Below are 71,899 nucleotides of genomic sequence, written 5' to 3' on the forward strand. Positions count from 1 at the left end.
TATGCATGCGACTTGCCCGTATAGGATGAAATTATCATCTGGGCTAACTGTGCAAACGAGAAGAGATTGAACCAACATATCTAAGTCATGTGTTGTGGTCTTCTTCGATGTACCTATCGTGATGATCAATGTGATTGTTCTAGTGAAAATAAGGGACATTGTGAATGGCCTCAATTGGTTTGATTGGATCAATACGATGAGATTTTATAGGGATTATATAGATGTGATCTATGTTTTCCTGAAGAGCGGCCTCTTCATAATCCTACAGTAGAATACGTTCTATGCCTGACTTGTTTTTATAGGGTATGATGTGAATGGTGTGACCTCAATATCATGTGATGATCTATGTGTAATAAATTTTGTGACCTATGTGTCACCAGTTAACACAACTAGGTTGAGGTTGTCCCATTATTGTATAATGGTCTACGTGTCAATATGTGATGCTTGATCTCCTCATGTAATATACTTTACAAGCGCTATTAGATGTAGTAGCGTGGAGATTTCGGGCATGATGGTGATGAAGCATGGAGGCCTCGAACATGGTGACGAAGATCACCATTGAACCACGATGTTGGAGAACCATGTGATTCGAAGAGGCCATACTAATTCACTTTATAATATGACTATAAGTGATGTTTATGTTTCATGTCTTACTATTCTTTCATATTTTTCATATGGTTGATATGCTTTTATCATGATAGAATAGCTTCCCTCGGAAAAGTTGAGTTTGCTAGATGCCTTTACCAATAGGTGCACCTATTGAATATTGATCGTTGTGTAATAAGTCTGCCAAAATAAGGTGGTGTGGATGTTGGACATTCAAAAACATAGTATTGGTTACTCAAAATAGCTATCAAAATGGTTTTGGGCTTTGATAAGAAAATAAATTTCTGGTGGTGGGGGATGTCGGAGGGTGGGGGCAGAGGACGTCTATACGTAACGCTATTAGTTGCCGCGCCGTATCGAAAGGCCGCAGGCCTCTATTGTTGCGCGGATCACATATCTATACATCTACATCCATACCTATTTCTAAAGCAAGTAAGGTTTCCATCTAAATTTTTGGTTGGGCCCGTCTTGCGTCATTGACATGTGGGCCTCGGACCATTGCATATGCGAGTCAGACAAGTTCTACATCCACGACTCGATCACGTAAATCCCTATAAATGAGCAAGCAATCTCTATCTCTATCTCTTCTCTATCCCTACTATTTTTATAGCAAGCAATGGTTCTTTGATCCGTCAATCGGAATCCTAATCGAAACCCGAACAAATCAATGAGAATCCTAGTTGGAACCCAGATAACTCAATCGAAATCCCAATTAAAACCCGGACAATCAATACCTCACACAATCATAGCACGGTTTTACACGGAGTGAAAGAGAAAAAAAAATAGCGGTCTCATATAGATTTAAGTAAAATTTATGTTAGCCATAGCAACGTACATGTACTATGCTAATATTTTAGTTTTGTTCATCTTGTGTTATTGACAGGTGGGTTTTAGTCCATCCCTTATACGAGTTGGACTAGCCTTCCATCCACGACTTAATCACGTAGATCCCTATAAATTAACGTAAGAACAACTATACATATCCGATATTTATACCAACTTTATCCTATCAACATATTGTCTCGTCAAAATTAAAAAGTCAACGCACGATCCATGCATCGAGGAAATGAAAAGTAAACGGATCAGTAACACACTCAACCTACATAAAAAAAATAAATAACTCATAAACCACTTCAAATTAGAATTCTAATAGGACCGAAAGATCACACGTAAATAGATGGAATAATTTGTTAGTGAAGTAGGAACAATTTCATCGTGAAGGGACAAATACACCACCCTCCACAATAGGAAATGGTTTGAAACAAACAAAAATAATTTATCAAAATAAAAAATAGTTTAAAAACAAAACAAAATGTTTCAAGAACGAGTCGAAATGTTCTAGAAAAAAATTGTTCTAAAATAAATTTTCTAGAACAAACAAAAATGTTCTAGTAAAATTATCATCTAAATATGGTAAAATGTGTTTTAAAATAAAAAATTTCTAGACAAAATATCATTTAAAATCGTTGGGCAACACTGACTGCTAGCGAATGAAACAAAAGAAGAACAAAGAAACCGACCAATAAAATAGTAGCTAAATTTAATTACATGGAACCGGTCTGCGGGAGCCATATTTCTACGCCCGCTTCCAAATATGACTCAGTTCTACTCATAAAGTAGCATTAGCTTGCTTCCAAATATGGCTCAGTTCTACTCATAAAGTAGCAATAGCAAGCTAAGTAAAACACGCATTCACACCAACCTCTCTTACGCTTTCACGCATTCACACCAACCTCTCTTACGCTTTCACTCTCGCTTCGCATAAAAGGATTGGAATGCATTTGGCACTTAGGTTTATATGTTGGTGAACCTCACCCTCAACTAGCAAGGTGTGACATCCCAAAAATTTACCGAATTAAATCACGTACTAAAATATTTCTTTTCAACAATTTTATCGTTGGGTTCAAACCTTCCTAAACCTCTGAGCCCCTTTCCCCGAAACCGTCCCGTCAGATCTCCGTCCCGACACCCGATTTTAAGCGTTGTTCCACCTTTTCTTCTCTTTTTCCTCGTCGCCGTCCCATCCCGCGCCATTCGGCGGCCTGTCGCCCACGCGCGACCGCTCGCCGTGATCGGATCGGCGCCGGCGCGATCTCCCTCCCTCTTTTTCTTTTTCTCTCTCTCTTTCCCTTTTTCTTTTTATTTTCCTTTTTCCCTTTTCCTTTCCATTTTTTCTTTTCTTTTCTTTTTTCTTTCTCCTCCCTCCTCCCTTCTCCTTCTCCGTCCCCAGCCCCGCTCCCGCACGCTTCCGAGCGCCGCTCGGCCCGCGCTCACGCCCGACCCCACCTGCCCAGCCCGCGCGCCTCGCCTTCCTGTGCGCGCGCGCCGCCCCCGGCCTGCCCGTGCACACGCACACGCGCGCACCCACGCGGCGCTCGGCACGCCGCGCCGCGACGTCGCTCAGCCCGCCACCGGCCGCCTCCACGCGCACACGCCCCGGCCCCTTGGTCGCTCGCCCCGCGCGCCGTGCTCCCCCTGGCCCGCGCACCCGCCACGCCTGCGCCTCCTGTCCCACTGCGCGAGCGCTGCTGCACACGCACGCGCGCGCGTGCTCCACCCGCCGTGCCGCCCGCCGCGACGTCCGCAGCCGCAGCAGCTCGCCGCTCGCCCACGTGCGCACGCGGCCGCGCACAGCACCCGCCATCACCGCCGGCCGTACGCGCGCGCTGCTCCCCTGCCTTGTCCACTCGCGCGCACGTGGGCCATGCGCCACGCCGCGCCGTGCCGCACGGCACAGCACCGCCGCCTGGGCGCTCGCGAGCACAGCTCGCAAGGCCGCTGCGCGCCCCCCTCCTTCACGTGCTCGATGACGCCCACGCCACCGCCGCACGCCACGTCGCGACATGAGCAGCCAGCCGAACGCCATTAAGGCGCCCCACCGAACTCGCCGGACCGCCACCGACGCGGCTCCTTCCCTCCACCGCCTCGCCACCGCCTCTCCCTACCTATAAAAGGGGCCTCGGCGTCGCCCTTGCTCCTACGACCCCGGCCGCCGCCACCAGCGCCCCTCCCACTGCACACAACGCCACCACCTAGAGCCGCCGTGGCCACCGCCGCCCGCTCTCATCACCCCACCTCCCTGCTCCACCCCAGCTCGAGCTAGGTAGGGGAATCGAACCCCCACCTCCTCCTCTCTCTTTTCCCCTCCTCCCGAAGCGCCGTCGAGCCCCAGGCCGCCGGCCTCGGCGCCGCCGGCGTCGCGCCGCCGGCGTCGCGCCACCCCCTCCCCTATTTTCCAGTGTGGGGAGAGGAAGGAGAAGGGCTTTTGCCCAAAAACCCCCCACCTTCCCTCTATTTACTAAAGAACCCCACCCTTTATAACCCTTTTTCCAAAAAGACCCTTCCTGTTTTCCCTTTTTGCAAACAAACCCTCCCACCATATATAATTAATTTTAAATAAACCCCTACACCTTTTTAGTATGTCCCGGATATTTCTAGAAATTACGATCAAGCCCCTCCACTTTCAGAGATAATTACAAACAGGTCCCTGACTCCTTAATTGACCCCTGAACCTTTATATAACCTATTATTTCATGCGTCAACCAATCTCACATCGACCTGAAACTTTACCACACCTCTCATAATATAGTTTTGGCCATGCCATTAGGAAACTGTCCAAAAATCTTACTTCTATCTTCATATCTTAATTATTTCTGATTCGAGCTCAACGATAAATCTTTTATTTCTTTTTCTTGATTGTGTGTTTGTTTGTATGCGTCGTAGATCACGGTGTGAATGAAGGAGAGCATGTCGACGAGCAGTACTGCGAGCAAGCAAACGAGGACCAGTTCCGAGACCCCAAACCCGGAGGACAGTACTTTGATCAGGACCTCCTGGAAGGATTCGAAGATGGCAAGTTCAATCCCATCCTTTGATGCATGCTTTGGTCCTAGTTTTTATAAACACAATCTATTGGCCTGTTTTACAAAATTGCATATGTTTTGCCTGCTGAAAACATGGTTGGATAGCCACCCCTTGAGTTGTTATGACCATTCCTTGACCACCTAGGTTAATGTCTGAATATGTTTGGACGTTAATCGCTACTAGAACGCTTAGGACCATAAACTCAATACAACTTGTTTTGTAAAAGGAAAATGTGTGAGTGTGTGGGAAGGGAAAAATGTGAAATTTTGAAAGATGAGTTTAGACGGGATGGATGGCATTTCTGAGTGATTTGCCGATTGGTGTGCTCGTGCCTGTGTGGCAGAGCAGGGAAGATAGATATCCATCTTGTCACAATTAAGGACCGAGTTGGTGTGTCATCTCACCTAACTCCACTATCGTGCAAACCACTCTACCGTTGAATGGACAACGGCTTAGCATAAACCTCACTAGTTAGTCTGATAGCCATTAGGAGAGCTGAGAGCAACGGGTGATCAAGGAGAAGTGATTAGCTCTGTGTGACTTATGCCCCGGTTAGAACCTCTGTGATAGGTCAATGACCCCTTGGTACATCCCGTGATGGCTAGTTAGGTCTAGCTAAGGTGGGTAATGGCTTTATTGGGATCTGCACTGACACTAAGGTGATCGAGATGCGGTACCCCGCTTGTGGGTAAAGTTGCACACCTCTGCAGAGTTAAAACCTATTCGAATAGCCGTGCCCACGGTACTAGGCGAGTTACGGTGTGGTCACGCAACTAGTGTTTATTCTCGAATGGGTTGGCGTGAGTTGTTTTGGAAAAGTGTCCGGTAGTTGTGCCGTGTGCTACAGCGAATGAGGAGTCCGGTAGCAGTTTAAACTTGGATCCTGTGTGGATCAACCCTTTGTGTTACTCGGTACAAGAAAACTGGTTTTGGAAATGCTTTCTTTCAAAATGAACCCTTACATAAAATCTAGCTTTCCGCAAAAGTAAGCCTTAACCTTATCCTTGAATTACCCTATGCATTATATTCTGTTTATTCCTCCTCCGTGAGTGTGGTTGGACTTGCTGAGTACGTCTGTACTCACCCCATCCTTTATTTTTACAGAGGTACAGAGGAAGATCCAGACTTCGTTCCTGACGACGCTGAGTAGGGGTACCGTCCTGCACCCAGCCTTGCCTGTGGATTAGCGTCACCTGCAGGAGTTTCCGCATGGCTCAAGACTCTGATGACCCCCTCTTCGTAGTGAATGTAGTTGTGTGGGTTTTAGTTGTAATCCTCGCGATAGTGGCGCTTCACTGCCCATTACCGCGCAGAGTTGTACGGTGATGAACCATCTGATGTAATAAATGTGTCATCAGCCTCCTGGGAGTGATGTTGGTATCACATTTAAGTCTTCTCTTATGATGGGATGCTTCAGGTGGTATCAGAGCCTTAGGCTGGCCGTAGGACGTGATCCTAGGAGCGAAACCCTTTTCAGGCCCTTTCACACTAGGACTTTTCCTTCCTTAATCCTGCTTTCACACAAACACTCACCACTGGTTATTGCCCTGTTCCAGATGGTTGACAATGGATGGATTGGCGGAATCTGTCACGCAGAGCCCGGCCTTCCTAAGTTATTGATACTCAGCCTGGAACGCATTGGAGTGGTGGACCCACCAGAGTACGTCTACCGGGAGTACGACTCCAGGGGCACTCTTCGGTGCGACGTAATGATTTTCGTGGGAAAGAGCACCCGCTACCCTGATGTGTATCCCTGGTTCATCTCCACCACTGGATTTCGGTTCCCTGACACCTACCGAAAAGCCGCTCGAAAAGCCCTGCGACGTCTACGTGTGATCTACAAGCACCACCTTCAGCGGACATCTATGAGATTTTTCCCGCCCACTAAAGGAAGAGGACGCTCATGGATTGCCCGGATGAGAGGACTCGGAAGAGAAGAAGAAGACCTAGAAGATACGGTCTCCCACCTATCCATCTACCTCACCGCCCTGGATGAACTTTACCGCGAGCAAGCGGCACAATTGAAGCAACAAATCCACAGGGCAGAAAAAGCAACCCAAGAACTGGAGGAACAGCGGACAAGAGCCGCACACGCCGAATATTCCCTAGCTGCTCTCCAAGCCCAAATGCAAGAATACGAGGCTCGCTGAGGAATAGGCGGGTGGATAGAGGAGGAACCCGAAGAAACCCATTGGGATAAGGGTACTCAGACTGAAGATGATGTGATGGATCAGTGTCTTCCACCAAAGAAGCGCCCTATCCGGATCGAGGAAGAGTCCCCATGATAGGAGTAGCACTCCAAGCTAGAACCCTATCCTAATAGCCATGTATCCCTGAAAACTGTACCCTTCCATGTTAAAATAATAAGTAACATCTGTTCCTTTTTGTATCCAAATACTCGTGCAATATTTGTTCACCCTATCTTTATTTTCAGATGACTGAGGAAGATTGGACCCAGGGCAATTGCCAAGCTACACCTGATTTCCCCAGCCTCTTGATCAATGCCCTGGAAAGCCTTGGCGTTACGGAACGCCCAAGGTACTACAACAGAGAGTACGAGCATCATGGTACCCTCTGCTGCAGGGTGATCCTGGCCATCGCCAAAAGTGACCGCTACCCCGACATTCAGCCATGGTGAGTGACCGCTACAGGGTTTAGGCACCAAGACACCTATCCCTTGGCCGTCAAAAAGGCGCTCCGTTACCTGTGCCGGATTTTTGAAAGACTCCTCGCTCCCACGACAATGAGGTTCTTTCCGCCGGCCATTAGAACCCCAGTTTGGGAAGCACGCATGAAAACCTGGGGCAGGGCGCTTCCTGCCGACTCGGCGAAAGGAAGTATTTGCGTAAATTGAGTTACGTTGTAAAAAACAAAAATATGGGCTCAGAGATACCATTGCCCAGTATGCTTTGGTCTAGTTTTGAATAGGATCTACATTTTTGTCTAAAATAAATATATATAGGGTGTAGATTCATGTAGAGCACGCATATGCATCACGACTTCAAATTGGAGACTGCGTGTCTGTTCCTACTTCCTAGTAGAAAGTTTAGTTGCACGGTATCATGTATGATGTTTGAATTGATTAATGGAAAAAGTCTACTTAACCCCCTGAACTATCAGTGGTAATCTACTTCACCCCAATTTTAAAACTGTCTACTTTACCCCTAAACTATATAAAACCGGTCAAATAACCCCCTTAGGCGATTTCGGACGGCGGTCTGCTACAGTAACACGATTTCATCTTTATCTTTTTTATTTATTTCCACTAAATCTTTGAAAAATTATAGTAAATCACAGAAAAATCATAAAATGAAAAATCTAATTTTGTTGGACTCCACATGAGTAGATCTACACAGTGAGCATATAATATGTTATAATTTAGTGGAAATAAATAAAAAAGAAAAAAGATAAAATCGTGTTACGGTAGCAAAACCACAATCCGAAACCGCCTGAGGAGGTTATTTGACCGGTTTTGGATAGTTTGGGGGTAAAGTAGACGGTTTTAAAGTTAGGGGGGTGAAGTAGACTACCACTGATAATTCAGTGGGTTAAGTAGATTTTTTCCTTGATTAATTGAAGTAGATCTCTCAGTGCAAAATTTTATTTTATAATAATATTATATTTACATGACCAATAGAAGTTAATAAAATATGTTAAGATGAAACCCAAACTTTCTCAATGGGAGTTTCTCAATTCTCATGGTTTCCGACGTACGAGAAACGGTGAGAACAAGTTTCACCACTGCTCCCATCTTCTTCTTATATATAAATTATTGAGTAAAATGCACTGTGGGTACATGAACTTGCAGTGCTGTGTCAAATAAGTCCATAAACTTAGAAACCGGACATCTAGCCCCTCGAACTTGCGAACCCGTTCACCCCAGGTCCAGTCCGGTTTTGCATGGCTTGCATGACACTGTGCGCCCGCGGTTTGCTATAGTAAACCCGGATTTGCTACAGTTACCGCGGTTTTGTTTTTTCTTTTCTAATTTATTTCGGCTGAATCTTTGAAAAATCATAACTGTTCGATACAACATCGGATGAAGATGACTTTTATATGAAAATTGTAGCCCTCGACGAGATCTACAACTTTCTAGTTTTGAGTTTTTTCATTTGATGAAGTTAAGTTGCCCAAAAAAATTATACAAAAGTACAGCACCATAATAATCACGTACTTCTGCTTGTCGCACTAGAAAATTAATATATTTTTCTGTTTGTTGTCAAATGAAGACACTTGTATACTAAAATTTTAGTACTCTAAAAGATCTAGATTCTTAGAGTTTTAAGTTTTTATATTTGAAGTTGTTAAAAGGTCGATAAAACAGTATAAATCAGCATATTAAGTACGCAAAAGACGTTGAGGCTTTATACTATTTTATCAACATCTTAACAACTTTAAATGTAAAAACTCAAAACTATAAGAATCTAGATCGTTAAAAGTGTTAAAATTTTGGTATACAAAGTGCTTCATTTGACAACAAACAAAAAATATATTAATTTTCTAATGCGACAAGCAAAAGTACGCGATTATTATGGTGCTGTAATTTTATATAATTTTTTTGAGCACCTTAACATCATCAAATGAAAAAATTCAAAAATAGAAAGTTGTAGATCTCATCGAGGGCTATAATTTTCATATAAAAATCATCTTCATCCGATGTCGTATCGAAGAGTTATGATTTTTCAAAGATTCAGCCGAAATAAATTAGAAAAGAAAAAACAAAACCGCGGTAACTGTAGCAAATCCGGGTTTACTGTAGCAAACCGCGGGCGCACAGTGCCATACAAGCCATGCAAAACCGGACTGGACCTGGGGTGAACGGGTTCGCAAGTTCGAGGGGCTAGATGTCCGGTTTCTAAGTTTATGAACATATTTGACACAGCGCTGCAAGTTCATGTACCCACGTGCATTTTACTCTAAATTATTTATCATGTCACCATGTTGGGCCCAACTAGACATCACCCGAGGTTATAAATTTATCACTTTATTACATGAAGTCCGTAAAGAAATAGTGCGGGCCCGGAGTTTGTTTTTTGGCCCATCAAGTGTTTCATGAGTTGTTTCGCTGTCATGCAAGGGAATCCAGAATGAATTGACATGTATATTTGAAATCTAAAAAAAATCATAGATCTTATGTTGAGTATTCAAATTAAATTTTGGTTGCACCGTTGTGTTCCTTTCGAATAGATCTTCAAAATAAGACTACACTTGACTATATTTGGATATTACCAAGTTAGAACAATTTTTAGTACTGTGATTAAATACTTGAACAACATGAACAAATAAGTTCTTTTCTGGGAACAAAAATTTGAACATGACGCACGAAATAATAATATACCACGAAAAAAATATTGAGCATCATGAACATCTAATTTTATAGAATAAACAATAGAAACTGAACATCATGAAAAGAATAATCCGCAAAGAATTTATAAAATGATAGATGATGAGAATTATAAAAGGGACGAATTGCAAATGAAAAATAAAATAAAATATCAATGATATAACACCATAAACCCAAAAATAGTAGCAAGAAGCAAGATGCCATTCTGTAATGGTGGTGGTCCAAGGTCCAAATGCTGGCAAAGGAGGTTCATGATGACATGATCTCTGAGAGCTTCTTCTAATGCAATATGGAACAGCAATATTTTTGTTTTTCTAAATTGAGGATTTTTTTTTCAAAAAATCCTGCAAATCTATAGCATCAGTATTATCGTTTTTTCTTTCTTTCTGCGAATGGTCTTTGATGAAAAATTGTACAGTGAGGCTTAGTTTGGAAGTAAAGGGTTATTAACCCAGGGAACATAACCCCCCAGGGGGATTTTTGCGGTTAGTAGCTTCCCCATGCTTCCCTGGGTGCCGCGCTCCACCTCCCCCATTGCTGTTTGGCAGTGTTCAGGTGCCCCGACTCCTCAGCCTTCCCTGTTGTTGGTTTTGCAGCATTCAGACACCATTTGCTATATAATATTCTCTAGCATATATGCTATCTACTCATATAATTGCAGCATAGACATCATTTGCCGCTCACTTTTTTCTCAACAATTCCATGCGTAGGAACAATAGAGAGATTCAAAAAATTAATAAAAAATTCAAAGGATAAATAGAGCAACCAAAATAATACAAAATAAACTGAGACATGAGCTATTTATTTAACAATTTTCGAACTGGAACAAAACTCAGAGTAGAAAGAACTCAAGCACTAATATCTGTGATTTCAAAGTCACAAGCAACACAATGATATACTTTCACCAATCCGCATTTGCTCCACTCCCGGCACAAAATAACTTCTACCTTCTATGCACCATTTCCAGCAAGCGCTCTGCAAACTAACACAAGTAAAGTTTACTTTAATTAAAGCACTGGTGAAGAACTAATGACACAGCTTCAAACCACCTTCATGCATATACCAACATTACTTCTCTAAACACAAAATCTAACAGTTATGCATTCAACTAATAATTAAAACAACACTAATAAACATTAAAAGCATGAACCACTACTGCTATATCATCCACCCTAACATGGAGACAAGAACAGATAGAAGCTGCTACCATGGAGACAAAAGAAAAAAAATGTGACTGAACTGAATATGTATAAAGAAGCTTTATCACTTCAACTGAACTGAATGTGTATAAAGAATCTTCACTATGGAGATAAATGAACAGGTGCATATAAAAATACTACAGGCTCTAAGCTAGCTAGTAACAGATTGCATTTACCAATGATCAATGGATCAAATAAAATAGATACCTAAAAAATGATAGGTATTGATTGCACAGGCATGCAAATGCTATGGTTACCTTTTTGATCTTGTCAACCAATTAAGGCAAAATGGATGTGTCCAATAACTAGTCGAAACTTGTAGCTTCCGAAGTTACTTACAATGACTCGAGGACTGGAAAATAGACAGGAGTCATAATGGGGAGGTATTTTATTGTTATTACAAGTTCAAATAATGTTGAAGTCACTCTTAACTGATGAGAGTTCAGACCAGAACACCCAGAGTTAGTATGGCAATTTATGCATGATTTGTTTAGCTTCTCAAATGATTCTGATATGTCAATCATGAACAAGATTGGTCCAAGTTGCTACACATGGGTTACATCACATCCTAGCATGCATCAGATCGATATGCACCAGCACTGAAACTATTTTATTTCTAATCGATATCTATATGGACTAGTATTTGATTAAAAGATTACACATGGGTTACATAAAGCACTAGTGTTTTTAAGACAAACCACCACTGATTAGTAATTTAGTACCTGATTCAATGGAAACAAACAAAGGTGAACAAGCACCAACATACTACATGATACGGACCTTGCATGTTCTACTCTGATGAACAAGCACCACCAGAAACATCTTAATAAACAAACAAAGAGAATTACACGAGAAGAGCCCACCTTGTGGATCTTGATGACCCGCCGCTGAAGTGATAGAGCCGGATAAGATCCTCAATCAGAGAGCCCTCCTGCGTCAGATCATCCTCCGTCCGTGGCTGCAGCTCCTCGTCCCCATTATCTACAAGAAAAGGTGTAAGATGAGGAGGAGAAACGCAGGTCATGGAGATGTGGTGCAGAGGTGGACTCACCTGATGCAGCGCGCAGTAGTGGAGGACGAGGATAGTGCGGCGGAGGTGATGTGCGAAGGCAACGTGCGTCGGCGGCGGCGAATGAGGAGAGCGCAGCGGAGGCGATGTGCGGCGGCGGTGGCGAAGGAGAGCGCAACGACGAGCGGGGGCAATTGGGGAGTCGAATCGATACAGGGTGTCGGGACGGGGAACGCTGCCCGGTGTCTGGAGGTCGGGCTTGTTTCCGCGTGGAAAAGCGACGGAACTGGGCCGGAGTACCTCGCCAAGCACGCTTCCAAAGACGTCCGTTGAGTGACCCGTGGAAATTTTCCGCGTGGCCTGCCGCCGCGGGGAATGGGCAGGTAACCCGGCGGGGAAACGAGTTTCCAAACGAGCCCTGAGTATGAGTTTTCGTAGAAATCCAAGATCGGCGAGAGGCGCGGGCCCACGCTTCACACCAGGCTGAGTGCAACCGGTGAGATACCTCTCCCTGACAGGTGGGCTCCACATGTGGGGGCTCCGGGTTCGCTCACCTAGCCTTACCAACCTGTTGCGAGTGGGGCCCTGTTTGGTTTCGTATCACAACTACGACACACGATTTTCGAGAAAAGAATCTTTAATGCATGGAGTACAAAACAAAGTTTATTTGCAAAATCTTTTCACGGATGTGTGTAACTTTTCGAGACGAATCTAATGATGGTAATTAATCGATGATTGGCTACAGTAATACTACAGTAACCAACCTCTAATCGTACGGTCAAAGGCCTCATTAGGTTCGTCTCGCGAAATAGCGTAGGGCTGTGAAGTTAGTTTTATAAATTGCCTTCATTTAATACCCCTAATTATTAGTCAAAATTTTTGTACTACTTGTGCTGCTCAGTGCTCACAACCAAACAGGGCTTGGTGTGTTGCGGGAGCGCTTGCTGTCCAGCTTTTTCCGATTCCGTTCCCTTCCGTGGGCGTGGCGATGAGAATGAGATGCTGCCGCTACTGATGCTACCGCGGCGGCGAGAGGAGCTCATCCCCTCGGCGGCGAGCAGAACCACCACCGGATCTAGAACCCCCCTTGCCTCCTCGTCTCCCTCTCTCCACGCGTAGGGCTTCGAGAGCATCGCGGCGGCGAGTCTGCGAGGCCGGCGGCGAACTCGCCGGCGGCAAGCCTGCGTTGGGTCCGCGAGCGCGGCTCGCTGCTGAGGCGAACCCGCTTCGGGGAGGCGAGCGCGTCAGGAGATCCGTGCCTCCCACCTACTGTCAGACAGCCCCCTCAGGTGAGCACTGTGACGCTGTCAGCCTCAGCTCGATCCCATCAATGCCTGGTTTCGATTGCGCCGATTGCGGTCGTGGACTCGTGGTATTGACGAAGTCGAAGAGCAACTGGATTTTCCCTTTTGATATGTTCAATTTTGATCGCCAATTTCAGCATAAAACCTTTTTTCTCTTCTTCAGTTCGTCCAATCCGGCGCTTAAGAAGAGTAAGAAGACCATGGCGATGCGGGGCGTCGATTTCAAGTGGTGCGTGCCACTCCTCTCGTCTCTCTACTTCCTCCCTAATTCGTTCCCTCTTTAATTTGGAAATCCCCATCAAATCAACCCTAGCTAGTTGGTGGGACAGTTGGTGCGGCTCACTGATTTGAGTGACTGGGTTTGCGATTAATTGCAGGTACGATGGGTTCTTCCTCTCCATGCTCGCCACTAGCGTGTATCCTACTTCACCCACTAATTCCCTGAGCAGCTTCATCCAGTTTATTATTTTGTTGCTAAATGCTATTCCTTAATAATCGTCTAATACATGTTTAGAATCATCGTCTCCATCAATTGGAAGAGGTATCGCCTCTGTGCCCATCCGCTCCACATTTGGATAGTGGTCAGATTCCTGCCCTGCTCCTGTTCTTACTTTTTTCCGCATTCTACTTAAAAGATTAGTATCTAGGTTTGGTTTGTTGTCACTCAGTTTTTACTAGTCAATTGAGGATTGGTTATACTGCCGTTCATTGTTTCTACTGCCTCCCTGCCACAGGTGGACTACACCACTGTCTTCATCTTCCGTCTCCTCATGTTTCTTGATAATGGTCTTGCTGCAGGGATGGGATTGTGAGTCATTTTAAACCCACTCACCCTTCCTAGAACTCTAGACTCTTTGGTTAATTCGACAAACTACCGCGAACAAACTAATTTAGCATGTTTATTTAGTTATGCTACACACTTCTCTGCTCACCATAGCCTCAGTTGAGCATCATGGTCTCACTGCTTTAACAGCCACTTAAAAAGTTAAAAAGGCCAGAAAGAAGTTGTTCTTGATGACCTAGCAACTTTGATCCTGTCTACCCTTGGATTAAACTTATCATACTGTTAATCCTGCAGAAACTCTTAGTGAAATTAAGATTACAGAGATGCATAAAGCTAGATAGATACCCCTGGTTTTGTGTGATTTATTCTTAGAAAATGGCACATTCTGTTGCCCATATGGTTATATCTCTGAATAGTCTGCAGATCCAGTGGATGACATTATAGTTTACAGTTAGGTCATTTAGAATCAATAAAAGTACTGGGTTCCTTAAGATTTCCCAATTTTGTTTTGTCCAAAGCCCTCTCAACTTTCTATCAGCTAATAAAATATTGTAAATTTGGATATCTCAGTTTTCTAGTATATGGTGTTTGAGAATCGAAATCAAACCTGTTAGTAGCGTATTCTATATGATGGCAGGTGATTGTTTTCAGATGCATGAGTCTAAGATTTGACTTACAGTGTTCTTTTGAGCAAAGTAATTATGTAGCACATAGCCATTATGATTTATCATGGCGCACGACAGATTCTTGACCTTCCATTTTCCTACCATAATAATTGCTACTCTATATTTCTCATTCTCATACAGTTGTGCTAAGTTTCTAACTTTGTCATTTTTGTCTGCCCCACAACCAATGACGAACTGGACCTTGCGGAAGTATGGCTGTTAGTTAATGCTTTTATATATATTTTGTTGAAAACTGTAGAGATCTCGGATGGCAACAGAGATATGCTCGCTTTTGTGGACGAATAGTTGTCCTCTCAGTTCTTGTACTACTTCTCTACCCCTTTCTTTGGGTTTGGACTGTGATAGGAACATTGTGGTTTAGCACTGCAAGAGGCTGTGTGAGTTCTCATATTCTTGATATGGGTACTATTTGTATCACCATATACCGCGAGTTCTACTAAATGCACAATTTTTCCTCTGTAGTTGCCTGAGGAAGGACAAAAATGGGGTTTCCTGATATGGCTGCTGTTCAGTTACTGTGGACTCGCCTGCATTGCTTGTGTTGCTGTTGGAAAGGTACTACTATGAAATTCGTGTATAAATTCTTAAAAGGCTTATCCAACAGTGATATTGCATATGCCTTTCCTAAAAAATACTAGTTTTTTGGACTGAGAGGACAACTATTGAACTTTACATGCATATTGCGACTTGATCTTTCTTGGACTGAAGTTATTTAGATTAAGTTCAGTGTGTGTGAACTGTATATAACTGTTATTTAGTCATGATATATTCACATCTGCTGTTCATTAGCTAAAATTATATTGAGCTACTTTAGGCATGAAGATTGTGTGCCATATTATTAGTATTAGTTCAGAAGGGGCACTGATGGGTTCTATTCTAATGGACATAACTGTACTGGTCTGAACTGTGTGTTAAAAACTTTGATGCTTCATTGGATTCACTGCCCATGTGTAAAGTATTTAATCTTGATATACTGATGAGTATCTACTTCTGGTCAACATGCAACTGTGTTTGCTATATGTGGAATCACTAGGGCTCCACACTTATATGTCCCTAGCTTTTCAGTTTTCATTTTGACTATTCATGTGCAAAATGACATACTGATAAAAGCACGTTCCTTTGATTTAATAGAGGTGTATTCCTGTGGGAAGGAGGCATAATGCTATTGACTTGTTACTACTGTGGCTTTGATTATTCTGAGGACCATTTGAGTAGATGCTAGTTCATGGAGAATTAATGATTTATTTTCTTTTTGTAGTGGCTAAACCGAAGGCACGCACTTCAACAAAGGGCACAGCAGGGAATTCCCGTCTCTGAATATGGGGTACTGCTTCCCTCTATTTTCTATGCGACCTGATACAAATATAAAATCAGTTGTTGACACAAGCAGTTCAAATGTAATTTCATCATGTTTAGTTCAACACATATTCCCCCATACTTTATCACATATTATACTTGAACTTGTTGTTTGAAATTTATTGGGATTTTTTCAAAAAAAAATGTTCAAATTCATGAGTCAGATATAGGTGTAGCTACACCTAAGGCCCCGTCTGGGAGGGCTCTTGGGTGCTCCAGCTCCATCCCTGTAGCGCACTGTGCTGCTACTGTAGCGCCCCTGGAGCCGGAGCCGGTAGAGCTATGTTTTTGTAGCTCCACCGCCTCCAAACTCTTTCATAGTTCATTTTGGACCTCAATCTTCGTTTCGGCTTCTTTCTACAGTGCGAAACAGTATAGAACAGTGCAGCTACATGAACATTTACTGTAGCGTGGAGCTGGAGCTGACGGAGGCGGAGCCCTCCCAAACAGGGCCTAAGTCTTTTGCTTTTCTACCATGTCCATACTGTCTTTAGTTCTGGGGCAAGATTGTATGTCTTGGTTGAACGCACAGGTTTACTTTGTTCCAATCTATGCCCGTACTTATTGTGGTGGTGTGGTTTCTAATATGGTTTTCATCCATGCAGGTTTTGGTTGATATGATCCGTGTTCCTGACTGGGCATTTGAGGCCGTTGGCCTGGAAATGAGAGTGGGCCAAGATACAGCATATCATCCAGGTCTTTACTTAAGTGCCGCTCAGGTGAGTTGATTTGGTTAATCTTGTGCAAGTTTTTAATATGTGGCTAAAGTATTTCTTATATGCTTAGCTGTCGATCCAATGGTTGTGCGGCTTGTTAGTTGTTGGTTTGGTCATTGAACAGGTTTAGATTAGCATATTTATACATTTTTCTTGACGATTAGCAATAAGCATTCTAGAATTGTCTATGAACAAGAGGAGCAATCTGGTAATTCGACAGAGAGATCAGAACTGCTCAAGGGCTAAAAGCTAAGGAAATTTGTACCATGTTCAGTAGTACTCTAATAGGATTTTAGTGAAGAGAGGGGACATCATTTTGCCGTTGGACCTGACATCTGGTGCCAGTCAATGCATTAGTTGCTTGAATATGTCTGAAATGTTCTAGTGCTCTCTTCTAGTCCTATGCAAGAGTGAAACTCTTCTAATTCCACTTATGGAACATCATTGCAGCACCAATTATCTCATCTTATTTCTGCAATTTTTGTGCTAGCATTATTTTAGAATCAAATTTTCCTTGAATCAATTTGCACTCTTGAATTGGGGGGGTCCTTTTTTGTGCAGCGAGAAGCAGTTGAGGCACTGATTCAAGAACTTCCGAAATTCAGGCTGAAAGCTGTTCCAACCGACTGCAGTGAATGTCCCATCTGCCTTGAAGAATTTCATGTTGGCAATGAGGTGAAGCGTGATTGCTGTCTATGTCATGCATCGATAGTCATAAGCAACTCTTAAAGCCTTAAATGGAGATCCATCGATTTGATAGTTTCTAAATATGCTCAGGCAATCTGATCCATGTCCATGCAGGTGCGTGGGCTCCCATGTGCGCACAATTTCCATGTGGAGTGCATCGACCAATGGCTCCGGCTGAATGTGAAGTGCCCACGGTGCCGGTGCTCTGTCTTCCCCAACTTGGACCTGAGCGCACTGAACAATCTCCGGTCGACCAGCGATCCAGATCACCCATCCGCCAGTGCCAGCGATGTAACAACAGCAACTGCAGCGACTAGATACGTGAGGTCGCAGCCGGCTGGGCAAAGCTACTTGGTGCGGTTGCAGGGTCTGCTGCTCCGTCCAGTCCGGCACGAGAGCATGGAGAGTGGGGGTGAGCCAGTTGTGGCCAACAGCAGCTCGGTTGGCCCTGAGGATCTGGCCAGCATAGTTGTAGACGATGGCCATCAGCTGCCAGATCGCTGAGTGGTTTGATGGCCTAAACTATATTTAGTAGGAGGGGAAATAGAAAGGGAATCAAATTATGCAGCGGTTTTCTTTTTGCTGTGTATTTTGCGAGTAAATAATATTGTTATATTATCGTTTGACCAATTCATCGTTTGCGTCCAGCTAGCCAGGATCATCCATGTATGTTGCGTGCATGTAATTGTGTATTAGGAATTGGTCATGTGAGTAATTCCGTTCTGACTTCTGAGCCTGAGCTGCTTAGCTGCGGCTTGCCTTCTCTGATGGTGCACATATTTACAATACTAGCAATGAATAAGTAAATCTTATTCGTCCTTGCCGCAAGGAAACTAACCGGACATCATCGTGACAGACATACAAGTGCAAGCATGCTTGCTTCATCACCAAACTCATCAACATCCCTCTAGAGTCTAGACTATTGACTCGAGCGCACCTTGAAATGTTCGATGGACGATCTGCCATGACCGTGTTCCCTCCTTTAACTCATGAACTCGGGCAATGTGAAACTCCGGTAACGTGCAGGCTTTTCTGCTGTCACGAGCTCCGGGAGAGGTCCAAAAAGGTCGGACTTGTCACGCTTGGCAGGATTGAAGAAGAGGGCAATGGAGACCCTGGCATCTTGTGTGGATTTGATTACTATCCTGTGCTCAACGCTCTTCATTTCATCATTGGAAACCACCTGCTTGCAGGCACAACATTTAATCATTGTTGTCACAAATAATTGATATTTTGAACATAACGCAGTCTCTAAAGCGCAACCTTAGCTTTTAATTTTTGCTGCAATATATTGCAAGGCAAGTGAAACTTATACTTTCATAAAAATACTTGCCAAGAGTCAAGATCAATCTACTCATATCATTGGGTTCACATGGAAGGACCTGGTTGCATGACAAATTAATGTGCAATTTTACGCTGAATTTTTACACTATTCTGCAATGTGTCTGTGCGTTCTAGCAGCCTTCGAGGGGTTGCCTAGTAAAAATGGACAACACGACTCTCTGGTCCCTACTCCCTAGTAAGCACACTGACAACCCTAGCTGGTGTATCTGCTGGAAGACAATTGCTAAAAATTTTTTTGTCGGTACCTCTGGACTAGGATACCCCCTCTTGCTGTGTCAAGATCCGCGTAGTTATCCGTAACTACGCCCTAAGGAGCTGGACAGCCGGACCCCTGGGGTCCGGCACCATCTCACCAGACCAACGGTCCCGGACCCGCCCCTTACTAGGGAAGGGTCCGGTGACGCCACGTGTCCTGGAGAAGGGAACGCTCAGCCAAAACAGCCGGGGCCCCCGGACCTCCCACGGGGTCCCGGACCCCTCAGCAGGGAGGGAACATACACCCCGCCTGAGGGGGTCCGGAGCCGCCACGTGTCCGCAGGCGCAGGCACGCGCGCAGCCGCGAAGCTTCCCTGGGAAGACTCGCCCACCTACCGCATTCAATGCGGGAGATGTTAAGTGCGCTCTGCCACAGCAGAGCCCGATGTGACTTTTGCCAGGCTGTACTGTTGATCGCGCGTTACCAAGGCGCACAGTGCAGCCGCTGGCACCACCAACGCCACGCGCGTCAGTCTGCAACGCCAGTTAGACACGATAGCTCGGCGATGGAATATCATAACGCCTACGCGGTAGACCCAACACTCTACGCCGCAACCTACACCGCCTCAACGGGCGCCTCGCCGATGGGACTGGTGAAGACCCCCCTCGGTCAGAGAGTCTACATGGCGATGAAGCGTATCCAGAAAAAGATTCACAAGGCACTGTTAATGTCTTTTTAATGGTAAACTATACATCCTTGTTGGGCCCACCTGTCGGGGTCCAACGGCTGTGTACGCGTACTCCTTGCGCTATAAAAGGGGGACGCCCGCTAGAGAAGGGGTCAAGTCTCAAAAGGGGCTTAGAGGCAGATGATAGACTCATCCACGAACTCTAGAACAATAGAACTCTCAGTGGACGTAGGGTATTACGCTCCGGCGGCCCGAACCACTCTAAATCCTTGTGTGTTCTTGTGTTCTTGCCTCATGAGTAGATCTGAGGAATAGCTTGCACTTTCCCGAGTAACCACCCTCTGGAATTAGGCGGGTGCACTATGCCACCCGGCTGTGGCCCTCCTCCTTGAGCCACGACATATTTGAAAATGTAGAGGACTCTAGTTGTTGAAAAATAAAAGTGGATTACGGAGATATCCAATGGAGACTAAAACAGCATGTATTTTGAATCAGAAGTATTTATTCATAATACTATTATGTGAGTAGAGAAATCAGTACAGCTAAAACACAGGCAACCTAGGAAAACTAGCCATACACATGATTAGACTAGTAGGCTGAGCTCTATACTAATCAATCCAACCTGCTATTAGACATTTACGTTCTAAAATTTTGAGAAGTGCAGATAGGCTAGTTTTCTCCATCCTTTCTTACTATTCGCCCACCGTGTCAAAGATTTTAGATTCAAAAGTTACAATATCTAGAAAACTCAACTGTCTGTTTGAGAGTACAACACATCTGAACTAAACATCTTGAAAATCTACTTTCAACAACTTCAAAAACAAACTATTATACTCACAAAGAAACAACAACTATATATATTCTCATTTTCATTGGTCTTCTAATGGTTTACTTTTTTTTAAATAAAGGATTACTAATCCGGCCTCTATGACGAGACATACACACCCAAAAGAACATAGTTTGCAAAAGCTGGAAAAAGAAAAAAGCACACCAATCACTAGAGAGACTCCAAACTACTGCAAGCGATAGACATGCTGGCACCCTCCTTTAACTAAATCAAGAGCTACTATCTCAATTAGTCTGCTCAAGCTGGAGAAGGTGTTCTTGGCGTGCTCCTCTCGCTGCAACTGCGTCCAGAAACGAAACCAGTATGTTCCCCTGAAGATGATCTGCAAAACCGAGTTAATTTTGATTTTATTAAAAATTAAATCATTTCGACATCTCCAAATCGCCCAGCATACAGCGGCAACCCCCACCCAGATGACCCTCCTAATCTTTTTAGATTGATTAGACAGCCAAGAATTAAACATATAGCGAATTGATCTAGGTGGCATTAAACCAGTAGCAAAAAAGATAATCCTCTAGATCAATCTTGCATAAGGACAGTCCAGGAAAAGATGTTGTATAGTCTCATTACTATTACATCTGCAACATTTTTGGCTTCCTGTCCAGTTCTTCTGTATCTTTAGTTAAAAGTATCCCCCTTTGAAGAAACCAGAGGAATATCTTAATCTTTAGAGGAATCTTTAACTTCCAAATCATCTTATGTCTAAAAGGTGGTTGAATATCTAATAAGTGCAGATAGAAAGATCTTACAGTAAAAGACCCTGAATTGGTCAAATTCCATCTAAACGTATCCGACCCATTCACCAGTTGAACATGAGCGATCTGAGCTACAAGATTTTGCCATTCAACCAACTTATTATCCACCAAAGCCCTCCTAAAATATAAATTGAGTGGCCTTGTAGCCAAAACTTTGGCCATAGTCGCATGGGGATCCCGCACAACCGTAAAAAGTGATGGATATTTAGCTTTGAATGACACTTGACCATCCCAAGCATCATCCCAGAACCTTGTCTTGGCCCCGTCTTTAATATTGAAGGAGCCATTAGCAAAAACCCCACCTTTGATCTTCATAAGACCTCTCTAGAAATGAGAGTCATAAGGTTTAGCATGCACCTACGTGAGAGACTTGGATCCTAGATATTTGTTTGTTAGTATGGTTTGCCATATACCATTGGTATTAAGCAAATTCACTAACCATTTTTCCGGTAAGCATTTATTCTGCAATTGCAGATTTAAGATACCAAGTCCTCCTTGATCCTTGGGACGACAAAGTATGTCCCATTTGGCAAGTCGATACTTATGCTTATCAAAAGATCCTTGCCAAAAGAATCTCGATCTGAAATGATCAAGATTTTTGTGTACCCCTTTTGGGATTTCAAAAAAGGACATCATTAACATGTGTAAGCTATTAAGTACCGAGTTTAACAAGACCAAACGGCCCCCATAAGACAGGTACTTAGCTTTCCAACTAGAGAGTTTTTTCTCAAAGCGTTCTTCCACTTTTCCCCAATCAGAATTGAGGAGCTGTCTATGGTGCATTGGAATTCCCAAATATCTAAAAGGGTATTCACCAGCATTACAACCAAAGATATCAGTATAGATATCCTGCATTTCTTTAGCTGCTCCATAGCAAAATATTTCACTCTTGTGGAAGTTGATCTTTAACCCAGATACCTGCTCGAAAGCACAAAGCAAGAGTTTAAGATTCTTAGCTTGCTCCAGGTCATGATCAATAAAGATGATGGTGTCATCAGCATACTGTAAGATAGGCAAACCATCATCCAAAAGATTAGGAATGACACCTCTTATTTGACCATCGTCTTTTGCCCTCTTAATTATGAGAGCCAGCATATCAGCGACAATGTTAAATAATATAGGTGACATAGGATCTCTCTGACGGAGCCCTCTCTTAGTTTGGAAGTATGGACCAATTTCATCATTGACTTTGATCACCACACTTCCACCAGAAATCATCCCTTCAACCCATCTACACCATTTAGGAGAGAACCCTTTCATGCGTAGCGTTTGTTGAAGGAAAGACCACTTTACTTTGTCATAGGCTTTTTCAAAATCAAATTTGAAAATGACCCCATTCCGTTTTTTGGTATGCAGTTCATGTATAGTTTCATGTAAGATAACTACTCCTTCCATGATATTCCTGCCTGGCAAGAAGACAATCTGCATAGGACTGACCACTATTTGGGAAATTTTGTTCAACCTATTCGTGGGAACTTTAGTAAAAATCTTAAAGCTGACATTGAGGACACAAATGGGTCTATACTGTTGAATTTTTGTTGCCTCTTGGACTTTTGGAATTAGCGTAATAATTCCAAAATTCAGGCTAAAGATGTTCAAATCCTCTTTGTGGAAGTCCGTGAAAAGAGCCATAAGGTCGCCTTTAATAACTTCCCAGAAGACTTGATAGAATTCTTCCGGGAAGCCATTAGGACCAGGAGCCTTGTTGTGTTCCATCTGGAAGACGACATCTTTCACCTCAGATATGGTGAACTCACTAGTAAGCAACTCATTTTCCTCTCGGGACACTTGGGGAATGTCTTGAATTCGATCTTCCTCAAGTGTAATATCCGAAACATCCGGAGGCCCGAAAAGGTCCTTATAAAATTGAGTGATATAGCTCTTAAGCTGGGCATCACCGACAACAGTTTCTTGATCATTTTCAAGTTTATAAATATGTTGTTTTTGGTGTTTTCCGTTAGCCACCAGATGGAAGAATCTCGTATTATCATCTCCTTCTAGAAGCGTTTTCACTTTTGCTCTCTCATACCATTTAATTTCTTCCTCCTGCAAAAGGAGAACTAATCTCTCTTTTAGATAGTGCTTAAAATTAACCTCTTGATCTGAAAGAGAGGTAATCTCAGCCTTCTTATCTAGCTCCTCTAAAAGAGCTAGAAGTTTCTTCTTTTCTTTTCTGTATGTTCCTGCTGTATGCTTAGCCCAGCCTCTAAGATGTTGTCTGAGCCTGCGAATTTTATTCTACCACCGCTCCAGAGGAGTACGTCCAGACGTTTCTGATTGCCAAACGCTAACAACCATATCATAGAAACCATCTCTAATCAGCCATCCTCTCTCAAATTTAAAAGGACGCTGAACAGAGTGGAGGGTGGACGCCCCTGTATTAAGAATTAGAGGAGTATGGTCTGAAATATCGCGATCTCTTGGTTCTACTGTTGATAGGAGAAACTTATCCTCCCAATCTGTACTAACCAGAACTCTATCAAGCTTCTCAAAAATAGGATTGTCTCCAGGACCCGCCCAAGTAAATTGGCGCCCAGACATAACAATCTCTTTGAGATCAAGAGATTCGATAACAGCGTTGAATAAGTTTGGCCATTTAAATTCAAACATCCCGGAGCTCTTATCTTCCGGTCTTCTCATAATATTGAAATCCCCTCCAATTAAATACGGAAGAGGCTCCTTTGAGCATGTGTTTGCCAATTTGGCCAAAAATGTCTGCTTGTTTTGATATTGTGCTGGGCCGTAGACAGTATATAGCACAAATTTGAAACCGTCATTTTTGCATCTCAAGGTAAATTTCACATAGAAATCTCCCTCTGCAATGGCTCCAATATCAAAAACCTGCAAGTCCACACCTAGTAGGATGCCACCAGATCGGCCATGTGGGGCCATACAATGCCAAAGGAAGTCCCGGCCCGCACAAAGGTTCTTTAAAATATGATCTGGAAAATCATCCCTACCAGTCTCGGAAAGAGCTATGAAACTAATTTACTCTTCCTTAACCAAATCAGACAAAAAACTGTGTTTAGCCAAGCTCCCAAGACCTCTGCTATTCCAGAAAATCCCTTTCATTTGATAACGATTTTGGAAGGGGTTTTTGTTTTTTTGGGGATTCTGCCAGTTTTAGGATTTTTGGCAGTACTAGACTTTTTCTTACGACAGACCGGAGAGAGATCGATAATGTGATCAGACTCCAGGTCTTGCATGTTCTCATTTAGATTACCACACGCGTGGCTGAGAACTGCTTCCAGTCTAGCATCCCTTTCCTCAGCACTCTCATCTAGTAATTTATTCGACTTTAAATTACATTTTTTCTTATTGGCAAGAACCACCAACCTATCTATTTCTAGATTTTTGATAGCGACGGAAGAAGCTTTAATAATTTCATCAGTCTGGCCTAATTTGAAGCCTACCCTACCAAGGCTTGAAATAACATGCGAATCTAAAAAGCTAGTAAAAGATGTACTTGGTTCAAGATTCTTTTTTGCAGCCACACGCGAAGTTTTGTGTAGGGTGTGCTCATCCGCCTTGTTCTTATTCTTGGCGCTTCTTCGGATGGTGGTGGTCTTGAGAGGAACAGCTGCAACTGGTGTCGGCGCTTGAACCCCATCCGAGAACGAAGAGACAGCAGGGGGCACCTGGCTCATGCCCACTATCGAAGAGGAGGCGGGGACCTCCTTGCCCCCACCCGCAGCCAAATATAATCAAATGACCTCTTTTAATTAATTACTAGACGAGCACCAAAGGGGACACAGATCGCATGCAGTAGCAGTTCACACTGCAACATAAGCAGTGGGAGCATCCCACCCACACAAGCAACGAGCAATGACCAAGATTAAAGCACTTCTCTTTGCTTTTTTTTTTGGCTGGAGGTTGTGCCGCTGCTGAACTTATGGAGGGAAAAGGCTCTGGTTGCCACCATTTTCTTACTTATGGAGGGAAAAGGCTCTGGTTGCCGCCATTTTCTTCCTTCCAGCAGAAGGAAGAGCCCCGAGTGTGGAGGGAATGGTGAGCGTCATGGAACCTCCTGCGCCTGCGTGCCTCCCCGAAGCCATCCAGCCTACCTCCGCTCCATTGCGATGTCGCAAAGGACACCACCCCATGGCCGTCGCAGAAGTCAGCACACCTCCATCCACTCTTCCTGCTGTTCATGGAGGCACCCCTCCACCTCCTCTGCACTCTGGAGAAGCAGCAACACCCACAACAAATGTAGATGATGACGCCCAGGACTATGCCCAGCAGATGTTCGAGGAATTGCCCAAAAGGTTTGTTCATCCTATCCTATGTTGTAGAGTGCCAATTAACTTATTTCTGCATAGCTGAATCAGTGTTTGTAATTCTTAAAATTGACCACAGCATGCCTGCGACTCCTGTTTGGATTCCTCAAATGGGTATGAAATTTAGTAGCGTTGATGAAGCTTGGGAGTTTTGGGTCACATATGGTGGTAGGATGGGATTTGATGTGCGGAAATGTTACACAAACAAGAGTGGTCTTGATGGATTGGTAACGACCGGTAGGTTTGTTTGTTCCAATCAGGGTTCTCGGGCTGAAAATAAGAAGTATTGTGTTGGCAAGCGTAATCGAGCACATACAAGAACATGTTGTATGGTTCGCATGGGCATTATATTGGATAGAGAAAATATGACTTACAAAGTATATGACTTATTTGTTGACCACAACCACATTCTTCAGATTGCACAAACAAGCCATCTGATGCCATCACAAAGGAATATTTCTAAGCATCAAGCTGTTGACATCGAGGTAGATGACGCTTCTGGTATTGCACCTAAAGCAGCATATGAGTTCCTTGGTCGATATATAGGTGGATCAGCTTTCCTTGGGTTCACCCATCGTGATCATAAGAATTATTTGCGAACTAAACATCAAAGGGAGATGTTATATGGTGAGGCTGGAAGTTTGCTAAAGTACTTTCAAGATAAAGTTGTGGAGAATCCTTCATTTCAGTATGCCATACAATTGGACTGCAATGAACAGATAACCAATTTATTTTGGGCTGATGCAAAAATGATTGTTGACTATGCCCACTTTGGTGATGTCATCACATTTGACACTACCTTTGGAACCAACAAAGAATATAGACCATTTGGTGTGTTTGTAGGCTTCAACCAGTTCAGAGAGACTGTGGTGTTTGGTGCAGCTTTGATGTATGATGAGACATTTGAGTCATTCGAGTGGTTATTCAATGCATTTTTTGCAACACATAACCAAAAGCAACCTCAAACAATTTTTACTGATCAAGATAGTGCAATGGGAAAGGCTATAACCAAGGTCTTCACTAGTGCATGGCATGGTTTATGTACATGGCATATATCACAAAATGCAGTAAAGCACTTGAGTTCTCAAAAGGAAGAAGAATATGAGAACGAAGAAGAGTTGGGTATACTATTAGATTTCAGTTCCTGCATGTATTATTATGAAAAAAGGCTGATTTTGAAGAGGCATTTGCTGCTATGAAAGAAAAGGTTAAAAAATCAACTTGGTTGGACAGCATTTACATGTTGAAACATAAGTGGGCTGAGTGCTACATGCTGGATGTTTTTTCAATAGGAATGCGAAGTACACGGCTTAGTGAGAGCTTGAATAATGTGTTGAAAGGACATTTGAAATCAAATCTTGACATTATCAGGTTCCTAAAGCGTGTGGAGGTTGTTGTTCAAGAAAAGAGAGAGAGGGAGTTACAAGCAGAGTTTGAATCTAGAAAGAAACAGCCAAGGATTCAGATGATGACACCTATATTGATACAAGCTAGTACAATTTATACACCTACATTATTTGAAGTCTTCCAAGCTGAGTATGAAAAGTCACTAGCAGCCTACATAGTGAGTTCAAATGGAACCAATGAATTTATCATTGCAATTGGAGCTTTTGGAGGGACATTTACACCTGAAGAAGAACGCAAGGTTGTAGTCAACCCTACTAGTCAAACTGTATTGTGCAGTTGCCGCCTCTTTGAGAGAATTGGTATACTGTGTAGGCATAAACTAAAAGGTCTCGATTTGTTGAACATTAAATTATTGCCAGAAAAATACATTTTGAAGGGATGGACTCGATGTGCAAGGTCAGAGATTGTCCAAGATATGCATGGGAGGAATATTGTGGAAATCCTAATTTTGATGCTACACTTCGGTACAAAAATCTCTGCCAATTATTTCTTCCATTGGCTTCAAGAGCTGCAGATTTTGAAGACTGCTACTTGCTTGTGGAAGAGGCAGTTCACAGAGTGAGCAAGCAGGTGGAAGAAAAAATCAGAGGAACTCCTAACATTGATGCTAGTAATACTACTGTTCAAGAATCATTTAGCTTACCTGTAGAATTTGCACATGTGACTGGACTGAAGAAGAAAGAAAAACAGACAGGTGGATCAAAGCGAAAGAAAAGTTGGGTTGAGAAATTTCAGAAGAAAAAGATGAACAAAGCAAACAAGAAGAAAACAAGCAATTCTAAGCACTGCGAGGAAAGCGGAAGTCTTGTGCCGAACTCTCAAGCAGTTGATACAAATATCGAGGCCTCTCTGGAAGATCAAGAATACGAATCACTTAGTAGATTTAATCAACTTATTATGGTATATTCGCTTCTCTTATTAAAAAATGGATTCCAAAATTAACCATGCTATTTTCTTATCAATGTTCCTCTCCCTGTATCTCTTTTTTTTTCAGAGCTCAAGTATCACTTTAGATGTATGTAATCCTCTTGGAGGGCTAGATCGTTGGCAATTTTAGCATAACATAAATGTAAGTCTAAATAAACTATGCATGCTGAACTGAATCCAAACATCATCGTCTCTAATTTTTTTTATATTGCAGGTCATGTATGGAAGACAAGATGAACTCTACTGATGGGTGGTGGGAGCTTTTGTATATGAAAGTAGGAACAAAGAATGGCATATGCTCTTTTGTTAAGGTTTTGTGTTTGGCAGCTTTTGGCTTAACCACATCTCAGTTTAGGCTAATATTTGTGCATATAGGATTTGTGGCCACCAACAAAAGACAATTTAGTTTGTGGCTGTATCTTCTGTATGCCTGAGAAGTGAAAATTGACCATGCTTTAATTATGATTTCTTTGCTGCTACCATTTTTGGCTGTCATATTTGATTCCGATTTTCATATTATCTCATGATTAGCATTAATTTGGTTCTTACAATAAGCATAAACAGGGTTGTGCTGCAGTATAAAAGGCACTGCATAAACAAGAGGAGACTGAAAAAGCACTTCATTGATGCAAATGGGAAGTGCTTTAATCAGCAGCGGCACCACCTCCAGCCAAAAAAAAGAGTAAAGGGAAGTGCTTTAATCTTGGCCGTTGCTTGTTGCTTGTGTGGGTGGGATGCTCCCACTGCTTAAGTTGCAGTGTGAACTGCTACTGCATGCGATCTGTGTCCCACCAAAGGTTGTAGGTACCTTGAGCACGTCCCCGATGTTGACCAGAAGCGCGCCGGTGACACTCTCCACCGCCACCGGTGCCGTCGTCACGCCGGACCTGCAGCCCGCCAACTCTGTCCTGCGCCAGCACCGTGAACAAGCTGGGGTCGGTGTGCTCAAGGCCGCCCACTACCCGCGCCGGCTCCGGGCACGGCGGGTAGTAGTGGCACACCATGAGCCAGCCTTCCACCTGCATCGCCTGCTCCAGCCGCTCCGTCCCGACGCCGAGCGCTTCCGACAGCAGCCCGGCCATCTCCTTGCCGAACTCCGTCAGCGAGCGCTGGTACTCCCGCAGCGCGCACCGGTAGGCCGTGGGGTGGCAGCCGAGGTCGAGGGCCTCCCCTGGGCCAAAGCGGATGCGGAGCGAGTCGCGCCATGGGAGGGGAGGCGCGCCGGACTCCCGCGTCGCGTTGGGGATGGTGGACTAGGCGATGGCCCCGGCGGGGTCGAGGGAGTAGAGCGCCGCCCAGGCGGCACGGGGCTGCTAGTGGAACGCCCTGGCCGCGGAGACCGCGGAGCCGACGACGCCGGCCGGGACACCGTAGTTGGTGACGTGAAAGAAGCCACAGGAGTGCGCCGCGGCGCGGACGAGTGCCGCGGCGTCCGAGCGCGGGAGGGAGAGGTCAACGGCCGGGATGGCGAACGCCGCTGTCACCGGGGACTGCGGCCACGGCGCGGCGCCCGTGAGGAAGATTGTGGGCACTGCTGTGACGCCGGACTCGACGAGCCCGCGGACGCCGGCTCGGGACTCGTGGAACACGACCAGTGCGGCTGCGGCGTCGTGGTCCTCGGTTGCGGCCATCCTTTGTTGCCCAAATTTGGTCTTCCTCCTGATCAAATTTGGTCTTCCTCCTGATGTTAGCTGGATCACCGGCTGCGCTGAGCGGAGCCTTCTCAATCTTGGAACATATCAGATACAAACCGACCTCTCCCTCTCCGTACAAACTATAAAAATTTCAATCTAGACCATCATATCAACATCTAAAGGAAGGGGCTCAGAGAGGTGGGAGGGGGAATTTGCAAAAGTGTGATTATCCAATCCAAGAGCGGGTCCAGATTATAAAATTATCCAATCCATCATACCCCTTGGATGTTGATCCAATGACTCAGATTGAAGTTTTCATAGTTTGCACGGAGAGGTTAGTTTGCACATGATACGTTGCCCTTAATCTTACCGTCTCCTTTTATTTTTTACTAGTGGGTACACGTGCTTGCCCGCACATGTTTGAAGAATAATCTCAAATCTCATTATTAAGTGCAAAACATTTATATGGTGAAACATGTCTGAAGAAAAATAGCATCCATTGCAAGAGATACCCTAAAAGAAATAGTATTCATTACAATAGACACCAATCTTAGACGCAATTAAGTTAGAAAGCTTCATCGAACCATAATAATATTATGCTTGTAGCATTTCACAGACATACTACCCTTTTACAAAATACACCTCTGCATGGCACATAACATGTGAATCAAATGATGCGGGAGCTTCATCCGCCGTCACCAGTATTTGACTTCAAACTCATATTATCCCAATGATGAGGGACCCTGACTGCAAACTATCACTGCAGCATGAAGAAAAAAAATCAAACAGGCCCTTTGAAATTATAGCATCTCAGGGAAAACCAACAACATTGACACTCACAAATTAATAGTATGAATCAAATGAGATACCTCAATTAAAGTATGAATGGTTCTATTTTCAAGTCCGTAAAATATTTTTAAAAATAATATTTTTGGTTCTTCTGCCAGTGGGATCCACATCTTTGTTAGGTTTGGCCAACATCCATGTAGTAGAACGTGAAACACCTCTGAATAAGGCAACATATAGTTGTCTGTGGGAAAAAACTAGTTCTAGAAGATAAATCTAACATTCGTGATAGTTTGACCCTGAGCTTTGTTTATAGTCATTGCAAAACTGAGCCTTACTGAAAATAGTTTCCTCTTGAACTTGAAAGGTAGTGAAATATCCTTCAATGGAGACAAGGGTATCCTTGGTATAAAAACACGCATCCCAACATGTTGTCCATTTACAATTTCACAATCAATTGCATTGTCCTCAAACGCCTTTACTACCAACCGAGTTCCATTGCAAAGTCCGTTATGGGGGGTCCAGATTTCGAGGGAGTATGTCAGGACAATTCTTCTTAATCTTAAGCTCATGTGGAGGAAGACCATTTGGAGTAATTGAGTTCAGAAAATCAAGAGGTTAGTTTTTAGTGGAGTCATCATCTATCGAATCATGACTATAGTAAACCTTTTCTTTTTCTAGGAAATTTTTCAATCATCCTCGCGTTGAGACTATCAACATACTCATTTCTTGTTGATAGGATAGCACGGTCGCGCATGTAATTGACTGAGGTAGAGTTCGCAGCTAGATTAGGGAACACATGATCAATGAGCGCGTCAATTGACTTATCATCATTATACTCAAGCATAATGTCATCTGGCAGATCCACATAATCATTTGGGAAGGTCTTTTCTGTTTCATCACCAATTCTTAATAGAAATTGCGAGAACCATACGTCATTCTGGGCTCTCATGTTCTGCTTCAACTGTATTATCTTGATATCATCCCATACATAGGATCGAAGCAAAGTGGCGTCGCAAATTTGTGCTCTAGTACCTCTAGGAATAACATGCAGAACTTGTCTGAAATTCCCTCCAAACACCATTACTAGAGGTAAAGTAATGCAGAATTTGTGCTCTAGTACCTCCAAACACTTTACCACCAAATGGTAGATCACATTACTTTACCTCTAGTAATGGTGTTTGAAGGGGATTTCAGACAAGTTTTGCCTGTTGTTCCTAGAGGTACTAGAGCACAAATTTGCGACGCCACTTTGCTTCGATCCTATGTATGGGATGATATCAAGATAATACAGTTGAAGTAGAACATGAGAGCCCAGAATGACGTATGGTTCTCGCAATTTCTATTAAGAATTGGTGATGAAACAAAAACGTCCTTCCAAAATGATTATGTGAATCTGCGAGATGACATTATGATTGAGTATAATGATGATAAGTCGATTGACACGCTCATTGATCATGTGTTTCCTAATCTAGCTGCGAACTCTACCTCAGTCAATTACATGCGCGACTGTGCTATCCTATCAATAAGAAATGAGTATGTTGATAGTCTCAACGCGAGGATGATTGGAAAGTTTCCTAGAAAAAAAAGGTTTACTATAGTCATGATTCGATAGATGATGACCCTACTAATAACTATTCTCTTGATTTTCTGAACTCAATTACTCCAAATGGTCTTCCTCCACATGAGCTTAAGATTAAGAAGAATTGTCCTGACATACTCCTTCGAAATCTGGACCCCCATAACAGACTTTGCAATGGAACTCGGTTGGTAGTAAAGGCGTTTGAGGACAATGCAATTGATTGTGAAATTGTAAATGAACAACATGTTGGGATGCGTGTTTTTATACCAAGGATACCCTTGTCTCCATTGAAGGATATTTCACTACCTTTCAAGTTCAAGAGGAAACTATTTTCAGTAAGGCTCAGTTTTGCAATGACTATAAACAAAGCTCAGGGTCAAACTATCACGAATGTTGGGATTTATCTTCCAAGACTAGTTTTTTTCCCACGGACAACTATATGTTGCCTTATTCAGAGGTGTTTCACGTTCTACTACATGGATGTTGGCCAAACCTAACAAAGATGTGGATCCCACTGGCAGAAGAACCAAAAATATTATTTTTAAAAATATTTTACGGACTTGAAAATAGAACCATTCATACTTTAATTCAGGTATCTCACTTGATTCATACTATTAATTTGAGTGTCAATGTTGTTGGTTTTCCCTGAGATGCTATAATTTCAAAGGGCCTGTTTGATTTTTTTTCTTCATGCTGCAGTGATAGTTTGCAGTCAGGGTCCATCATCATTGGGATAATATGAGTTTGAAGTCAAATACTGGTGACGGCGGCCAAAGCTCCCACATAATTTGATTCACATGTTGTGTGCCATGCAGAGGTGCATTTTGTAAAAGGGTAGTATGTCGGTGAAGTGCTACAAGCATAATATTATTATGGTTCGATGAAGCTTTCTAACTTAATTGCGTCCGAGATTGGTGTCTATTGCAATGAATGCTATTTATTTTTAAGGTTATCTGTTGCAATGGATGCTATTTTTCTTTAGACATGTTTCACCATATAAATGTTTTGCACTTAATAATGAGATTTGAGATTATTCTTCAAATACATGCGTGCCGCACGTGCACCCTACTAGTAACCATAATTACACATAAAAATCTCAATTATTGAAAAGCCATATAATCAGGTTATATGTACTTTTTTTAATTTATTTCCCACAGATTCAGGTGTGACCCCGAACAAATTATTGGAAGTACAGATAGCCTACAGTGTTTGTTCTTGACATTTCACTGAACAAGAAAATAACTTGAATTATTACAGAGGCATATAACCATTACTGTAGCAGATCCGCCCAAATTAAACCGGCTTAAGTGCGCTAACTATCATTTTAATGAATAATCAAGTTACCACGCACTTAAAATGGTGTAATCCGGCAGTCCGTCGGGTAAATCCCGATTAAACTATTATACTCCACGATCACAATTGCACTAGAAGTCTCGCACGAAGACGAGCATAGGTGATACAAGCATACAGAATCCTCAAATTAATTTACAACATAGGTTTTACATAAAAACTTTAAAAACAAACTATAGAGTTCAAATACACAGCGGAAGTTTAAAACCGAGTTCGAAATACAATACGTAACTACGAACGACGATAAAAGTGGGCCTCGCATCTTGCCCACGATGTGCTGCCAACTGGCCCGAACTTCACGGAGAAGACGGGACCCACTCAACGGTCCAACCCGGAGGAAGTGGTTGTCCAATCCAGGACGCACAGACCTCCTCGAAGTCAGCTGGGATACAACCTGCTCAGGAGGGTTACAACAACAACCCTGAGTATACTAATACTCAGCAAGGCTTACCCGACTATTGTATATACTTAGCCGACTCCTAGACATGCATGCTTTTGGCTCTGGGTTTGTTTTGTGCAAAAGCTATTAATGCTGGATCCTTACTTTCAATATTTTAGCTACATTTCGTTTGACAAGTAACAACTAGATTAGCCTGAACATCTAGAGCACACCTGGTGAATCACATTAAACCTCTATTAAAACCATTCAAACATCTTCAAAATCAGTCTCATTTCATCCTTTACTACGATGTGACGAAGTGACCGAGATTCTCTTAACCGAGAGAGATGGCAAATCGATCCGATTTAACCTTGCAAGGTGGACCTAACTCACACGACTCGTGTAAACCCCGTCGGGTCACACACGTCAACCGTTCCCCTCTTTACCCTGACATCTGAATCACGCCTGCCAAAACCCGGGTGAAGGGCCCCTCACGACGAACTCCCAGAGAACCCGGAGGCGACATACACTCCAATACCTGCCATCATCCCACTCCCAGAGTAGCGGGTCGCGATTCAAAGTATCATTGCAAATCAGGTAATTAGCTTACTGGTTTCGACTACCTCCTACTTCCGGCATGTGGTTAGTACTATTCAAACTTGGTCAGCACAGCCAACAACGGTACGGTCCTCAATTGACACAGGCAGAGGCTACTTTCCATTCCTTTCATATCCAGATCCAACTCATCTCCGCCCAGTCTCCATTTCTCTTTATTCAACAACTCATTTCAAAGCCATAGCTAAGGAATCAAGATCCTAAAACTCGCGAGTGACAGTAATCACTCGACTTTTACCGAGATCCTACTTAGCAAAGCATGGCTAACGATACCTGCACACTAGTATGGACTCACAGGTACCTAGGGAAAACATGCATACTAGGGTTTCATACAACTCCTAAAACTTAAATGCACAATTACTTAAATAAACATTGAATACTTAAATTAGGGTTATGCTGTGGGGCTTGCCTTGCAGGTCAGCGGGGTTAGTGACTTCTTCGGAAGTGGGTTCGACTGCGTCCTCCTGCTGCTCTCCCGCTTGCGGCTCCTGGATCGGCTCGGCGATCAGCTCGTAGGTGACTTCGGTTTCAGCGTCTACACGAATAGAATATGCCATGCATGAGACTCATGAAAAGATGCAATACAATGCAATACACACAATGAGAGGCACGGACCAAACTCTAAAAGCATTTACGGAGCAACCTCACAACTATGGTTACGATAGAAATAGTTTAGAACTGATGTGCAGTCTTTGGTTCTAATGCCTTTTAGCCTGAAGTGTTTCCTTCAAAACAACAACTACTAAACTTGCTTATAGTAGCATGTAATAAGGCAGGAGCTTGTTTTGTTGAGGATACACATGCATGAAATAATTAACTAACAACCTTTATAAAAGAAAAGAGCATAGTTAGGGGCAATTTAAAAGCAAAAACCTAACTTGCATACATGATCTAGCAACAAAAAAAATTACCAGCTTAACGTGATATTGATAAAGCATGCCGTCTAATTTTTCCAACATTTATTGCTGATAAAAAGATGTAATTAACTCTAGCAAGGTAAACTAAACATAATTAGATTTACACAAAAGTGCACAACACCCGCACATGAAAATTTTACAGTGGATTACACATATAAAGATTAGGCCACTGCATAAATTTCATAATTTTTAGAGCAACGGAACAACCAGTATTAAATAAACTAGCTTAAACACAACCCAAAATTTAGTTTGCATTTTTTGCATTTTTTATATTTTCTACACATTTTTAAAGTTTTCAGCCGAAATAATAATTTTTGGAAACAAAATAAAACAAAAGGGGGCTGACAGCCGGGCCCCACATGTAAGTGGGAGCCGGCCCAGCTCCCAGTCCCCCCTCCCCTGTTTTGCCCGCTCGGCCCCGCCGTGGCCATGGCCGACGCACGGCCAGGCGGGCTCGCGGCGGCGCGGCACTGGCCCCCGCCGGCGGTGGCCGGCCGGCGGCACGGCCTGGCCGGACCGCGGCCAGGGCACGCGCGGGTCGGCGCAGGGGCGACCGCGACGGTGCGGCGCACCCGCCGGCGGCGGGGCTGGCCGGGGGAGGGGTAGGGCGCGCCTGCCAACAGGGCAGCCCGGCAAGGCCGGGGCGCGCAACGGTGCTGCCCGAGGCCGCACAAGGGAGGCCCGCGGCGTACGCGCAGCGGCGGCACGGCGACAGCGGCGGCGCGGCGATGTTCCGGCGGCGGCGGCGCAGGGAACGAAGGGGAAAGAGGTCGGGGAGGATGAGGGGCTCGCGAGGAAGCTCACCGCGGGATCGATTTGGGCGGAGGATGGCCGGAGAGGAGAGATCGACGAGGGAGGCGGATCTTGGACGGGGACGGCAATGGCGGCCGCGGCGGTGCAGGCTGATTCGGCCGAGGTGGGGGCTCGGCCGAGCTCATGGAGGGGTGGAGGAGGTTCGGGGCGAGGCGAGGGAGGTTGGGGCGCGCGGAAACGAGCTGCGGCAGTGAGGGTTGGCCGGCGTGACGTCGACGGCAGCACTCTGCTCAGCTCGAGCTCGAGCTCGACGAAGGGGAGGGGAAAAACGGATGACGCTTCGCGAACGGATATGGACGCACAGCGCGGAGGGCGAGGATCGCCGGTGCGGTGACGCGTGGAGGAGGCTCGCTGACGACGACAGTCGCGGTGACACAGTGAAAAACAGGAAGGAACAATGATTCCTTTTGACTTGCATTTGACTGCCCAAAACTCAAATTTTCATATAGCAACTTGAAATTTGGCCGAAATAGAAATTGTAGAGGAAGAAAAGATCTACAACTTTGCTTTTGGGCGAAAGTTGATTTGAGGCCTGGATCAAGGATAAAAATGCGGTCGAACACGGCTAAAACAATGTTTAACATGCGAACTCGGTTAACGATAATGACACGCTTAAGCCATGATTAGCGATTAAACACGTGATTAGCGAGCACAATTAACACAGGGGTGTTACAGCCCTTCCCCCTTAAAAGAATCTCACCCCGAGATTCACGCACGATAGAAAGTATAAGGCAAGAAGGTTAAAAGGTGAAGTACCTGGATGAGCGTTTAAAAAGTCCGGATATTTGGACCTCAGAAATTCCTCTTTCTCCCAAGTAGCTTCATCTTCGGAGTGATTGCTCCATTGCACTTTGTAGAATCGGTTGGTTGTGCGACGAGTAACTCAATCCTTGCGATCAATAATCTTGATAGGATGCTCAGGATAAGTGAGATCAAACTCTAATTGAATCGAGTCACTTTCAACAACTTCAGTCGGAACTCTAAGGCACTTTCTGAGTTGTGATACATGGAAAATGTTATGAATTGCAGAAAGATTCGCTGAAAGATCCAATCGGTAAGCCACAGGACCGCATCTTTCCACAATTGGATATGGACCGATGTAGCGGGGAGCTAACTTCCCTTTTATTCTAAACCTTTGCATGCCTCTCCAAGGTGAGACCTTCAGATAGATGTGGTCACCGACTTCAAAAACGAGTGGACTACTCCTTTTATCAGCATAGCTCTTCTGCCGAGACTGTGCGATCTTTAAGTTTGCTTGGATAAGACAGACTTGTTCTTCGGCCTCTTGAACCATGTCGGGCCCAAAGATAGTTCTTTCCCCGGTTTCAGACCAATTGAGAGGTGTACGGCATCGACGACCATATACTACTTCAAATGGTGTCATTTTGATGCTTTCTTGATTACTATTATTATAAGAGAATTCAGCTAACGGTAAACATTGATCCTATTTCTGTGGATAGACTAAAACGCAGGCGCGGAGCATATCCTCTAAAATTTGATTTATCCTCTCGGTTTGGCCGTTTGTCTGAGGGTGATATGCAGAGCTGTGAATAAGATGGGTGCCCAAGCTAGCATGTAATTGCTCCCAAAAGCGAGCAACGAACTGAGTCCCTCGATTAGAGATGATGGTTTTTGGCACACCATGTAAACATAGTATGCGATCCACGTACAACTCGGCATACTGCTTGGCCAAGTACCTTGTCTTTACTGGAAGGAAATGAGCTGATTTGTTAAGGCGGTCTACTATAACCCAGATAGAGTCATAACCCTTTTGAGTTCGAGGCAAGCCAACTATAAAGTCCATACTAATGTCTTCTAATTTTCATTTAGGAATACTCAAAGGTTGAAGAGTCCCAGCTGGTCTGAGATGACTGGCTTTAACCCTTCGACAGATGTCACATTCGGACACATACTTGGCAATTTCTCTTTTCATTCGAGTCCACCAAAATCGTTGTTTCAGATCTTGATACATTTTTTTGCTACCTGGATGGATTGATAGTCGAGAGGTATGAGCCTCATCAAGAATTTTTTTTCTGAGCTCAAAATCCTTAGGCACCACTAATCGGTTCTTGAACCATAACACATTCTCACTATCTTGGTGGAAGCAATTCACTTTAGGGTCTCCTTCTGATAGTCTTCTATGAATTTCCTTCACCCCTTTATCTTTCTTTTGTGCCACGATGATGAGATCACGAAGAGTAGGAGTAAGCTCTAGATGAGCCAATGTGCCATATGGTACAATGCTTAAATTCAACTTTTCCATTTCAAAGCAAAGAGACTTGCTTAATGGTATAGCTGAAATGCAATGACAGTGAGCTTTGCGACTTAGCGCATCGGCAACTACATTTGCCTTTCCCGAAATGATAATGCACTTCGAGCTCATAATCTTTAATCAACTCAAGCCATCTCCTTTGACGCATGTTCAAATCAGCTTGAGTGAAAAGATATTTGAGACTCTTGTGATCAGTATAGATGTTGCACAATGTACCTAAAAGATAGTGTCGCCAGATCTTCAGAGCATGGACCATAGCTACTAATTCAAGATCATGAGTGGGATAGTTTTCTTCATGACGCTTGACTGATCGAGAAGCATAAGCAATCACTCGGTTCTCCTGCATCAAGACACAGCCAAGTTCTGTGCCTGAGGCATCACAGTAGACATCAAAAGGTTTTGTAGTGTTAGGCTGGGCCAAGATTGGTGCCGAAGTAAGGAGCGTTTTCAATTTCTGGAAAGCTTCTTCACAATGATTACTCCAAAAAAACTTGACACCCTTCTTAAGGAGTTCAGTCATCGGTTTCGCAATTTTGGAGAATTCTGGGATGAACCGACGATAATACCCAGCTAAGCCCAAGAAACTGCGGATTTCAGGAACTGAAGTTGGGGCCTCCCAATCGAGTACATCCTGTACTTTACTGGGGTCCACAGAGATACCCTCAGCAGATATGACATGACCGAGGAATGGAACTTCCTTCAGCCAAAAGTCACACTTGCTGAATTTAGCATAAAGCTGATGTTCTCTAAGACGTTGAAGAACTATGTGAAGATGACGAGCATATTCTTCCTCAGTCTTGGAGTAGATCAAGATATCATCAATGAAGACCACGACGAACTTATCTAACTCCGGCATAAATACTGAATTCATGAGATACATGAAATAAGTGGGAGCATTGGTTAATCCGAAAGACATCACCAAATACTCGTAAAGACCATAACGAGTAGAGAAAGCTGTTTTTGGTATATCTGCCGGTCTGATTTTGATTTGATGATAGCCAGATCGAAGATCTATTTTTGAGAATACTTTCGCTCTAGCTAATTGATCAAAAAGAAGATCAATACAAGGAACTGGGTATTTGTTTTTGATAGTGACTTCATTCAGAGGTCGGTAATCCACACATAGCCTCAGCCCGTGATCTTTCTTCTTTACAAACAGAGCCGGGCATCCCCAAGGTGAGGTGCTCAGTCGAATAAAACCTTTATCTTGCAACTCTTGTAACTGAACTTTTAATTCAGCTAACTCACTCGAAGTCATTCTATATGGTCTCCGAGATATGGGTGCTGTGCCGGGTTGTAACTCAATGACGAATTCAATATCCCGATCGGGGGGCATGCCTGGCAAGTCCTCCGGAAACACATCAGGGTATTCATAAACCACAAGAATTTCTTCTAAGGGTTTTGCCTCGAGATGGTATATGACAGTAGTTGGAATTTCATGCTGAGAAAGATGAATATCCTTAGTACCATATGTGGGAGAGTTAAGCCTGATGCCACGAGAAGAAGTATCGAGGATAGCACAGTGTTCCTTCATCCAATTCATCCCAAGAATAACATCTATCCCCTGACTTGGAAGGACAATGGGTGTGGTTCGAAAAATCTTCCCGCTCAATTCAAAGGGCACATCTCGAACTAATTGGTTGGTACTTAAGTGTGTGCCTGGGGCATGAATAATATACGGCCTTTTCATTTGAAATACGTGCAAGTTGAGCCATGTTACGCATGCTTGACTGATAAATGTGTGAGATGCTCCCGAATCAAATAGCACAATAGCTGGGTAGTGGTTAATGGAGAACATACCTGCCATTACTTGAGTGCTTTCGGGAACGTCTTCCAGGGTGGTGTAGTTCACGCGACCAGTCTTGGCAGGCACAATCTTCTTCTTTTGATCCTTCTGGCTGGAACCTTGACCCGGCGCAGGAGTCTTGTAGTTATTCTACCGAGGTGGCATACGACAATCACGTGCAAAGTGCCCCAGGTTACCACAATTGTAACAGGGGTAGTTGTTGGGGCGTGGAGCTTGTAGCATTAGAGGCCTCTGCTGCTGTGTCGAGAAACGGGGTGCCCACTGCTGCTGTTGCTGTGGTGGTCTAGCGACCCAACGGCCCTGCTGCGGAGGGCGGTTTGAAACTTGCTGATTCGCCGTAGGAACCAGTTTGTACCTCTGGGGTGCATTGCTGGAGGATCCCACTGGTGCCTTCCTTTTCTTGTCAGCTTTGTGCGCTAGCGTGGCATCTTCCTGAGTGATGGCCTTATTAACTAGCTCGGTAAAGTTATTGCAAGTAGTGAGAGCTGGCTTGTCCTGAAGTTTCGTACTAAGTCCCTTTTTGAAGCAGTCTTGCTTCTATTCATCAGTATCCACATGGAAACCGCCATACTGGGCCAACTGATTGAAGGTCTGAGGATATTGGAGAACAGTGTTGTTGCCTTGCTTCAGGGCTAGGAATTCTGCCATCTTTCTCCTCATCAAACTCGTAGGGATGTGGTGGGTTTTGAAGGCTGCCACAAACTCATCCCAGGTGAGATGCGTACCAGCGGGAAGTAGAGCCTTGTGATTAACCAACCATATCTTGGCAGGTCCTCTCAGCTGTTGTGCTGCAAAGGCGGCTTTGTCCATTTCCGTGCAATTGAGGATGCTGAACTTGTCCTCAATGGTGCGAATCCAAGCATCTGCCTCAAGGGGGTCATCGGCCTTATGGAACAGAGGTGGTTGGGTGGCCAGAAAACCAACATAGTCGGTTTCTACTGGTGGTGGCGGGGGAGCGTGTCGACCTCTGCCGGCATTGGTTTGCACCAGTTGCCTCATCAACTCAGTCTGTTCATTGCGGTCGGCAATAAGAGCCGCAATAGCCTGAGCCAAAGAGGGAGGTGGTTGGGGCAATGCTTCGTGATTCTCATTATCGTGATTATCGCCCATGTACAAAATAATCATCCCCTGGTTAGCCATTTCGCTATCAGGACTAATCCATGCAATTAAAGAATGTGCATATATAATATGAACACACGGCATGAATCATTTCCCTCGCGATATGGTTCACCAAGGGAAAAATAAAATGACTTGCTTCGGTTGAAACCGCCTCAACTCAACAAGTTCCGTCCAGAGTAGCTCTAACGTATACAACACTAAACATCGCTCAACAAGATTTCAGATTCAAAAACAACTAAAGCATAGCTCATGAATAAAGTTTCACACTACCGACATTAACAAAATAAAGCAGCAACCAGGAAGATCATTAACAGAGGCAATTTATATTATGCAACCACGCTGCTTGAGCTGGAGCAAGGTTCATTACATTACCAAAGCCCAGCTGCGTAAAACAAACTAACATTAGAGAAGGGTTCATAAATGACCCGAACAACACACCACTACGAAAAGACGGGTCTTCCACGACCCGGCTACACGCCGCACTAGCAAAGGATTATCCTACATGACTCGAACTACTGAGCCACAAAAGAATTCTCAACCCAAGGTTAGCCTAGAGCACTGTGTTGGTCATCCTACCCAACTATCCTACAGTTAGGCTACACTGCAAGGGGAGAATTAACGCTATCTAGCTACGTCCTCACGGAGTCCCAGGTCCCGACTCGACTCCAGACACTCCCTCAATCTCCTCCGGGTCTTCTTCTTCTTCCTCTTCCTCTGACTCCTCCTCAGCTGCCTCAGCCTCCATGTCTGCTACTGCCTGCACCTGAGCCTGGACGTCCTCAATCAACTCATGGGCCTGCTGAAGCTGCCCCTCCAGGTGCTGCATCATCTGAGTCCGGTTCTCCAGCTCCTCATGTAACTCCTGAATCCTTATCTTTCTGGCTCTGGACTTAACCTTCAGGGTCTTGATCTTGTTCTGGGCGCCAATCATGTTTTGCTCGTGTATATGAGCCTCTCGAGCCTTGCTCCTCCATATCACATTCTCCTCACGAAGCTGCTCGTACATGTTGATCAGCCCAGAGGAGTAGCTAAACGAAAGGGCCGTCCTGACGTTGTAGTCGGGCATCATGTAGTTCATCGGTTCACCCGATCCTGGTACGCCTGAGTAGTCTCATCCTTCAGAGGAATCACACTGTAGGGAGTATCCATGATCTCAGCACTTTGCTTCTCTGAGAACTCCTCAATGGCCTTCCTAGCAGCGATCTCCCAGGAGTCTGCCAGTTTCCTACCATAGACCGTGAGCTGCCACGAGTCCCATTCCAAGCGAGCGGGGCAAGCAGGAATTTTCACTATCATCTGACAGTGCTCGGTGCCTAGCAAGCTAGACTCGTGTCCTGAGTACTGTGGGGGCTCAGTGTAGTCAAACGCCCTGAGCATCTGCCACAGCAGATGAGGAAAGTGGCCGGTGTGGAGGGCATTGGAGTGCGCCCAACCCTCAGTGTCCACGATCATGTGCGTGAAGCTAGCCATCTGTAAGAACACATAGCGCTAACGTACGTCATAGTTTTCAAAAGGAACATATTTAAATTTAGCAACAGAACATAAATAAATTTTTCAAAAACGCATAGTAAAAACATAGTGGTCCAATTAAATTTTTATGAAACGCAACCATAAGCAAACAAAGCGATCTACCAACTCGGCTATGCAAGATGCAAGATGCAAGATGCAAGATGCATGCACATTCTATCGTTTCTCACCCAAACAAGTACCAAAATATGCTATACGAGGACAACCGGTGGCACAATTACGTACTCTCCCTATATAAACTAGTCGTTCCTACGATCAAGGATTTCGTAATGCGCTTAACGTGGTTAGTTACCTGCACAAGAACACAGATTATAAATAACCACTTCTGGACCCTTCGTGCCAGCACTCACGAACGGCCCCCATGTGTCCTACGCCACACGGGTAACGCATATGCAGTTTCCCACATATTCACACATACATTACCATGCACTATAGAGATGGCACCCAGACGTTCGTCGCTGAATGGGCAGCGCTGCATACGTCATAACAACGTATTCACTTCCCGTACACTCGCCTTATGGGACATCCAAGGGTAGACGTGTCCCAAGGGTCACGGTCATGGCCAACCGATGACAGGTTTACATCTCGTAACGTTGCCTTACAAGATGACCGTGATTACAATCACACGGTATGAAATCCGCACTCCATATCAGGCGGCAGATAGCGACATGCTCGTTTGAATTGAGCCTTATCACCTCCTCGTATGCTCATCATACGGGACCCGCGCACGTATGAAATACGTGGGCTATTCTAAAGGACTACCAAGAATACTTACCTTGCTTACCTTAGCGGAGGTGCGTCGTTACTGAAGTAAGGTTTAACAAAAAGTAAAAGCTGGAAGTGCTGGAACAAAATAGATACTTAGATGCCACCTAACTCATGTAACATAATTAGGGCATATGAACTATCTATCCTATTCCTTAGCGCATCTAGCGTTAACTTTTCGAAAAACCCGAAATCGTTGCAAGGTAAGAGTTACTTAACTTAATTAAGCACGCCAATAATCACCCCAGTGCAATTTAGAGCTCTGATGCCAGCTGTAGCAGATCCACCCAAATTAAACCGGCTTAAGTGTGCTAACTATCATTTTAATGAATAATCAAGTTACCACGCACTTAAGACGGTGTAATCCGGCAGTCCGTCGGGTAAATCCTAATTAAACTACTGTACTCTAGGATCACAATTGCACTAGAAGTCTCGCACAAAGACGAGCACAGGTGATACAAGCTTACAGAGATCCTCAAATTAATTTACAACACAGGTTTTACATAAAAGCTTTAAAAACAAACTATAGAGTTCAAATACACAGTGGAAGTTTAAAACCGAGTTCGAAATACAATACGTAACTACAAACGACGATAAAAGTGGGCCTCGCATCTTGCCCACAATGTGCTGCCAACTGGCCCGAACTTCACGGAGAAGACGGGACCCACTCGACGGTCCAACCCGGAGGAAGTGGTTGTCCAATCCAGGACGCACAGACCTCCTCGAAGTCAGCTGGGATGCAACCTGCTCAGGTGGGTTACAACAACAACCCTGAGTATACTAATACTCAGCAAGGCTTACCCGACTATGGTATATACTTAGCCGACTCCTAGACATGCAGGCTATTGGCTCTAGGTTTGTTTTGCGGAAAAGCTACTAATGATGGATCCTTACTTTCAATATTTTAGCTACATTTCGTTTGACAAGTAACAACTAGATTAGCCTGAACATCTAGAGCACACCTGGTGGATCATATTAAACCTCTATTAAAACCATTCAAACATCTTCAAAATCATTCTCATTTCATCCTTTAATACGATGTGACGAAGTGACCAAGATTCTCTTAACCGAGAGAGACGGCGAATCTATCCGATTTAACCTTGCAAGGTGGACCAAACTCACACGACACGTGTAAATCCCGTCGGGTCACACACGTCAACCGTTCCCCTCTTTACCCCGACGTCTGAATCACGCCTGCCAAAACTCGGGTGTAGGGCCTCTCACGGCGAACTCCCAGAGAACCCGGAGGCGACATACACTCCAACACCCGCCATCATCCCACTCCCAGAGTAGTGGGTCCCGATTCAAAGTATCATAGCAAATTAAGTAATTAGCTTTCCGGTTTCGACTACCTCCTACTTCCGGCATGTGATTATTACTATTCAAACTTAGTCAGCACAGCCAACAACGGTACGGTCCTCAATTGACACAGGTGGAGGCTACTTTCCATTCCTTTCATATCCAGATCCAACTCATCTCCGCCCAGTCTCCATTTCTCTTTATTCAACAACTCATTTCAAAGCCATAGCTAAGGAATCAAGATCCTAAAACTCGCGAGTGACAGTAATCACTCGACTTTTATCGAGATCCTACTTAGCAAAGCATTGCTAACGATACCTGCACACTAGTATGGACTCACAGGTACCTAGGGAAAATATGCATACTAGGGTTTCATACAACTCCTAAAACTTAAATACACAATTACTTAAATAAACATTGAATACTTAAATTAGGGTTATGCTCCGGGGCTTGCCTTGCAGGTCAGCGGGGTTAGCGACTTCTTCGGAAGTGGGTTCGACTGCATCCTGCTGCTCTCCCGCTTGCGGCTCCTGGATCGGCTCGGCGATCAGCTCGTAGGCGACTTCGATTTCAGCGTCTACACGAATAGAATATGCCATGCATGAGACTCATGAAAATATGCAATACAATACAATACAATACACACAATGAGAGGCACGGACCAAACTCTAAAAGCATTTACGGAGCAACCTCACAACTATGGTTACGACAGAAATAGTTTAGAACTGATGTGCAGTCTTTGTTTCTAATGCCTTTTAGCCTGAAGTGTTTCCTTCAAAACAACAACTACTAAACTTCCTTAGAGTAGCAAGGATTAAGGTAGGAGCTTGTTTTGTTGAGGTTACACATGCATGAAATAATTAACTAACAACCTTTATAAAAGAAAAGAGCATAGCTAGGGCAATTTAAAAGCAAAAACCTAACTTGCATACATGATCTAGCAACAACAAAATTTACCAGCTTAACGTGGTATTGATAAAGCATGCCATCTAATTTTTCCAACATTTATTGCTGATAAAAAGCATTTAATTAACTCTAGCAAGGTAAACTAAACATAATTAGATTTACACAAAAGTGCACATCACCCACACATGAAATTTTTACAGTGGATTACACATATAAAGATTAGGCCACTGCATATATTTCATAATTTTTATAGCAACGGAACAACCAGTATTAAATAAACTAGCATAAACACAACCCAACATTTTAGCAGGGGCAAAAGTGACATTTCACAAGCATGAATATTTTTCCTCTGAAGATCTTGGTCTAAGCAACCCAACAAAATTTAGTTTGCATTTTTTGCATTTTTTATATTTGTCTACACATTTTTAAAGTTTTCAGCCGAAATAATAATTTCTGGAAACAAAATAAAACAAAAGGGGGGCTGACAGCCAGGCCCCACATGTATGTGGGAGCCGGCCCAGCTCCCAGTCCCCCCTCCCCCGTTTTGCCCGCTCGTCCCCAGCGTGGCCATGGCCGGCGCGCGGACAGGCGGGCTCGCGGTGGCACGGTGCTGGCCCCCGCCCGCGGTCCGACCAGGGCGGCCGGGGAGCAGGGGCTCCTGCACGTGGGGGCGGCGGAGGCGCGCACGTGGGGTGGCGCAGGGGTACCCGCCACGGCACAGCACACCCGCCGACGGTGGGGCCGGCCGGGGGAGGGACGGGGCGCGCGGCGGTGCTGTACGAGGCCGCACAAGGGCGGCCCGCGGCGTACGCGCGGAGGCGGCACGGCGACAGCGGCGATGTTCCGACGGCGGTGGCGCCGGGAACGAAGGGGAAAGAGGTCGCGGAGGATGAGGCGCTCACGAGGAAGCTCACCGCAGGCTCAGTTTGGGCGGAGGATGGCCGGAGAGGAGAGATCGACGAGGGAGGCGGAGCTTCAACGGGGACGACAATGGCGGCCGCGGCGGCGCAGGCTGATTCGGCCGGGGTTGGGGCTCGGCCAAGCTCGTGGAGGGCGGAGGAGGTTCGGGGCGAGGCGAGGGAGGTTGGGGCGCGTGGAATCGAGCTGCGGCGGCGAGGGTTGGCCGGCGCGACGTCGACGACGGCAGGCAGAACTCAGCTCAGCTCAAGATCGAGCTCGACGAAGGGAAGGGGAAAAACGGATGACTCTTCGCGAACGGATAAGGACGTGCAGCGCGGAGGGCGAGGATCGCCGGCGCGGCGACGCGTGGAGGAGGCTCGCCGACGACGACAGTCGCCGGTATGGGCGTCGCGGCGACACAGTGAAGAACGGGGATGAACAGTGATTCCTTTTGACTGATTTTGACTCGCATTTGACTGCCCAAAACTCAAATTTTCATATAGCAACTTGAAATTTGGCCAAAATAGAAATTGTAGAGGAAGAAAAGATCTACAACTTTGCTTTTGGGCGAAAGTTGATTTGAGGCCTGGATCAAGGAGAAAAACACGGTCGAACACGGCTAAAACAATGTTTAACACGCGAACTCTAACGCTAATGACGCGCTTAAGCCATGATTAGCGATTAAACACATGATTTGCGAGTACGATTAACACAGGAGTGTTACAATTACCCATATAAAATGTAATCAAAAGATGTTACCGATGCGTCAATTATTACAAAGCTATATAACCAGATTGATTGCTCGCAAAAATAGAATTGTTACCATAATTGCTAATCATATCGTTATCGTTTTCATGAATCGCAAAATGATGCATCATGCCTGATGACATAGGAAACAAAACCAAAAACAAGGTTAAATATTTTTTGTTTGTGTTCTCCTCCATGAATCTATACAGGACACTTACCTAATGATGGGTCAGCATTGACAATAACTGTATCTACCATGCGGGACACTTCCTGGACGGGCACAGATATGGGAAAAGGTTGTGTTAAACCTGTCGAAAAGACAAATAAATCAATACAAATCTATCATATTAATGGAAACGTGGGACTGAATAATTATTTGGTACAAACAGCACGCTCCTGATGCTGGTACAGCAGTAGCAACCTCATCATCTTTGGGATCACCCAACGCAAATCGAACTTGCTCAATCTTCTTGCGGGCATAATTCTCCATTCTTTTTGCATTCCTCTGCGCCTTTTGCTCATCTGTCAATTTTGCATACCTATCTCTATCCCTTTGTCGTTTTTAAATCCAACGCTGAAAACCCTGAACACAAAAAAAAAACTCAATGAGCACTACCATTGCTTACGAAAAAAATTACCAAAATCAATCTAGCCTAAATACAACCTGCATGAGATGAGTTTGTTGTTGTTGTCCTAGATCTCTTTGCAACAGAAGATCCAATCATGTTTGTGACATCGGAAAGTGGATGGCGCCGCTCCATGGGACTGCGGACATTCGCAATGGGACACAAGAATCAATCGTATATGTGATATATGTCACAATATAGAAGAAAGCATCAAGATATATATATATATATATATATATATATATATATATATATATATATATATATATATATATATATATATATATATATATATATATATAAGGATCACTGTTTGGGATGAACAATCATCACGTAGCCTTGGGCGCTTACTACCGCGACGGTCCCCACTGTCCATCGATGATGCCAGAAGAGCACTAAGGTCCCGGCACGTTCAGTGTGCTATCTGAAGCGGCAACTCCCCTATCCCGCTAGGGCGCCTTGGCGTAGTGCCGTAGCGGATCGACGGGGCCAGTCGCGATGAGCCCTCCGGCACGCTAGGCCGCCGGGAGCGCGGATCGCCGCCGACGAGGGGGCGGCGAAGGACAGGTCAGGAGGTGCAGTGTCTCCCACCGGCACGGCCACGTCGTCATGCTCGCCGCCGTCTTGCGCGCGGTTGCGCGGTTGTGACGGTTGCGGCGCCTCAACCTGGATCGCCGCCACCAAGGGCGCGGTGCCGCACCAGGTCAGGAGGTGCAGCGTCTCCCACGCGGCGCCGCGGACGCGTGCAGGCTGCCCTCGAGGTCTCCAGCGACGCTGCGCACGCGTGCAGGACGGCATGCGGTGCGGCGAGGAAATACGCGCAGGACGGCGGGCGGTGCGGCGAGCAAATGCTTGATGTCCTGCGCCATGGAGAAAACAAGTACCTTATACAAGACGCAACATGGGGGATCAGGATCTGGACGGGGCTACCAGAACCGGGAAACAGTACAAGATCCTGAGTGCCCTGTGATTTAATAAAACAAAGAAAGATGAAGGCCGGCGATCGCGATGGCAGTTAGCAAAACAAAGAAAAAACTACGTTAGATGAAGTTGCTTCACGTCCTACGCCATGGAGAAATTAAAACACGCACCTTGGCCAACGAGCTATATCAACGTGGTAACAAAGAATGATCGTCCTCGCCGTGTATGGCAGCACGCACCTAAGCTCGGCGCCGATGTGTCGCCGTGTCCGCCGGTCCCCGGCAGTCACGCGCCGGCGACGTTGCCTCGGCGCGGATGAAGACGCCGAGCTCTGCGTCGCTGTGCCGCTGTGTCCGCCGGTCCCAGGCAGTCGCGCGCCGGCGACGTTGCCTCGCCGCGGATGAAGACGCTGAGCTCTGCAACGTTGTGCGATCAGGGAGGAACAATGGTAAGGGACGCTATCAAAGGAAGCTAGGCGCGATCATGGAAATCGACGTACACGTGGGCTATAGAAGGAAATACAGGACCTGAACGTGATTGCCGTCACGTGATTGCCGGCCGTGGGCTCATTCAAGTTTTGAACGAGCGCGGGTACAGGCGGGCGGGTAAGCTAGGTGATGGGTGACAAAAACTATTCGTTTTTGGGAGATTCATTTTGCATCATTCAAATTCCATAGGTCCACCATGGGTCCGCCCAAATTGATATCTGACAAGTGGGGACGCTGTGCGGGGTATGGCTATGTTAATTTTGGTAAAAAAGGTTTCAATTATTTTGATTCTTTATAGTATATATATAAATATATAAATAAATAAAATAATAGATTCATTTTGCATCATTCAAATTTCATAGGTCCACCATGCTGGGTCCGCCCAAATTGATATCTGACAAGTAGGGACGCTTTGAGGGGTATGGCTATGTTAATCTTGGTAAAAAAAAAGGTTTCAATTGTTTTTGTTCTTTATAGTATAAATAGATAGATAGATTTGCAACTTGCGCAACGATTATTAATCCATTAGCTGCCGTCGCCACTCTCTTACTCAGACAGTACAGAAGACGACATAATCTCTTCAAATATTGGAGGCATCACATTAGCACGGAGCAAGTTGTTGGAGTTTAGACGAACTCAAAAAGATTGAGCAAGAAATTAAGTTGTTGGAGTTTAGACGAACTCAAAAAGACTGAGCAAGAACCGGATCAAATCTCAACCACCGCTTGAGTGGAGGAATTTGTCTCCCACTGTATTTTTTTATATCTCGCGGAGAATAGGTATATCTTAAGATTGATGAATGATGACAGAAACGATATATCTTGAGAGTGATGATTGAGTCGGCGTATTTTAAGATCGACAAAGTCACGTCTAGCATCCCAATTTCATCAAAATTTCAGGGTGTGAGTGTGACAATGGCGGCACGGTGAGTAGCCTTATCCCATCCTAACACACGATAGTAGCCACAACCGTTTTGGAGTAGAATCTCTTTCTATAGATTTTGAGTTTTGTTCTCCTTAAGAGCAACTCCAACAGACCTTCTATTTCAAGTTTAGAGGATTAAACTAACTCCAACAAATCATCTACTAGACCATCTATTTTGAGAAGGCCTCCAAAATCCTTCCCCCTCCATTCCTAGGGGATTTCTATGGAGCTCTCTATTATAAATTGGAATCGAGGCATATTGCTGGAGTTAAAACATTTAGAAGCTCATGAAAAATAAAAACAATTCCAATTTAATATTTAGAGGATCTGATTTAAGATCTATTACTCGAGTTTTCGTTGATAAAGGCAGGGTTAATAACCCAGCCGGCTTGACTGGCTGCATGCACTGTCATGAGCCTGCTTGGGCGCTGGCAGCAGGCTGCAGGCCAGGCTAGGTACAGCCAAGCCCACGAGCAGAGATTCGGGTGTCTCTTTCAGCCGGCGTTTAGCAGAACGCTCACTTTTTTCTCTTTTCTTCCCTCTTTCTTTCACGTAGAATTCAGCCTACATTTAACCTACTTGCAGCCCCCTATAATACTTCGACGTTTTCGCTCAAAAGCCGAAGCCCGAACCGGATTGGATGGACCCCCATACGAGTCAGCGCGGCCGTCCGGTTGGCTGCCGGCAGTGGCCGTTGCTACTTCGTCCGTCGGTTTATGCAAAAGCTCGGTGCAATTGAAGTGAACTGCAACATGCGTATGTTCACTATATTAATTATTACTGCCCAAATGACTCTGATATTTGGGTGATTTCTAGAGCGCGACAATGGCACGGCGCGTACCCCTGCCCCGGCCACTGCTGGAGAAAAGCATCAGTGCCGGTCACAGGACGGCTTAGTGCCGGTCACAGGACGGCACTAAATGGCCGGCACTAACGTGACAGTCGTTAGTGCCGGCTATTGTGACCGGCACTAACGTGCGCATGTTAGTGCCGGTCCGAAATACCAGCCGGCACTAACGTGCCCGACCCCGCCTGCCTCCTGGCAGCAAGGTTAGTGCCGACTGGTATAACTGGCCGGCACTAAATGTTTTTTCTTTTTTATGTTTTTTTTCTTTTTCGTTTTTATATATACGTATGGCTATGCATATTTCTACCGTATGTGACTACATAGTCATACTCTTTGTATTGCACAGTAATATTAGGACGGCATATTACACTAATATTATATATATATATATTCGTCATGTATGGAACACTTAGGAGTTCAAAAGTACTTGAGATATTACAAATTATTAAGCACATCAACTATAGTAATTTATCAGCTTCCCCGTCGTCGGATCTTCTTTGGCGACCCTTGTACGGAGATCGTCATGAAATTCGCCCTTAGGATTTATGATTTCATCGAGCAGGAATCCGCATATAGCTTCTTGAATTGCCCTGATCCGAGCCATTTCAATGAGTTCTTCTTTCATCCACCAACGCTGTCACATTTTTCGATAAAAACATGAGAATAAAAAATAATGAATTAAAATAATGAGCAGATGTGATTGTGCTCACATACATTGAATGCCTCCACTGTCATTTGCCCTTTTTCACTTGCAAAAGAGTTGATCCACTCGCATACGTAGTATCCACATAAGTTGTTTCCTTGTTCCTGTCTCCAACACTATGGACAAATGTGGGTTACGATATAGAATTTTTCTGATGTTTATTGCTAATGACATTAGTAGCGAGAGTATATTCATACCGGAAAATCAGTCACCCAACGAAGAGGCTCGATTTCACCTATGGGCAAGCCTATGTGTTTGCGGAGGTACACCTATGGGCAAGCCTATGTGTTTGCGGAGGTAGCGACTCCATGCAGTATTTACCACCTCGATGAGATCTTGGGACTTTGATTTATCTTGCCTTAACCAGTCGTACACCAAGACCTTGTGCTCCTCAATCCGAATACAAAGCAATATCCAATGTAACTTGTGCATATACATACGCATAACCAATTAATATTGATTATAATAGTTATTAAATAGTATTATTAATACGAAGGGATTGAAAAAAAGAGACTAACAAAGAACGACTCACTGATGGTTGTATGGCAAGAGAATGAAGGGACACATGCTATTCTTACGCAACCCCCTGTATATAACATCGACTATTTCTTCAGGCTTTTGCACTACCGATTTCTCGTGTATAATATCGGGGTCGAAGAACCCGACGTTATGGAAGTTCTTCTTTCGGCAAATTTGAATTTTTGACATACGGGACACAAGAAAAACGGGGATCAGTCAACACACAAGGCTAATAATAATGAAACGAGAGACAATACTTACATGCACCATACACTCACGAGGGACTTGAGAAGGGCATCTTGATGGTATAAATCGTAAAGTGCTGCAAACTCGATATATACATCATCTGCCCCCCCGCCAGAAATACTCATCTTTAATTCGAGCTGGGAACATATCTAATTCATTAGCTTTAGATTGCACGGCATACCATTTGTGTAACTCGGCCATTCTCGTTGGTTGAAATGGTAGCAACTCTGGCCATATCAAAGGTTCACCAAGTACAAACTTTTTCTTGCCGCGTGCATTCTGTAGGGCCTCCCCAAGCAATTGAGCCCTTGTTAGATCAGTTTGCAATATCATCCCAGCCATGGTCAACGGATCTCTTGATTCATCAGGACATTCTTCACGCGGCACTATCAACGGAGGGATCGATTGTTTGGACTGCTCTCCGAGCTGGGGAACGGTCTTTGCATTAATCCGCCAATTCATGGGGTTGCTGTAGCACTTTCTGATTTGCCAATCATAATCCAACTCCCTTTCTTTCTCCTTGGTGGGATCTTTAATGAAGTGTTTAATGAAGTGTGACTTTGCAGCCGGATCTATTTCTGGCTTCTTGTTCGCAGCCTCCCTCAGTAGCTTGCGCTTCAGCAAGAAGGTTTGAAACGATTCTTCTGTCTCTTCCTCTTCTGGAGCCTTCGCTTTCTTCTTTCTTTGCTGCTTATGAGATGGCTGGACCGAAGGTACCGTGTATGCCTTCTGTCGCTGACTCTGATTCTGTTGTGCGGCTGGTGATGATGCCGGAATTGGCTCGCTTTGTGCGGCTGGTGATGACGGATCCATGCTGGGTTCCCGTGCAGGCGGTGGAGAAGGTGGGCCAACACTAGGATTCTTGTCAGCTGGCGTTGGTGATCTTTGCCTTGAGCACCGAGCGGAATCTGTGGCTGCTTGCACCAATCTTATGTCGCGCTTTGGCCACGCGATCCATGTGTGTACGGCATGTTGTAGTTCTGTTTCTTCAGGACCTATAGGGATCGGGAGGTCCATGTCTTCCCAGCGTTCTTTAGTAATTCGGTCAACAAAGACTCTGGCGAATCCTTCAGGAATCGGCTGGCAATGTATTGTCCCGCCTTCTTCTTGGACTTCCGCATAACCCTCAACACAAACTTTGAGCTTTTTCCCATAAAGAACAAGAAGCTCACATTGGGTCCTAACGGTGATGTCGTCAATGGGGTCCCTCGGCCTGTCGGCACCCAAATTAGGGTGCTCCGTGGAAGCAACACTGCTACGACGCTGAGAAGGGGGGCTGATCTCCACATTGGCAGCTGGTTGGTCCGAGCGTTGCCCACTGTTGCCTCAAGTGACATTATCCGGTTTTCTAGGCTACGGATCTTCTCTGCCACTACTGCCTTGCTTCTGCATCGGCTTCGGTAGGTTTCGAGATCTCCGGAAAAGCCATATTTCCATAGAACTACGCCCACACCTCGGGTCCGTCCAGTGTGTTCCACATTCCCAAGAGTGTAAGTTAGCTCGTCATTCTCTCTGTTGGGCTGGAAGGTTCCTTCTTCCGTATGCCTCATTGCATCGTCAAGTCTTTGGGCAGCCTCTCTTAGTACGTCGCTAGTCACAAACATTCCAGTTTCGGGGTCTAGTGTGCCTCCATGAGTATAGAAGTAATACATTGCTCGTTTGGGCCAACTCAAGGTCTGCGGTACGATTCCTTTTGCAATTAAATCATTTTCCATCTTTTCCCATTTCGGAATAGCAACCTTATAACCTCCAGGCCCAAGTTTATGGAAGTTTATTTTTTTGCTAGCATTAATTTTGTCTTGAATCGAGGCTGCCATGCTGTCAGCACTGTGCTTGTAGTTCACGAATTCATTCCACCACTCTGGTTGCTTCTTCCAGGCTTTATCAAAATCTGGTGTGAGGCCCTTGTTGACAAAGTTTGCCACCAATTTTTTCTTGAACGAGCCGAACTGAATTGCCATCTTCTTAAATGCCCATCCCTTTACTTTGTCAGCTTTGCCTGGGGGAAAGTTGAAGTGCAACGACACCTCTTTTCATAACAAATCTTTCTCTGAATCTGGCACAATATCTTCACATCGATCAGAGACTTTATTTCTCTTCCAAAGCTTGTACTTTATGGGGACGCTTTCCCTAATAAGATATCCTAATTGATTTACAAATGTCGTCTTAATTTGACCAGGGGCTAGTGGCGCGCCGGTTGCTTCGTCGATCTCCGTGATGGTCGTACATCCTACCATCTTCCTCTTGGAACCACGTTTCCGTTTAGGCTTCGTCGATCCTGATGCCTGAAAGAATATCTAAAAATTAATACAAGTTGCCCACGCGTATATATATAAATTCTAATCACATATATATTGACAAATCTTTTATACCTCGGCTTCGTCGAGATTTTCTTCTTCCTCCCCATTAGTTTCTTCATCCTCGTCGCCATGATAATGCAAGTTTAAAAATTGGGTGCCATCATTCTCGGCCTCATAAAACTCGGTATCGCCACGAATGAGCTCGTGCATTAAGTCGTCTTGGATGTTCGTAGGATCCATTTCCACTGTCGCATTAGTTAGCTAATTAATATAAACCAATACTACATCTCAAAATGTATATCTCATTGGTGCGAATTCAGAAGCAAATACCAATGTACTAAAACAAAGAAAAAAGTAATCTAAAGGATGCAAATATTTTTATTGGAATTTGCAATGGTGGATGGAGTGGCAGATTTTATCTTCTCCTGACCAAGCATAAGTTTTCAGGTTTTGTATTTGGAATCGACAAATATGTAGTTAGAACTTATTTGGAATCTACTCATAATTCAAGTGAATCTGTAGTTACACAAAAATTATGCTTGAGTGAACTCACAAAGCCATATGTAACATATACATGAGCGAGGAGACGACGAGGTCGGGGCACGCGTCAAGGGCAGCCGGGGCGGCCGGGACGGCGGGGGCAGGGCGCGCGGTGTCAGCGGGGGATGTCGAGGCTGGCAGGCATACTAATTTAAAGTGCTGCAAGTTGCTGATAGGAAAGTTATTGAGAATGAGAGACCATCAGGTGATCTCAAATGACAGTCATTCGCTTACTTTATTTATTTATCGAGATGCATCCAGTTGACTGAAAATAGATGGAACTAGTTGACGCCAATAAAGAGCAGTCTTATCAACAATAGTGCGCAGATAACCATTTACTAGTGACAAAAAATATACATAATTGTATTAATGAAACAATCAGGCTTGGTAATATGCCAGTCCAAGTGTTTGTTCCTTCCATTTTGTAATGTGGATGTGTTTTTCTGTCCTTAGGGATACCAGTTCAAAGTTTTCAACCTGGAAACGAGCTTCCATTCATTAATTCTTCTAATCCAGTTATGTCGCTGGTGAGTCCCCACATTTCTTTCTTTTTGGTTATAGAAATGGTGCTAGTAGCTGTATAATGTGCTCGAGCATTTATGGTTGGCTGACCTTTGAAATTGTCTGTCTTCTGAGTAAACTTATCTGCATCTGTATTTTTTTTTAACAACAGAAAATATTAGAAACAAAAGCCTAAATTGCTACTTGGAATATATGCTCTTTGGATTTGGAACTGTAGTGTAGGGGTTACTGTAAGACCACAATGCAGCATATCCTGATATATGAAATTCTTGAACTAGTTTCTTAGGAATCCCCACCACTCTGCCCAATGTACTTTCTTCATGATAACGAGAAATAAAATCGGGCTTTTCTCTTCTTTTTTGTATCTACTCAAGTCTTACTTTTTAGAAATGTTGTGTAGGTTGCATTTTTGGCTTCTGCAATAGGACCAAGAGTTGCGGCATCATGCGCGCATGCAGCATTATCCTTTTTGACAAGAGATGATGATCCCAGGTTAGCCATCTTTACTGAATGCGTTAATTTTAATTTTAATACATTAGTGAACACTAAAGCCATATCACTTCAGATATGCAACATTGTCCTCATGCATGAGGTAGAAACTTCTCCATCATATATAGCCAGACCTTGAATATGTCCTAGTTAAGTTTTGACTTATCTTTTGCTATATTGAAGGCTCAGTTCTGAATTAAGGAATGCATGCTGATGGCAGGGGCAACGGTGCAAATACTAATTTTCCCAACCATAGTGGTGACTGTTTTTGTATTTAATTTTTGTTACAGCCAGTGTTGCCAACAAAATTCCTCTAATTTGTTCACTCAAGTTTTAGAAAATATTTATTTTTTAAACAGGTGCAACACCAGCCGTTTCTCCTGAAAATGTGAAACATGCCGCCATGTATGGTCTATCAGCAGCTTCTTCTCCATCTGTGGTGAGTCAGCGCTGTTGATTTCCACTGAACTTATATTTTGTTTGTGCTCATTTTTGTTTATGCTTGTGCCAAGGTTTCACACAGTTTAAAAATGAAGTACAGCTCATATAGCCAAGCTCCAGCATACTAATCGGGTTAATTTTGGTACTAAGTTTGACGAGATCATTGCACAAATTTTGGGTTCCAAAGTTTTCCTCTAATATATCTATGGTTAATTGATTTGGAGATGAGACAAGAAGAGCTTTACCTGGGATTGGGCGAAGAGGATTGTGTCGTAGGGGCCGGAGATGGAGCCGGCGTGGTGGTGGGCGCAATCTGGATGGCAGCAGACGAGCCGACCTCGCGGAGGGCTCAAGTCCGGCCGGAGGCAGGCCGGCGCCGTTTCCGGTGGAGCGCAGGGTGTTGGGGCGGCGTCGGGGCGGCCCCGGGACGAGGTTGCGCCGGCGCGGCACCAGGCGGCGACGACGACGAGGCGTGCAGTGGCGCGGCCGAGGACGACGAGGTCGGGGCAGCGCGCGGGGCCGGGGCAGGGTGGCGTCGGGGCGGCGTCGGGGGACGAGCTCGCGCCGGCGCGGCGGGGGACGCGAGGGCTGCGCGGCCGGCACGGCGTGCCTGGCCGGGGAGGTCGACGACGACACGCGGATGCGCACGCGGGCGAGGGACGGCCGGGGACGGGGGGCGGCGGCTCACGTCGATCTGAATTTTGTGAAGTATGGGAGAGAAGGGATTTATGGGGGGAGTGCTCGGTTAGTGCCGGCTATCCTTACCAGCCGGCACTAACGTGCTCTCTGTGACATCATCTGGCCAAGTTAGTGCTGGCTGGTAATTCTAGCCGGCACTAACGTTCGTACGTTAGTGCCGGCTAGAATTACTAGCCGGTACTAACCTGTCCCACCTGGCGCGAACCAAAATTTGCCCGCCCCAATTCTCTTTTACACAAAATTTTTAATATTAATAAATTTATTCGTAATAGGCTTAATAATTAGATTAACAAAACAAAAATTGATATCTTAATTTTTTAAGTATATTGTTAATTATATCTACACAATAAATAGTAATTGAAGTAAATGAATGAATATGCTTGCATTATCAATTATGTGTAGTTTATAGGGTTTATATGTATATATGCTTCTGTTATTCGTAATAAATCGAAAAAATTTCATTTTTATCATTGCAAAAATATTCAAAAAAATTTTCAGTAATAGCCTATACAATGATGCAATCAATTCGCAAATTACTTGATTATTTATTTGTAATTTAATGTTTCAATGCTTCTAGTAATGCAAAATTAGTGAAAGTAAATAATAGTTATACCATGCAAAAATATAATATTATCTGAAGATGATATTGTGTTCTAATTGCACAAATAGTATCGAGAATTGAGATAAATACGACACGATGTGTTACATTACATCACTTAATGAGAAAATACAATATATAATTTATATAAAACTACTACTCATTATCATTATCTACTGCAACATTGATGATCTTCCTTTTGACGAAAGTGCCTTGCGCGTGATCACGGCGTAAGTAAGGCGTGTCCTCTTTGGATAAGAGGATGCTGGGGTCAACGTCAACTGAGAATGGAGGAAGGTCATCAATCTGGTCATAATCTTCCGAATTGTCCGAAATATCCTCAACTCCAATAACTTTTCTTTTTCTTGGAAGAACTATGTGCCGTTTCGGCTCATTTCCAGCCTTGTCTGCTTCAGGCGTCTTATCCGACTTTTTCTTCGGTTTGCTCGACATGTCCTTCACATAGAACACTTGTGTCACATCCTTGGCTAGAACGAATGGTTCATCTTTATATCCAATCTTTTTAAAGCCAACTATGGTCATCTCATACCGGTCCTTCGTTACGCCTCCTCCAGCCACCCATTCGCAACAAAACAGAGGGACAACTATGGGTCCATATTCAAGTTCCCATATCTCATCTATGACACCATAGTAATTGTTCTTTTCTCCATTACTCTTTACTATACACATATGGACACCACTGTTTTGGTTGGTGCTTTTTTGTCTTGAGCTCTCGTGTAAAATGTATACCCATTGATTTCGTACCCTTGGTATTGCTGGACGGTGATTGATGGTCCCCTAACAAGCCATTGAAGTTCTTGATCAACTGTGTTGTTGCCCAATAATTTTCGTCTGAACCAGCCGTCAAAAGTTTTTATATGTTGGCGTGTAATTCAAGCAAGATTCTTCTATGGATTTTCAGACTGTATAATATTCATGTGCTCGTCAATATATGGAGCCACCTTGGATGAATTCTGAAGAACCGTGAAGTTCGCTTGGCTGAATTCACTAAAAGGGATGTTCACATTACATTTATTTCGTAGTGTGCCTTTTCCCTTTAGTCGCCCTCATGGTGTGACACAGGGAGTCCAATCGGATTGAGATCAGGAAGATAGTCAACGCAAAACTCAATGACCTCCTCTGTTCCATAGCCCTTAGCAATGCATCCTTCTAGGCGAGAACGTTTACGCACGTACTTCTTTAATACTGCCATGAACCTCTCGAAAGGGAACATATTGTATAGAAAAACAGGACCCAGGATAGTTATTTCTGTCACAACATGAACTAGAAGGTGTGTCATAATGTTGAAGAAGGAAGGTGGGAAGACCATCTCGAAGCTGACAAGACATTCGACAATGTCTTTCTGCAGCTTTATTAGATTATTTGGATTAATTGCTTTTTGCAAAATTTCATTCATGAACGCACAAAGCTTTATAACTACCAATCTCATATTTTCCGGTAGAACACCCCTCAGTATAACCGGAAGTAATTGTGTCATCAGGACATGGCAGTCATTGGACTTCAAATTTTGGATTTTCTTCTCTTTCACATTTATTATGCCCTGTATATTTGAAGAGTACCCAGACGGGACCTTGATACTGTTCAAGCAATCGAACATACTTTCCTTCTCCTCTTTGCTCAGATTATAGCTGGCAGATTTTAAATAGTGGTATCCTTTGTCTCTCTTCTCGGGTTGCAAGCCTTGTCGTCCAGCTAGCTGCTGCATGTCGCGCCTTTCTTCCAATGTGTCTTTTGACTTACCATACACTCCCAGGAAGCCTAGTAGGTTCACGCAAAGATTTTTCGACAGATGCATCACATCAATTGCGTTGCGAACCTGTAAGACTTGCCAATAAGGTAGGTTCCACAATATAGACTTCTTCTTCCACATTGGAACATGTCCCTGGTCATCCTTGGGAACAGGTTGGCTACCGGGACCCTTTCCAAATACTACCTTCACATTCTTGATCATCAAGAACACACGTGTTCCATTACGGAACAGAGGCTTAGGACGAGTTTCGGGTTCTCCTTTGAAATGCTTCCCTTCGGTTCTTAGGGGGTGATTGGTAGGAAGGAAACGGTGATGGCCCATGTATATGCACTTCTTACAGTGTTTCAAATAAATGCTATCGGTCTCATCATAATAGTAGGTGCAGGCCATGTATCCCATGTTCGACTGTCCCGAAAGTTTTGCAAGTGCAGTCCAATCATTGATGCATACAAAAAGCAAAGCTCGGAGGTTGAAGGACTCCTGTTTATACTCATCCCACACACGTACACCTTCTTCTTTCCAGAGTAGTAAGAGATCATCCATCAAGGGTTGCAGGAACACATCAATGTCGTTGCCAGGTTCTTTTGGCCCTTCTATAAGCACCGGCATCATGATGAACTTACGCTTCATGCACAACCAAGGAGGAAGGTTGAACATACATAGGGCCACGGGCCATGTACTATGAGAGCTGCCAAACTCACCGTATGGATTCATTCCATCCGCACTTCGAGCAAATCTTATATTCCTTGGGTCGTTGTCAAATTGAGGATACTCTCGGTTAAGATTTCTCCACTGGGACCCATCTGCTGGGTGTCTGATCATGTGATCCTCCTTACGGTCTTCTTTGTGCCACCGCATCAACTTAGCGTTATCCTTGTTTTTGAAAAAGCGTTTCAGACGTGGTATTATAGGGAAGTACCACACCAACTTTGCGGGAACTCTCTTCTTTACTGGCTGCCCATCAATATCACCTGGATCATCTCGCCTGATCTTATACCGCAATGCGCTGCAAACAGGACAAGCTTCCAAATTCTCGTATTCGCCGCGATACAGGATACAGTCGTTAGGACATGCGTGAATCTTTTGCACGTCCAATCCAAGAGGGCAAACCATCTTTTTAGCTTCGTATATTGTTGACGGCAGTTCATTACCTTCAGGAAGCATGTTCTTTACAATCTTTAATAGCTCACCAAATCCCTTATCGGTGACACCATTAGTTGCCTTCCATTTCAGCATCTCCAGCGTGGTACCCAACTTCTTTTGCTCCGATTTGCAACTAGGGAACAATGGTCTTTTGTGATCCTCCAACATCTTCTCGAACTTTAATGCCTCCTTCACAGTCTCACTGTCTTTCTGTGCATCAAGCAACGCCTGACCTAGCTCGTTAGGTGGCTCCTCTTGTGCAACATTTGCTTCACCCTCGTCCATTGGTTCATCTTGAAAGCCACCTACTTCATGAACCCATGCCCAATCTGGAAGGTTGTTATCATCATCGGCATCTTCTTCATTATCTTCCTTCATAACTCCAACTTTGCCGTGCTTGGTCCAAAGGGTATAATTACTCATGAATCCATTCAAGGCCAGGTGATTCCATAGAGTATCTCTTTTCCGGAATTCCTTTTTATTTTCGCAAACACTGTATGGACAACACATTAAACCCTTTGGCGACCTATTTGCCATTGCCGCCTTGAGAAAAGAATCTAAACCCTGAATCCACGCCGAGGTGCTCCGGCTGCCGTGCATCCATTGCCGGTCCATCTGTAATTAATTACCGTATAAAAACAAAAATCAATTCTACATATCTCAAAACAAGTTACTATGAAGTAATTCGAAAAAAAAATTATAAATGTGTCATAGGCCACCTATCTAGTAAACCTAAAGTAAATAGCAAAATAAATTGGCACAATAATATATACACATGTCACCATGAAATAATTCGAAAAAATCATTCTAAATGTTTGATAGTCAAACTATACAGTAAACCTTCTCTAAAAAACAACAAATAATTCTACCTTGCTCAAATTAATGAACAAATTGATAAACCATGTTCATTTTGCCTCATCGTTAAAATCCTTACAATTTTGCATAATAACATATAGACATGTCCCCGTGAAATAATTCAAAAAAAAAATAATCTAAATGTGTCATACTCAAACTATCTAGTAATACTTCTCTAAAACACAACAAATCAATTCTATTTTGCTCAAATTAATGAACAAATTGAAAAATTATGCTCATTGTTCCTCAACCTTAAAATCACTATTTTCTTTACCTAGAAAGCATGAAACGAAAGAAAAAACAACGTGAAAGAAGAGTGGAAGAAGCTGCTAACCTTTGGTGCACTTAGATGGGTGAAATCCTCACAAATTTTGAAAAAAAATGGGCAGCACCTCCCTTCTAACACGCCATGGGAGAGAGGAGAAGCTCAGCCAAATGGATGGGTCGGGCTGGGGAAGAAGAGGGGAGCCAGTATATACGGGGCAACTTAGTGCCGGCCAGTAATTTGAGCCGGCACAAACTGTCGATGGTTAGTGCCGGCTGGAACCTTAAGCCGGCACTAACCTGCACCGTGCCAAATTAGTGCCGGCTGGGGAGTCTAGCCGGCACTAAATTGGCTGCTGACCGTTAGGGGTGGGCTGCTGACCGTTGGAGGGTGACACTTTAGTGCCGGCTGGGTATTCTAGCCGGCACTAACGTGACCATCGTGTACTGTACATGCACGTTAGTGTCGGCTCCTGCGTGACCGGCACTAAACTGCTGGTACCGATAAGCGTTTCTCCAACAGTGAAACCTAGAGAGAGAATGAACTCCATTGGAGCACTTAATCCATCTGTGAAATGGGGACAAGGGTTAGAAAGGGAAGTAGGCTAGTGAAAAACAGTGGTGAATCTTCACAAACCTAATAAGCTTGATTTGGGACCTGCAGCGTACCAGGATGGAGGTATATGTACGTGAGGTGAGAAGGGGACCAGGAACGAAACAATGCAAGAAGGGGATACGATAACTAATACGGAGTATTAGGCAAGTGTGGCAAGCCACACCTTTTCTGGCCACAAGTTATTAGGCAAACTTTGGCATCAGCATGAGTCTATGACATATATAGGTCCAAACAATCATCCAAACGCAAGCCACAGAATGTTTGGCATGACCAAAGTTAATTTGGCATGGCAATGTTAGGCATCCAATCTGGCCTAACAACGACAAAAAGTTCGGCAACTAGTAATATCATCTCTGCAAAATTGTAGTTTGTTTAGCCTGTGCAGAAAATCTTATTTTTCAGATAACTAGAAAAAAATGCATGTGCATTGGGACGGGTTTTGACTTTTGAGCCCATCTTAATACATAACAGTAGTGCAACCACTGCAGGATTACTGTATGTTCTTAGCTTACACATTTCATATTATAAGCCTAAATCATCATCATCTATCGACGTGTGCACCACTTTTTTGTGATCATTTTAGATGTAGCGCAACTGCGCAGGGTATGTAACACCAACTATGGAAGAATATTGCACTACTTAGCAACAAAGATGGCTGTTGATTTACATACACTATGCCAGAACAGCTCGTCACTGCCGGGTGATAACCCCATATCATTGCCGGATGTTGACCCGGCACAGGGTTTTAGGCAGTGATATGGGGTCTCATCACTGCCGGTTAGTGCAGTGATAGAACATCACTGTCGGGTCAAAAATTAGGTCGATATTAATTGAAATAAGAAGCAAAAAAAGATTTGAAATTATCCGGGAGGTCCCCCACCGCGCTCGCGTCTCAAAGTCGCAAGTCGTGCTATTTTTCGCGCAAATATTTCGAACCCATGACATGAGGCTTCGCGTGTCCCCTCCCCACCACCAGGCTACAGCTTCACTTGTGACTAGAAGTGAGATGGGTTCCTTTTAACATAACTTTCAAATATCTTATATGACCTATTTCATAGCCATAACAATCTCAGATTAAAATCTTTTCAACTACAAAGTTGTAGATCTGGTTGAGATCTACAACTTTTGTATAGCTCATTTTTTCATCGGAGGTCATTTTGAAGTTTTGAAATTTCAAATCTGAAATTTGACATGCAAATATCATTACCAAAACGACCTTAAATCAAAATCTTGCCAACTACAAAGTTGTAGATCTCGTCAAGATCTACAACTTCTATATAGACTATTTTTTCATCCGAGATTATTTTAAAATTTCAATTCATGGGTTCCAAAAAAATTCAAAAACACATCACTGTCGGTTATTAACAATAACCGGCAGTGATACGGGCAGCATCACTGCCTATCACTGCTGGTTATTAACATGAACCGGCAGTGATGTGGCATTTTCACTGCCGGGTGATAGGAACAGTGCCTATCACTGCGGTTCTTGTTATTAACCGGCAATGATACCTATATCACTATCGGATTTAGGTGAACCGGCAGTGATGAGTCGGTGTGGATAGCCATATCTGTAGTAGTGATAACTGATAGGCTAGTTAGAATCACTTCTGGAACTTAATCAAATGCACAGGGGAGAACCAAAAGAACTGGCCTTGATTTTAGAGCACAATTCCTCCATAAGATTTTTGATTGCTGAAGAAATAGTGAGCTGAAAAATTGAACAATTTGGCAATTTGTTAGATTTGCTGGGACTGCTGCATTTGGTATAAAAATTGTGTTGTGTGTATTGACTAAGTGACAATTCTATTATTAGAACAACATCGTGATAGTTCCTCTGATCCCAAATACAACAAGTCCAGCAGGAAATCAACATGGTCCACGGGACACAAATTTTTTGGCTACTCATATCTATGAAAGTATACTACTCTCTCCGTATCTAAAATAATTATGGTCATTGACTTCTGATCATGAGTTTGACCATTCGTCTCACCACCGAACGGACCGTCTGAGTAAGCACGACCGCCTCTGCAGCCACGTCATTGGGTCACCGAGGCGGAGCCCGAAGGGCACGGTGGCCACGCGCACCTACAAGGCAGATCCGGAAGAAGGGGAATTGATGGTGGGCGCCACTGGTATCAAGGGGAATCGGAGACGGGGCTGGGCGACGAACGTCAGGCCTGTGAGGCTGATAGGTGGGTCTATGAGGCCCACAATGGACCAAAAATTTGACTGTTGATAGAAACTTGCTTCTCTTTGTTGCTACTCATCTTTATTGAGCTCTAAAATCACACCAGAAAAGAGAGGTGGGTGGCGCCCCGCCCTGGGCACAGTATAGGGGCCATAGGCTATCCGCACCCAGCAGGCCGGAACAGCAGAGAAGAAGAGATTCTGGCGACCAGTTGCAATCGGAGTCTAAGACCGGGAGGGACGCCAGTGGATTTTCTTGGCGCGAGGTTTCCGCGGCAGCTAACTGTTCTTTGCTTGGCGCTGACGTAAATGAGATCCTTCCGGATACATGCAGAATGTACGTATACATGGAAATCAACATGGAGGGCTAGCTACATCCGGGGCAATAAATATACGGTCCGCGTCTCCAAACCCTTGCACCCGATCTGCCGCCGCCACCCTCTCACGCAATCCTTCTAGATCTAGATTTTTTTCCTCCATCAGGAGCGCACAGATCAAAGTTCGAGACCGGAAGAGCTAGCTAGTCAATGGACTCCTCGTCGTCCCCGCAGAAGGACGAGACGACGGCCGCCGCGGCCACGGCGAGCGTCGAGGAAACAATCCTGCAGGACATGCTGCTGAAGATGCTGGCGAGGGTGGAGGCCGGTGAGGACGTGGATAACGCGAGGAAGACGAGGAAGGTCATGCGGTTGTCGGAGGAGCAGTGCAGGAGGATCGCGGCGATCACGCCGTGGCCGCCCGTGGTGCCTCCCGTCATGTCCGACCTGAGCAAGTACAACGCGATCGAGGACCCCGAGGCCCGGGAGAGGATGCGCGGCCGCAAGGTCCGGGCCATCGACAACCTCAGGGCGTTCCACGTGGAGCTGACTCGCGTCCGCGAGCAGTACGCCGCTTGGGGGGGTACGCCGAGACGACGATGGACATCGATGAGCACAGAGTCGAGTATCTCGTCGATGAGCCGAAGAGGACTCAGCCAAGTTCGCGAGGAACTGTGAAAAGCGAGCACCGGATGGACCGGTGCCGCACCGAACGGAGTCACCTGATGGTGAACAGTGAAGGTCCAACGGCTAGTTGGTGAAGGATGGCGAGGAGACACTCACCGGAGGGACCGGTGAGTGCACCGGACGACCACACCGGTCGGTCCGGTGAGTTGGCAGGGCCAACAGCTAGTTTGACTGGGGTGCCCAAAAAGCATTCACCGGATGGACCGGTGCCCCATGTCAAGCACCCACCGGTCCGTCCGGTGAGTGTCGTGACTGGGCAGTTGAAGCCCAACGGCTAGTTGATCCTTGGGGCTATATATACCCCTTACCCCCGGCCTTGCCATTGTTGTTGGAGTATGCTGAAGCTATAGGGTGTTCTTGTGCACCTCTTGAGAGCCTCCACCACCAAAAGTGCTTAAGTGAAGATTAGGTGATTAGCAAGGTGCTTTGTGAAGTGCTTAGGCTAGTTAGACCCGCTCTTAGCGCTTGCTCTAGGCTTAGGCTTAGTGTTTAGTGAGATTAGAACTCTCTCACACTCTTGGTGCTTGCGTGCACCGTGCTTGTACTTGGAGGGGCTTGTAGTCTTGCGAGATCACACCAACCGTATTTGTGGTGTGGCCGCCACCATGTACTAGGGGAACGAGGCCCTCGGCGGTTTGGCCGGAAGCTTGATAGTGAAGACGGCGGGGAGCATCCGGGAGAGGCCCACTCGGAGACCCATTTGCGAGTGGGGAATGACCGGGGCTATCCACGGAGTGACTCGACCGGGAGCTTGACCCTTGCGAGGGGCTCCAACGAGGACTAGGGGGAAGCGTGAGCTTCTCGATACCTCGGGAAAACATCGCCGTGCCGGGAGTGCTTCTTGACTCATCTCTTTACATTCCGCACTTAATTATTGCATTTAAGCTTCCGCATTTCCTTTACTAGAATTGCCTTGTGTAGGTTCTAGTTTAGGCCTTTTGAGTGCTTAATCTTGTGCGTTAGAGATAGTCACACTAGGGAAACCGTAGTGCACATCTAGGTAGGATTGTGTAGGTTTTAATTTGTGCAAAAAGCCTAATAGTTTTAGAAATCCCTAGTTCACCCCCCCCCACTCCTAGGGTGTCTCGGTCCTAATAATTAGTATCAGAGTCTTGTGGCTCATTTAGACCCTTGGTTTCACCGTCAAGAGAGCTAAAGACGTTCTAGGTTGTAAGGATGGACATAGGACAGCCTCCACCCTTCGACGGCACTAACTACCCCTATTGGCGAGTTCGTATGTCTTGCTATATAGAGGCCAAGGGGTTGGATGTTTTGAGAGTCACCAATGTTGGCATGAAACCTCTTAAGAGGCCAACAAATCCCACTCCTTCCGATGAAAAAGAATTGCAATTCAATGCTATCGCCAAAAATGCCTTGTATGAATCCTTTAGCATTGAAGTCTTTAATCTGGTTTACTCTCTTCCAACCGCTCATGAAATTTGGCTCGCACTTCAAGGGCTCCATGAGGGCACTAGTGATGTGCGTGAACAAAAATTTAACAATGTCAAGCAAATTTATGATGCATTTACTATGTTGCCAAATGAATTAGCTAATGACATGTACTCACGATTAAATGTTATTATCAATGAGCTAAATGGCCTAGGATTGACAAAGTTGGAAGATGGAGATGTGACAAGGAAGATCCTCCAAGTGCTTCCAAGAGACAAGTACAAAGACATCATCACCGTTCTTCACAACTCGGGAGACTTGAGCAACATGACCCCGACCAAGTGCATTGGAAAGCTCACGGCATTTGAGCTAACCATGAAGATTGGTCAAGATGCTCCCTCATCATCAAGCAAGAATATTGCTCTAGCTAGCAATAAGAAGAACAAGATGAGAAGAGAAGAACCAAGCTCTTCCTCAAGTGATAATGAGGAAAGTCAAGAAAGTGAAGAAGAAGAAAAGGAGGATGATGATGATGAAAGTGATGAGGTGACCATCTCCGATGAAGAAGCCGAATATCTCATCAAAGAGATGAAGAAAAACCTCAAGAAGCTCAAGGCAAGGGGCATTCCTATCAAGATGGAGGAATTGATCTTCTCTGAAGATAGGAGGAAGCAAAGGAAGAGAGGGTGCTTCGGATGTGGTGAGAAAGGCCACTTCGTTGAAGATTGTCCCTACAAGCCCAAGCCCAAGGAGGACAAGAGAAGAAGCAAGCCCAAGAACAAAGAAGAGAAGGAGAGGAAGAAGGCACTCACTTCAATTGGAAGACGGGTTGATGAATCAATCTCAAGTGATGACTCCCATCATCGTCGGCGCACTTCTTCTTCTTCATCACGGTCATCCCGCACGTCTTATGGCAAGAGGTAAAAATGAAAGCGATGTAAGTGATGATGACTCGCCTCCTTCTGTTGATGAGCTTGCCAGTCTTGTTGAGGAATATGTGTTGGCTTTAGGCAACCTAAAAAAAATGAGAACAAGTCTCTAAAAGATAAGGTAGCTCAAACTCTCTCTAATTATAAAGATCTTACTTGCAAGTTTGACATGGTGATGAACTTGAATGATGAGCTAACTTGGAAAATTAGAGAACTTGAGCAATTGCCTAAAGTCACTCATAAGCCTAAGGCATCCATTTCTCTCTTTGATGTTGAACCTAAGAAGGATGCCTCCACTTCTTGCATAGATTTAATTGATGTATCTAGCTCACCTTGTTGCAATGAGTGTTGTGTTGAGAATGTCATTGTAGAAACTTGCGATGACCTCATTGCCAAGGAGAACATTGAGCTCAAGGAAGAAGTGGGCAAGCTCACAAGGGACTTGAGAAGGTTGAAGGGCAAAAAGACGGAGAGCAAGGGCCAACTCCCTCAAGATAACCGTCCCAAGATGGTAAAGATGGTGAAGAAGCTTGAGGGAGGAGAAACCGTGACTTACTACTCATGTCATCAAGAAGGCCACAAGTCCTATGAGTGTAAGACCAAGAAGAAGAAGGTAGAGAAGGTGACGAACTCCAACGCCAAGTCCTACTTGAAGGTCGACAAGAAGAAGAGCACTCCCTACATTCTCAAGAAGAAGAAAGATGACAAGGTGGTGGCTCACAAGGTCAACAAGCAAGGAAGGGGTTGGACCAAACCTATTTGGGTGCCCAAGGAAATCATTGCTACAATGAAGGGCTCCAATAAGGTTTGGATTCCTAAGGTGACATAGAGCCTGCGGGGCTCGGGAGGATTTGGAGGTTTGGCATACAAGTGGAGATGAAGCTTTGAAGCTAAAGCCAAGTTTTAATCAAGATTGAAGCTCATTGCAAATTCTTGATCAATCCAATACCCGAGTCCTCCCTAGGTAAGTAAGCAAGGTAACTAGATTTAATTCCATGCATTTCGTTTTGCATCTAGTACCTTTGCTTGTCTAGGATTGCATGTGCTTTTTTTAAAATTCTTGCAATGCCTAGTGGTAGTTTATCTTATGGTAGGTTGCTTGTGCTTCTCTCTAACCCATGAGCAACCTACATGGTTTAATTGTTGTGTTCCTTTTTGACACTTTTCTTCAATTCCTATCTTGTGTGCCAAAGTTCCAAATTATAGGATATTCTCCTAAATTGTCTTAATTGACAAGTGCATGGCTCTCACAAGTAATTCAAATATTTGTATGCACACCTTTAGGTGGAGGGTGCCCTATAGTTTGTGATTTCGAGACTAACTAGTTTGCAAGCTTATTTTTGTTTAGTCTCATGTGTGGAAGAAAAGAAAATCCCCGGAGGTATGCTTGAACTCAATTTCAATTGATCTCAATTGTCTATCATATACTCTTGTGTAGCTACCTCCAAGCATAATATAGATTAAACTCCCAATCTTGACTTAATTGTCCAGTTGTGCATATGTTTTGCCTTCCACTATTTTATGCACACACTTAGGGGGAGCTTAGTCTATGTTATGTGAGTTTCATGAATTGTGATGCCAATTGCCTTCCACATCCAAAGGGTCAAGATTTATGGAACTCTCCCTTGTGCTTTTAATGTCTTCCTTTTCGGTGTTTGATTCCAAAGGGGGAGAATTTGGGAGACCAAAGCAAGCAAAGTGCTAGGGGGAGATCGAAGGTCCTATGAAGCAATGCTTGCAAGATTTGGCTCAAAGAAAGGGAGAAAGTGGCAATGGATTAAGTGGGAGCCACAAATCCATATTGACCACAAGAGGGGAATAACAAGGTAAGAGCAAGGTATGCATAATTTCATGATCCTTCATGTTCATTTCATTTAGCATCCTTAATCTTGCTCTTGCATTGCATCCAAGCAAGTAGTTTCACTTAATTTCTATTTTATCTCTTGCTTTGGTTGTGTTGGCATCAATCACCAAAAAGGGGGAGATTGAAGAACCCTTGGGGGTTTATGCCCTTGTGATTTTGGTGATTAATACCAACATAGTCATTGGGACTAACCAAGTTTGCTAGTGTGCAAGGTTTAGTCTCAGGGATGCTTAGGAAAAGGAAGCCATGAAAGCCCGAATCAAAGAAAGCTTGAATTGGAGAAGATCCTGTCGAGAAGAATGCACCGGATGGTGCACCGGAGGCACCGGTGATAGCACCGGACAGTGTCACCGGTCGACAAGTCCAAGTCAAGATAGGAGAGGGCGACTTCGGGAAGGCCCGGTATTCCACGCACCGGATGGACCAGTGCTCACACCTGATGGCAGCACCGGTCGGCCGAAGAGGACTCAGCCAAGTTCGCGAGGAACTGTGAAAAGCGAGCACCAGATGGACCCGTGCTACACCGGATGGAGTCACCTAATGGTGAACAGTGAAGGTCCAACGGCTAGTCGGCGAAGGATGGCAAGGAGACACTCACCGGAGGGACCGGTGAGTGCACCGGACGACCACACTGGTCGGTCCGGTGAGTTGGTAGGGCCAACGGCTAGTTTGACTGGGGTGCCCAAAAGGCATTCACCGGATGGACCGGTGCCCCATGTCAAGCACCCACCGGTCCGTCCGGTGAGTGTCATGACTGGGCAGTTGAAGCCCAACGGCTAGTTGATCCTTGGGGCTATATATACCCCTTACCCCCGGCCTTGCCATTGTTGTTGGAGTATGCTGAAGCTATAGGGTGTTCTTGTGCACCACTTGAGCGCCTCCACCACCAAAAGTGCTTAAGTGAAGATTAGGTGATTAGCAAGGTGCTTTGCGAAGTGCTTAGGCTAGTTAGACCCGCTCTTAGCGCTTGCTCTAGGCTTAGGCTTAGTGTTTAGTGAGATTAGAACTCTCTCACACTCTTGGTGCTTGCGTGCACCGTGCTTGTACTTGGAGGGGCTTGTAGTCTTGCGAGATCACACCAACCGCATTTGTGGTGTGGCTGCCACCATGTACTAGGGGAACGAGGCCCTCGGCGGTTTGGCCGGAAGCTTGATAGTGAAGACGGCAGGGAGCATCCGGGAGAGGCCCACTCGGAGACCCATTTGCGAGTGGGGAATGACTGGGGCTATCCACGGAGTGACTCGACCGGGAGCTTGACCCTTGCGAGGGGCTCCAACGAGGACTAGGGGGAAGCGTGAGCTTCTCGATACCTCGGGAAAACATCGCCGTGCCGGGAGTGCTTCTTGACTCATCTCTTTACATTCCGCACTTAATTATTGCATTTAAGCTTCCGCATTTCCTTTACTAGATTTGCCTTGTGTAGGTTCTAGTTTAGGCCTTTTGAGTGCTTAATCTTGTGCGTTAGAGATAGTCACACTAGGGAAACCGTATTGCACATCTAGGTAGGATTGTGTAGGTTTTAATTTGTGCAAAAAGCCTAATAGACTTAGAAATCCCTAGTTCACCCCCTCCTCGGGTGTCTCGGTCCTAACACCGGTAG

The 71,899-nt window shown here is 44.6% G+C and overlaps 3 protein-coding genes and 1 pseudogene across 3 annotated transcripts; 2 read left to right on the forward strand and 2 right to left on the reverse strand.

Annotated features, from left to right (window-relative positions):
* The first annotated feature begins 12,953 nt into the window (after positions 1 to 12,953).
* LOC120707114 (E3 ubiquitin-protein ligase SIS3-like) lies at positions 12,954 to 18,318 on the forward strand. Its single transcript, XM_039991895.1, has 11 exons — positions 12,954 to 13,311; positions 13,490 to 13,555; positions 13,704 to 13,742; positions 13,841 to 13,907; positions 14,061 to 14,134; positions 15,035 to 15,173; positions 15,259 to 15,351; positions 16,055 to 16,120; positions 16,758 to 16,871; positions 17,430 to 17,543; positions 17,670 to 18,318. Exons 2-11 carry the CDS (start codon positions 13,527 to 13,529, stop codon positions 18,057 to 18,059), a joined length of 1,125 nt encoding a protein of 374 aa, XP_039847829.1. The 5' UTR covers positions 12,954 to 13,311; positions 13,490 to 13,526; the 3' UTR covers positions 18,060 to 18,318.
* Positions 18,319 to 18,384: 66 nt separating this feature from the next.
* LOC120707115 lies at positions 18,385 to 29,611 on the reverse strand (annotated as a pseudogene).
* LOC120707113 (protein FAR1-RELATED SEQUENCE 5-like) lies at positions 25,062 to 28,478 on the forward strand. The gene is made up of 5 exons (XM_039991894.1): positions 25,062 to 25,650; positions 25,742 to 26,932; positions 27,283 to 27,969; positions 28,064 to 28,138; positions 28,211 to 28,478. Exons 1-2 carry the CDS (start codon positions 25,391 to 25,393, stop codon positions 26,859 to 26,861), a joined length of 1,380 nt encoding a protein of 459 aa, XP_039847828.1. The 5' UTR covers positions 25,062 to 25,390; the 3' UTR covers positions 26,862 to 26,932; positions 27,283 to 27,969; positions 28,064 to 28,138; positions 28,211 to 28,478.
* On the reverse strand, positions 29,310 to 29,627 carry LOC120709852 (1-aminocyclopropane-1-carboxylate oxidase homolog 1-like). Its single transcript, XM_039995490.1, has one exon. The coding sequence runs from the start codon at positions 29,625 to 29,627 to the stop codon at positions 29,310 to 29,312; it is 318 nt and encodes a 105-aa protein (XP_039851424.1).
* Positions 29,628 to 71,899: the final 42,272 nt, after the last annotated feature.

The sequence above is a fragment of the Panicum virgatum genome, chromosome 5K, assembly GCF_016808335.1.
Source record: "Panicum virgatum strain AP13 chromosome 5K, P.virgatum_v5, whole genome shotgun sequence".
NCBI lineage: Eukaryota > Viridiplantae > Streptophyta > Magnoliopsida > Poales > Poaceae > Panicum > Panicum virgatum.

Bases quoted from the DNA above. Each gene is read 5' to 3' on its own strand.
- LOC120707114 (XM_039991895.1), top strand. From the start codon at position 13,527: ATGGCGATGCGGGGCGTCGATTTCAAGTG. The intron at 13,908-14,060 runs GTCAGATTCCTG...TCCCTGCCACAG, and splicing joins CGCTCCACATTTGGATAGTG to GTGGACTACACCACTGTCTT. The intron at 15,174-15,258 runs GTGAGTTCTCAT...TTTCCTCTGTAG, and splicing joins TTAGCACTGCAAGAGGCTGT to TTGCCTGAGGAAGGACAAAA.
- LOC120709852 (XM_039995490.1), bottom strand. From the start codon at position 29,627: ATGGCCGCAACCGAGGACCACGACGCCGCAGCCGCACTGGTCGTGTTC.
- LOC120707113 (XM_039991894.1), top strand. From the start codon at position 25,391: ATGGTGAGCGTCATGGAACCTCCTGCGCCTGCGTGCCTCCCCGAAGCC. The intron at 25,651-25,741 runs GTTTGTTCATCC...AATTGACCACAG, and splicing joins TTCGAGGAATTGCCCAAAAG to CATGCCTGCGACTCCTGTTT.